This window comes from Megalops cyprinoides, chromosome 1 (assembly GCF_013368585.1).
Source record: "Megalops cyprinoides isolate fMegCyp1 chromosome 1, fMegCyp1.pri, whole genome shotgun sequence".
Taxonomy (NCBI): Eukaryota; Metazoa; Chordata; class Actinopteri; order Elopiformes; family Megalopidae; genus Megalops; species Megalops cyprinoides.
In genome coordinates, this window is record NC_050583.1 from 69,614,729 (window position 1) to 69,686,817 (window position 72,089).

At 39.4% G+C, this 72,089-nt stretch overlaps 2 protein-coding genes across 2 annotated transcripts; one reads left to right on the forward strand and one right to left on the reverse strand.

Moving 5' to 3' along the window:
- Positions 1-16,575: 16,575 nt before the first annotated feature.
- LOC118795497 (small integral membrane protein 28-like) lies at positions 16,576-19,116 on the forward strand. The gene is made up of 2 exons (XM_036554064.1): positions 16,576-16,683; positions 18,694-19,116. Exons 1-2 carry the CDS (start codon positions 16,576-16,578, stop codon positions 19,114-19,116), a joined length of 531 nt encoding a protein of 176 aa, XP_036409957.1.
- Positions 19,117-30,753: 11,637 nt separating this feature from the next.
- Positions 30,754-34,080, reverse strand: LOC118790300. Its single transcript, XM_036547208.1, has 5 exons — positions 33,649-34,080; positions 33,097-33,411; positions 32,721-32,787; positions 32,463-32,513; positions 30,754-31,037 (listed from the first exon to the last, which is right to left on the reverse strand). Exons 1-5 carry the CDS (start codon positions 33,827-33,829, stop codon positions 30,968-30,970), a joined length of 684 nt encoding a protein of 227 aa, XP_036403101.1. The 5' UTR covers positions 33,830-34,080; the 3' UTR covers positions 30,754-30,967.
- Between the last annotated feature and the right edge of the window lie 38,009 nt (positions 34,081-72,089).

Here is a 72,089-nt window from a genome sequence, read left to right on the forward strand (position 1 = left end):
AAATACAAAAAATAAAAAATGTACAAAAAATATAAAATTGGGCTCTGAGATGAATTCAGATTTAGGAGTTTCAGTTGCTGGATTTGGCCATTATTAATGGTACACACACTATTTTATTCTACATTTACTTCAGGTTAACATGGATTTCTGTACTGCGTGTGAGTGTGAGAATTTATTTTTGTGCACCAACCCTATACCAAAAATGGATCAGAACTAATCTTCTTAAGAGATTATCACAGCAGTCTTTTATAGAAATAGAAATAGGCAGGAATCCTTATCCCACTTGAAATATGAGCAAATGTTACTGTACATGGCATACATGAAGCATGAATGTACATACATACAATTGCAGTGCATATTTTAGTACAGAAAGAAATGGTTGTGCCCACTTTTTGGTCTGAAAGAAAGTCTGATTTATTGTCATTCATGCGAACAATTTAATTGTGTTGAGTGATGGGCCTAGGTACCTGTTTTTACTTTTCCTCAGACAGATTGTCAACCAGGTACAAGCCATGGAACATTTAAGAATTATATATAATTGAATTGCAGTGGAACTTTGCACATTAGTCTGTGTAAATTCTCACAAAATGATTGGACTAAATCAATTTTGTGTTGCAATGACTTTTTTCCAAAGCTTTCAAATGTGAAAATGTTCTCTACAAAATGATACCCTTGCCCTTAAGGAGGCATTTTTGGATTATGGTGGCCCTATGGTTGGTTGATGGCAGTATAGCATAGTGGTTAAGGAGCAGGGCTCATAACCAAAAGGGTGCTGGTTCAGTTCCCATAACAATAACGTAACTTCAGAGAAAAAAAAATTGGGGTCAAGGACAAACTAAGGGCTGCTTGATATTTTTTTAAAATGCCACCATCCAATACATCTGCTGGTATAGGATAAAATCCCATTCAGAAGATTATACTTTTGCCATATGCACTGTCACAGCATGACACAAATACCCCTGATCACTCATATAGGAACACTGCTAGAGGATTCCATATACAAGGGCTTATCCTTACAAAGCCACAGTGGAAGGTCCAGGGAACTGACATTCACTTGGTCTACAATGAAAACAGATCAGTAAGAGGAAAATTCAACATAATGAAATGAGGAATTGTTTCCATACTTTAATATGTTTAAATGATTAAATATGAGTGGTGCATGTTCTACACCAAACATGCGTCAGGTGAATCCAAGCAAGGGATACAAAAAATGTCCTGAGTCCTCAGCAGTGACTAGTGTTTCCTTGATTACTTTTTCTACCAAAAATATTGATCCCATCATTCTATTAATTAACTTAGTTAATTTTATTGGATACAACACTTTTTCCTGAAGAATCATCAGTTGTAAAACAGGAAATTAATGCATTAGTTGTCTGAACAGATATGGTTGACTGTCAATAGTAGTCTTCAAACGAACATGATTAAGTAGTTTATTTAATCTTGCATTGAATTAATAGTTCATTTTAGTTTGAGAGTGGAGTATTCAGTTACATCAAATAAGCCTATATGAAGCCTAACTCTAAGATCAAGCTGGAAAGCCATGATATAAACATTACAGCTTGATATTTGGCTAACTCAACAGCAAGACCATGTCAGGGTTTCAGAGACTGCTACCGGAAACAACCAGCAGGTGTCCTCGTAACAGCCTGTCTGTCCCTTTTGCCTGCTGCTTCCCCAATATTCCACCAGAGGTCCCATCTTCCCATTTCTCCCTTACCCAATCTAGTTAATCAGTCCCACCTGTATCTTTCTAGTTTGATCATGTGTTTTTGTGCGCTATATAAGCCCTGTCTGTTGCTTTGTTCTCTGCTTAGTCTTGAGCAACCTTGCCTTGTGTATGTTCCTGTACTCAAAGCCCGGTGGGGTTTTTGTGTGCGTGTGCGCGTCAAGTAAAGGTATTGTGTTTCTTTATAATCTGCCTCTTGCTCACTCGTTACAGACCTGTACTGGCGAGTCTCCTTAGGGCAGCTTTAACACATTCATGACACGCTGCTGGAAGAGTCTTTGAAGGCCTCTAAACAGGCAGACATAAGGGCAAAGATTGCAACTGAAGCATGCGGAGTTGGGTACATGAAATCATTAAGTAACAGATACCCTGTCTTATGGGACATGTCAGAGTTGTCAAGACAGCAAGTTTTTCCAGTGAGAGCTGGTGATAGGTTGCAAATTGTACTTTTGATAATGAAGTTTTTTTTCACCAACATTGAACAATTGTGTATTTCTTTTTACTATTTTGTATAGCAATTGCATCAATTTTAATAGACAAAAATATTAGAAGTGAGAACATGCTCACAGTGGTATTTTTCTTTTTAGCTAGATGTGGGAAATGTGCTCTAGTCTGAGTTGCCAACTCCTGCTGTACCATATGAACACTGCATGTAGATATATCTTGATCCCTGTGAAAGTGGTAGTTTTGTATTAGCTGTAGTAAAGACATTTAGCCTTTGATGGGCCACTTTGTCAGACTGCTGTCTAACAGGATGAACTGGTTTTCAGCATGAATGAAATGAGATGAGCTCTTGTGCTGATAGTCAATCTGTTGCTGGGGCCATATTTCAGAGGATGAATGGAACATCAGAATCCGATCACATGGGTGTGTATTTCAGTCAGGTGAGCAAAAAAGACATGGCTAACAACCCTCAATAGCTGCTTTGATAATGAGGTAGTCAAGAATACAAAGCCAAATTTCTTTCAGTGATGCCAAATATCAGCCCTTTACATTTCAAAGGAGACTTGGCTTGGATAAACCTCAATGACCCAGGTGGTTAGAGTCCTGTTTCACTCAGACAGCTATATTGCCTCTTCAGATGTCACCTCTTGTAAAGACTGGCCCAGATCTAATGAGGGGTGTGTTTTCCCTGGGGCTAAGAATTAAAGGCCAGGTAACTATGAAGCTGTAGCAGTTGCAGCGTCATAAGAACTGTAAGCTGCTCAGTATTTGTCTCTGTTATATGCAATATTTAAAGTTTTGTGTGAGTTTTACATTTAAGTCCTACTTCATATAAATTCCTGAAGTTCTTAAGTTCTTATGTATGTCAACTAATTAATCCTGGCCAAAAACAACTGCATCTCTTCATGTACATTTACATTAGAGTAATATGACAGAAAATGTTGAATTTGGTTGAACAATCAGGTATTCAGATTAAACAGCTTTAAATTCATTTGATTTGTCCTTTTAGCTCAGTTATCTTAAGTTTTAAAGATGGGTTTCTTTTTAAACCACTGGTTTCTTTATACATGTTGATATTAACCTTCACTTTGACCTTCATTCATAAAGGACATCCGCTGCACACTGAATTGCAGCTGTAGCCTTGTCTTCAGCACACAACATGGAAAAAAGAGAAAAATTCATAAAGATTTGTCTCTTGGTTGAATGAAGGAATATAAACAACATGGCAGATTGTTTTTTTTTTTTTTTTTTTTGGTTTATGATGAGATTTGCTCAACTGATTGCAAATCTGTTTTGCAACTAAATGTGGGGCTAGGGAGCAAACATTAAGCACCATCTCCACAAATGATGATGGGAGCATTTTTTGTTACACTCAGAAACATATTTGTGTGTGAAATGAGTAATAAAACCAAACAAACTGTATACCATGATTTTTTACTGCTAAACACTGTGAAGCCTACACTGGCCTGATTATGCCAGACTGCACTTGGGTGGAGTTCCAACAAATGTTTTGAATGAAGTATTTTTTCAGAGGAATTTGTGTAGACTTGAAAGTGGATACTACACATATTAACCCTAGACATTAATAGTGCAGTAGCCTATATTTGCCCTATTGACTGCATCAATGCATCAAGGAACTGTCCCCTAATTTTTGATTAGCTCCTGTACTGAAGAGGGCTGCCTTGTTCTAATTCTGCGTTCCAGTTCATCCCAAAAATTTTCTGCTGGGCTGAGGTCAGGGCTCTGTGCTGGCCACTTCAATGTTCCAATGCTATTCTCTTCAAACTGAGTGTAGTCACACCCATTTCCTGCAATAAAACATCCAAAGTCCATTGTCACATGTAAGCTATGCATGCTGAGCTTTGACTATGCACACAATGTTCTCTCAGTCAGACACCTGTTCTAGGCTGTCACTGTCACTCAGGCTGTCACTGTTTTTTTATTTGACCATTGAGGTTTATTTTAGGTTTATACTAGTTCAAAAAAGGAGAGAATTAAGTAGAAGCCAACAGGCCAAGAAAGGCTTGTTACTATTCAGCATTTTTTCATAATGTAGTTTTCAGGGTTGTTTCATAATGGCTGATTGGGGATTGATTACATTCAGGTCAGATCTCCAGTTTAAAAACATCCATTCCTGTGACTGAATTTCTTTTTTTTGCAGTTAGATATTGGTTCATCAACAGATGCCTCCTACATCTGAGTTGGCAGGCATTGGCTGGACTTTGTCAGGTCTCAGGTGGCATATTGTAGGCTGCACTCCAAATATTAACACACACACTACATTTTTTGACCCACACTCATTACTCTCTTACACTGGACTATGCGTTTATACAAACTGGAGACAAATGGTAAACTCAGTGTAGTCTACTGTGCTGACATAAAATTACCCCTGGGTGTGTTTCATGACATCCCGTCCCAATAATTTGACTTGCTCAATCTAAAACCCAGTGTTGCTTTTTTGGTAAGGAAAAGTTAGAATTTTTATTCCAAATGTATTTGGTATGAGAAAAGAAGCTACAGGATCTGAGCCTCTATCAAAAGACAGATGGTTGTGTTACTTCTTTAATCTTGTGATCGCCCTCAACAGAATAGAGCATGTCAAAGCAGGTGGATTAAATGTGACTGCCTGGTTCCAGGGATTGTGCGCTGTGGACAGATTTAATCAGCATGGGATGATGTGTGTCCATAACAGAGCATGCTGGCATTTGTATTCCGGTCAAAGTGAAAGAAGTTCCAAAGAGGCAACAAATCTGTCTGTGCTACTGCGCTTGGGACAACAGCCTGTGAAAAACAGCCTTTTCTTAAAGATACTAGGACTCATCAAACTGCCTAATTGCAGTAAGCATTGACCATGAGGTCAACCACAATCCAAAGTCAGTGTGCATATGTGTGCAACTGCTCATTCACAGATGGTACCATGGTAGCATGACACTTCTGTGTGTATGTTTATTTTTTTTAGCATTTTTACCATGAAAATCATTTTATTTCATAGAAAGAGTACAATGTAATTCTCGCTCTCTTTCTACATTTTTGAAATACAGCACAATTCCACAATGCTAAATAAATGCAACCCTGTTGCAGAGTTCATGTATTAATGAGGTGTTTTTATGACACTGATGTAACCGAGGAGGGCCCCCACAGATCATGGTGATGACTGGCTTCCCAATCTCAAAGATTCAGTCCCACTTATTACCTTTTTCAAATGCTTTGTTAAAAGAAAACTGGAGCACATTTAGAGATAAGCCTGGTCTGTACAGATGAGACAGACTCAGCAGGAGGGATTCCTACCATTAACACAGCAAATAGGGAAAAAGTACAACAGACTCTACCAGTCAGACTGCAGAGCTGCAGTACATTACACTCTGCCCGGATTTAGCTCAGACGCTTCCATTAACAGCACTGCAACTGTCTGCATGTTGTTAATGGTAGGTTTTGGCTTTGCTGTAACTGCAAAGTCATAAAATTGGTAAAGAACTTGTGTGACATTACGTGCACATACAGAACACGTGCAATTGAGGTTGCTAAATATATACTGACAGCAAGGTTTGACCTTGACCCATGCCCCATCACAGACTAACAGATTAAAGCTGTGCGTACATTTGTTAAAGCTTCAGATCTGATGTTGGCATTGACATCCATGTAGTTGCAGACACTTATTATAAACCAACCCTAACAGAAGCAGTCTTTACCTGTTAGACATTTCAAAAGGAAGATTTTTTTTCTCCAATCCCGGTCATTTTTGGATACCTCTGCTTCTTGACACACATCCCCATGTCTTTTCTTCATCTATTTCACAGGTGTGAAATCTAACAACAATGACTGTTTGCAGGCCGCCCAGCTGTATGAAAATTTGTATTTGAATTTTTGAATTTTGCCATTTTTAGCAAATTTACTAGGGACATTGATTTTGTAGATTTTATGGATATTTACTGTGGCTTCAGAAAGTATTCAGACCCCTTCCCTTTTTTCATATTCAGAAATTTTACTTTTTTTTTAAATCTAAAACTGAAATATCTCATTTACATAAATATTCAGATCCTTTGCTGTGGCATTCCAAATTGAACGCAGGTCCATCCTGTTTGCTTTCATTATCCTTGAAATGTGTCCAGAACTTGATTGGAGTCCATCTGTGGCAAATTGAATTGAACATGATTCACAGTGCATGTCAGACCAAAAACCCTGCCATGAAACTCTCCACAGACCTCTGCAATCAAGTTCTGTCAAGGCATAGAATTGATCAAGAGTATATAACCATTTCTAAAGCTTTGAATATTCCCAGGAGCACAGTGGGCTCCATCATTGTGAATTGGAAGAAGTTTGGAACTACCAGGACTCTTCCTAGAGCTGGTTGTGTGGCCAAACTCAGTAACCGGGCAGGGAAGGCCTTAGTCAGGGAGGTGGCGAAAACCCAATGGCCACTCTAACAGAGCTTCAAAAGTCCTCTGCAGAGATAAGAGAAACTACCGGAAGGACAGCCATCTCAGAAGCACTCAATAAATCAGGCCTTTATGATAGAGTGGCTCACTGGAAGCCACTACTGACTAAAAGGTATATGACAGCCCATTTGGAGTTTGCCAAACAGCACTTAAACGACTCTGAAGGCATGAGGAAAAGGACTCTCTGGTCTGATGAGACCAAAACTGAACTCTTTGGGCTGACCTCCAAGCACTACGTCTGGCAAAAACCAGGTACTGCTCATCACCTGGCTAATACCATACCTATGGTGAAGTATGGTTGCGATAGCGTCGTGCTATGGGGGTGGTTCTCAGTGGCAGGGACTGGGAGACTGGTCAGAATTGAAGGAATGATGAATGCAGACAAATACAGAGAGTTCCTTGAAGAAAACCACCAACAACAAAACCACAACTACACAAACACAGACCAGAGCACAAGAGGAGGACAGTTCCTTTTTCTGGACCAAAAATAGCCTTGTGAAACATTTTTAAAAAAGCTGTCTGCCTCAGAGTCATCTTACTTTTTTGACATCACTGAAGCTCACAAAGATTATTTTTAATTCCTCTTTGGCATGACAGATATAGATATAATTCATCTTTGACATGACAGATATAGATCCATTAGATCCATTCTTGTACAAGTTGTGATCCATACATGTACCAGTGACTCTTACTAGTAACGTTAAAAGGGTGAATACCTGTCATAACTCCTCCTATCTTTAGAATTATTTTCCTCTATAAATCAGTCTGAACAAACCAGGATAACTGTATCTTCAATATATTAATTGGATCATATTAAACAAATAGCCAACAAGGGGGTGCAGGGCCTGCTTGATAGGAGTTCAGTAAATGAAACGAGAAAAAAGCAAACTTTGAAAATATGGATACATACTTTTCACATTCTAGTGGCTCAAAACTGGATACAGTTTCCTCATACTGGAGAACGCAGTATCTCTAGGACCTTTAATGTGTTTCCAACATCCAGTTCACACTCCTGAAGTGAATCTCTTTCATAAAAGTGAATGAAGCACATATGAACTGCAAGTGTCCTGTCTGTTTGTTGTAAGTTTTTGCCATGCCTCTCTTCCCAATGCTGCTGATCTTTCATAACTATTGCTCTACATAGGATCTCCACAAGGTGACAAGAGCTGGTAAGTATTGTTGTATTGTAAAGAATATTTTTCAGAACATTTGAGACTTTGAAAAAGGTATGTATATTATGTGTATTTGGAAACTATTCACACAGTATTTTTTTTTAAATGGTATGCACAGCACTACAAGGTAAGGGATTTAACCTTAGACTATGATGCAGTAAGGTGCATTGTTTACTAACAGTAAGAGCATGTTACCGTAATATAATAACCCATGCAACAAAACAGTACATATTTCATAAGAAAATTCCACAAACTGTTCAATTGTGCACTAAGAGCAATGCATTATTGATTAGAACACCAAAGGATGCCTGATGACCATACATTCACTTCAACATTGTATAAATGCTGAATAATTGTTGTTGTCCCTGGTCGATTCCAAATACGGTAAATATGCTGAATTGTGTGCAATTTATTTTTAGGTCACATACTGTTATGCAGAATGCATTGATTCAGTCACTTAGGTAAGAAGGTATCTAAATAATATCTCACAGTCATGGAGTTAGATTCCCCCCACTCTTATCTCTGTCAAAATGACATTGTTCAGATTTGAGAATTTCTGATTTGACTTGACATGGATTTATTTGTTAATCCAGGATGTCTTTAGACATACAGCAAGAATCCTGGTCCAGGCTACGATCCTGGATACGTTGCGACAGTAATGAGCGTAGCAAGAGTCTAAGTTTGCTTCAAGAAATGGAAAAGCCCAACCTCGCACAGAATATTTTATGAATTGCTAGCAAATTCCATAAAGCAGCTACAGGAATTCCCTGTGGATGGATGGACATTGTATCAGCTGCCTACATGAGAGAGTCCAGTGAGTCTATTGGCTTGCTTACTGGGGACATTTTCACATCTGCAATACACTTGATGGACTACATATCTGAACTTAACTGCCCTGCTTCAGACTGCATCCTACCATTAGCAATAGGGCTGGGTATTGGCACAGATGCCCCGATTCAATTCGATCCCGATTCACAAGGAAACGATTCGATCCAATCCGATTTGATTCGATTCCGTTCGATATCAATTCGATAGGAATGAGATATGAAATACTATAGCAGCTTTCCATATTTGGAGAGATGTTTAAAAAGCTCTAAAGGGAACACAAATTTACAAATGCAGAGTCACTGAAAACAAATTATGAAAATCACTAAAGAAAAGGCCAAAGGCTTGTACAGTCATGCGCCGCTTAACGTCCATTCGGACAACGTCTGTTCACATAGACATCCGTAGTTCCATAAAGTTGTATTAAAGTATAAAAATCCCAATTGCAGAACGGGACGTAGCGGACGTAACCTGACGTAGCGCAGGCAACGCTTCCCGCACACAACACGTGTATCTCATGTCTCATGGAAATAAAGCAATTGCGCTGCCAGGCGTATAATGGTACAGTACATAGTATACCATATAATACATATGTCTTATACACATCACATAAACGCCTATGCTAATGCCTTATGTATGTACTGTAGGCTAGCCTACTGTACTTTCTATCGTTGTTTTAATGTGAACTTTGCATGCTTACAATTAAAAAGTTTACCGTATAACATTGTATGCTTCGACTCGTAAGCAGCAGCATCCAATCTAACCTATTCCATATAGGTTTGCTAAGTACATAGTATGGTGTTCGCACAACGTCCAAATCACATAACGTCCTATATCACAGAACGTATCGTGGACTCCTGTGCCCAGTGAGCCCTATAATAATTTATTGATTGAGCTGACTCTTTAAATTAAATTTCAGAAATGGGCAGTGGAGTAGATTTACACTATGTAAAGACTAAACATGATGTTAAACACCTGAAGTTTTCTTGCTTTGAGAAACTACCTTCAGATGTCATTTCAGACCACATTCCTCAGTAGTATCACTTGACAAACCTGAGAATTTCTACACTTCAATGATGTGAAATGATTAGTAAATTGCAGTAAATTGCATTCATGTAGTGCATTTTAAGGATCTCAAAAGCACTTCACAGCATATGCCTGAGTCAATCATTTTGTGCTTGAAAGTCTACGACACATAAAATTGAGGTGGGACGGGCAGCGAGTAATTTAATCAATGCAATTGAGGTATAATTAGAAAGGTTGGGAATTTAGAAAAAAACAGTAGGCAACAGCTGTATTCTTTCTGATAATATGTCAATGGCAACAGTGAGTCTGACTCTTGGTGAAATATATAACTTGATGATCAAGCTCACATATATGGAACATAATGGAAAGTATTGCTGTTCGGCGTACATTTTGCATGTATTTGATAGTGCTGTGGGGAAGTCAACTTCAACTTCAGTTTAGGAGTAGCATTTTAAATCACACACAGGTAGATCTGCAGGATAGACCTACACAGAATTAAAATTATATATAATTAAGCACAAATTTATACAATATGTGTAGATTTTATTGTAAACTTTATTTTATTGAATTTAGTATCTCTGTAGTAACTGTAGCATACACTGTCCCATGTCAGTACAGTAACAGAAACATTGTGATCCAAAGATGAACAGACTGTCTACAATCAACACAAAAATGATTTCAGCCTATGTAAAGAAGTACTAACCTGCCGAGGAACATATAATGCTTTGGGTGGAGTCCAGTGCTGGTGTATGAAGGGTTGGAGGGGGGGAGGTGGTTGACATTGTACTTCCTGGTAATTGTATCTTCCTTGCTCTTGGTGTTTGGAAAGAAATGACTTGCAAGGGGGAGAGGGGGTTTGAGGCCACCCACAGTTCATGACACTTACTCTCTGTATGTCAGTGGAAATACATGCAAAAATAGATCTGCCATAAAAATGATTAATACAAAAATGAATGCATGTTATACTGAACAACTTGAGCCATGAGCAGGGGCGGAGCTGCTTCATCTTTTACGGATGCTTGATTGTGGTTTCTTTTTCTAGGATTCACCCACTTTTCCTGCTTGCTGTCAAACCTCTCCAGCCTTTTTTGCAGCCTCACTTTATGAGGCTGGAGGGTCTTACAAGCAGGACAGGTCTTCTGTGCACAGTACAGCGATATGTGGCATGAAATGCACTTTTGAAGGACATTTCCTTTACCATGTGCCATTGCTTGAATAACAAAGAGAGAGAAATAGCCTAGTGCATGAAAATGGAAAGATCCATGATATTATAAAAGCACAGTTGTAATTTATAAGACATATAGTTTTACATAGTTGACACATAGTTTTTTTTTCGATATTCATAATTTAAGTGACATAAGATATTATAAGATTCTTTTACACTGAAATACAGTACGAGTGTGACAGCCTTGCACAACATATCAACTACCATTAACTAAACTTTATCAAAGTTTGAACAGGAACCAAATGAACCAATAATCTCCTTGGGTAATTCTAGGGACAGCCTAAAAGATAGAATAGAATAGCTAGCTTGCACTAGATGTCAGATTGGAAATTAGATAGCTTGTTAGCTACACACGTTAGCTGCACATTTGGCAACACTGCAGTCAGTCAAGTATGGTCAAGTCTTAGCTATTTATATTGACGTTATAATTCACGTTAAACTGAACGTTTCCATTGATAGTGAAGTGAGACAAGGTGAATGGGACTTCTTTGGGAATATTGATGTTGACGTTTCTGTCCTCATTCATCTCTACGTTTCCTTCTTGCCGGGGCTTTGCAGTTGACACACTTTGCATTTTATGAACCATGCTTCCTTATTATCTGGCTACTAAACTAGCTAAATGGATTGTCCACACGGACTTGATTTAAAAAGACACAGCTCATAGCTTCACCATCCAACGACCGTAGCTAGTGTTACCATGCAAAGCTTCTCAGCATCCTGGACCGCAACAAAGTAACATTACCAGTCACATATCATGAACTCAGCGGTGGCTGCTTAGCCGGTTAACTACACCGGTAGGCCAGAAACTGCACATTAAAAGATAAAAAATACAAAAATAAAAATACAATTTCCCACATTTTGTGAGAATCTATAATGTATGCACATATCCATGCAACAGAAAGTATGTTCTACTGTAGCTACATCTACGCGTACCCCTAGAGAAACAGTGAGAAACACTGCTCCAGAGTGTATGATCAGAACTGCTTCCATAGCAACGGTCTGTTATTCATAGCAGCGGTCTGTTATTCAGAAATAACAGAATGCCGTAATTGACCAATTAGAATCGAGTATTCAACAAAGCCGTGTAATAACTCTATTTAATACATTGAAATTCAGTTTTAATTTATCTGTGTGTAGTCCAAATTTTATTTAAAAAGTGTAATAGCCTATTTTAATGATTTATTCTTAAATGTCAGTTTCCACGTTCTTTCACGTACCCCCTGCAGTACCCCCTAGTACCCCTAGGGGTACACATACCACTATTTGAGAAACACTGCTGTAGCAAGTATAGCTGAGAGGAAAGGGTTGGGAAGCTGCTGTTAAAATAGCCCATTGTATCTTTTCAAGTAGCTAACCTGCCTAACCATAACTGTTTAGTTATTAGGTATTTAGCTAGCTAACGCTAGCTAGCTCCCTACCAAGCTTTTAACAGTAAGCCCGTTAGCTAGCTATTAGCTCCCTACCAGGCTTAATATCTGTACAAATAAATCTATGAAATGTGACAATGTCGACAAAACGTTTTTTTTTTCGTAATGACAAGGCAAACACGTGTATTGACAGTAGAGTATGATAGATGGTAATTTCGGTTTAACCATATGAATAACTATTTAAAGTTATAAAGTGGGAAGAATTCCTTACCTCTGTATAAAAAAAAAGCGCGAAATGGAATGAATGACCCTTGTTTCCCGGGTCCGACGGACTCAATTGGCCACTCCTAACTGTTTCACTGGCTTTCTGAATGGCTGTGCCGTTTGCATTGACGTGGATGAGAAGCAAATTTCGTGTAGGTGCAAACTACTTTTTGGTTCATTACGTTTTCGCCAACACGAATAATAGATTAATATTACTAATAATCTGTTTCCGAATTTTTGTGAGACTGGGTTGGCTATGGGGTTGCTTGACTTTTCAGCGAGGGTGCTCTGAAATTTAGGGTTTCCCATTAATGTGCCGGTCGCCAGTTTAATTTCTACTGCAACACCCCTGACACATGTACACACACGCGTGCACACGCACAGTACAATGCCATTATGTGTTAAACACAAGGCGAGATATTCAGCTCATGTGATATAGAAGTAAGGTTCACAAGCCAGGCTACGTAAACACACCTCGGAATATAAAATTTCACACAACTGCTAGCAGTGCTAGCATCCTCAGCAATCGCGTGCAGGTCCCCTTCCTCATCTCCATCCTCCGGCTTTTCTTGGTCCTGGTCAGTGACAACTAGCGTTGTGTCTACACCTTCATGAAACCTACTAACATGACCTGTAGCCCTATTAGGTTCACAATCACTCTCATTTCCTTTTGATTGAGTCTCCACACGTAGACGTTTATGAAGTAAAAAACGGTCCATTATGATATCGCTAATGGTAAGTTACAAAAAAAAAAAACTGCGCCTCTGGCTAACAGGACGTAAAAGTAGTCAAAACTTCAATGCGTGCTGCCCCCATTGGCTGAATCAGATCACCTGTGTTGGCTTTATGTTTTTTAGTCTAAAAATAATCGGTTTGTTTTATTAATGTATTTATTTATTTTTCAAATTATAAATTATAGTATTCACACATTAAAAATTAAAAATTCTAAATAAACCACAGACATTTCTTAGGGGTGCTAGCGGGGTGCTATGGCTATCCTATAGGGGTAGCTACAGCACCCCCAAGCCCCTGTCAGCCCAATTAACCAATGCCCCATTTAGAGGATGAAAAACACAAGACGGCAATTCTTTACTCGCTACTGGCCACATCCTGTTTGGGTTGACCCATATTTTGCCTCAGTACTGAGAGACTGGCATTAGTAGACAATTTTAGGAACCGGCAGCGCAGTAAAGTACACAAACAGACTCCTGACCTTGTCAGCTTATGGCCCACAGGCTCACACATGAGTCGCAGAGCTAGAGCCCCGTCACAAAATTAATCAAATGACTTTTTCACTCATTTGATGCCACAAGCTGACTGTCCAATAAGAAGTATATCCAATGACAACTGGCAAAATGGTGGTTTTGATGTGTTACACTGCCACAGAAAAGGGCAGTTGTGAGTGCTTCTGGCACATAGAGCACATAGAGTAATTTTAAGAAAAAACATTCAGGGGAAAAGCCTTTTGCAACAGTAATATGACATGTGATTACACTCACCTTGGGTTAACTTGTAAATGCAGAAACGAAATTTAACACTAGCTTCATCTAGTCGAATGAGGAAAGGAAAAGAAAGAGGAGAACGAGATGGGGACTGTTACAAATTTAAATGTCTCATTGAATGTCATATTTTCACTATTAATAAATCAGTTTTATGTTGCTTGCATTCATGCATGTAGACTCTGTACTTAAAACAGATTAAAATTTTGTTATTTGCATTTAACACTGCTGTGAGATCTGACTCATTGCCAAAATAATCATAATTTACAGGATTAAGACCTAATCACTGAATTAGTGTAATTTGATCTGCCATTGGAATCACGATGACTACATTGCGAACAGAAAGTAACCCATAGAAATACATGAGGATGAAAGTATTCTTTCAAATGTGGCACCAAAAAGATTTATTCATTCAATAATGCAAATAAAAACAAGAAAATAAATTCTCCATGTAAAAATTCAGATTTTATTAAAGCATATTAAAGCTGTCTCAAAAACACCTTGAATTTATATATATAAATGTATGGATTATATATCGATGGCTATTATGTTTATTGTTTATATGTATATTCTGAATATGAAAACTGACATGTTTAGCGCAACACAAAGCACTCAGGGGAGCTGGTGCTTTTTATTTTCATACATTTACTTACATCTCATTGTTATTTAATGTTACAACCTCAGACCACAATATGTCTATCTACATACAGATATATGAAAGTTCCCAAGATTATTTGTTGGACTTGAACTTTATAGATAGTGTAACATATAATTAAACCCCTTGGTATAAAGCATCTGGTTTTGATAGAGTGAAGGACAAGATAAACATAAAATAATACTTAGCAAATAGTAGTGTGTATTAGTAAAAATATGATGCCGCAGTAAAACCATGCAAGTCATATGGCAACAAATTTAATAACAGCACAATACAGTTTCTTTCCAGCAAAGCGAACTAGATTTGAACAGAAGAAGGAAGGGAGGGAAGATGTAGAAAGGAAAGAATAAATAAAATAAGCACACACACACCAAATTGATAGGACTATGCATTGTCTTGACAATTTTGATATCATGAACAAAATTACTCTGTAAGAATGTAATGCAATAATTAAACTTTCAGGTTTCACCTAATTTTCAGATTTCTGGTACTATAAGAAGGCAGGTCATTCCAGTCACTGGGTGCCTTAAAACTAAAAGTGTTTTTCAAATTCATGATGTACCCTTGTGACAAAGGATGCACATCTGGTTTCTAAGAGCATATTTGCAGTAAAAAATAAACTACGTCATGTGCAGCCTCAGATCTGAAACATGAAAAACATAACACCCCACAGACTGGGGGCACAGAAGGACAAGAGACATGATCCCCGATTACTAATGTGTTGAGGATTTAGGCAGGTTTGTAAAAGTGATTTGTAAAACCGAGGGCCAAATCAGCCCTGCCTGGCTTGGACATGCCAGAGGGGGTTTTGAGTAATAGTCTGCATCTTTCTGTGACTGACACCATACAGAGGCTGGTGTCCAGTGTTGTTCTTGAAGTTCTCTGGGTACTTACACACCTAAACACACCTGGTCCTCTCTTTAACAAATGAATACATGCACATATTCATGTGCACAATATAGCTAAAATAAATACAGATTTATGCCTGCACACTGATTCCTTTTTCCTTCATGTGTTTCTTTTTTCTGTGCTAAATAGTGACAAAAGCTCTTTTCTGAAAGCTCCTCCAGCATACAAGCATCACCTTGTCTTTATTTCAGCTCTCTCCACAGTGATATTGAGTCACAGGTCTCATATTAAATGTATTGTTTGTAATATACTCAGTGGTCAGACAATATTATATAAAGTATTATAATTATTACATATATGGCATAGCATATTTGTGAAATATTATTTAGCAATATCGGTTATTGCAATGTATACTCCAGGTTGATATAATTTATATATTTCAAAATTATACTTCATGCACACATTCCATACACATTTTCAAGGTTGTCAACTTCTAACAGTTTGTAATTATCTATAGCTACATACATGTGTTTAGCCATAATGGATATTACTGCTATGAGCTGTAAATCGTGACATACTTAAAATCACATATATTCATTGTGTTTTGAATTTTAATTTGGATTATTATCAACATAGTTTTATGTAAAAAAAAAAAAAAAAAAAAAAACAAAGACTGATCAAGGATCAGTGCTGAGAAGTACAATTTGTCCTACGGAGATAGACTCAATGTGCTGTTAGTTTTTATGGGCGGTTGGTAATGGTAGACACTCCACCCCCTCCTTTCATTCGATCACTGCAAATCAAGCTTACTGACACTTGATGAGCAAAGCTTCCACCTTACCTTCCCTCTTATATAGGCCAGCTGCAGGGAGCAAATCCTGAAGAGATTGCCTCCAAGATCCCCATGCTGTGATTGGCTGACGCTGGTCAAGTACGCGGACAGCCGCTTATCGTGCTGCCTTGTCCTCAGCACTCTGGCGTGCTAGCACACTGGGTCAGACACCCCGGCGTGTGGCAGATATAAATTCTCCCTCCGCTCAGCACTCTGCTTGTGCAGCCCAACACCAATCACCAATCACTAACCAGCATGCGCACGCTACTGGAGAGCAGCTGGATGAAGTTTGGTCCAGCCGGCAGGGGTACCTATGACTGGGTGACGGGGATGCCACCCCCGCCTGTGGAGAAACAACTGCAGGTGAGCATTAGCTGATGTTATTGACTCATGGGAGACTTCATCTGCTTACATCTTAAAGACATTGTTGCTTCCATATTTTCTGATTTTATTTAATATGTCTGTTAAGGATTCTTTGGGGTTTGTAGCCATACAAAAGTACAGTCATGCGCCGTTTAACGTCCATTCGGACAACGTCCGTTCGCATATACGTCCGTAGTCCCATAAGGTTATAATAATGTTTAAAAATCCCGATCGCAGAACTGGACGTAGCGGACGTAACTGGACGTAGTGAAGGCAACACGTTTCCTGCACGCAACACGTGTATCTCATGTCTCATGGAAATGAAGCGATTACTCTGCCAGGCGTATAATGGTACAGTAGGTATACCGTATAATACACATGTCTTGACAGTCATAATAAACGCCTATGCATACTTACAATTAAAAAGTTTACCGTATAACAGTGCATGCTTCGACTCGCAGGCAGCAGCATCCAATATCGCGCCTACTGCATATGGTTTTGCTAAGTATAGCATGGTGTTCGCACAACGTCCAAATCACGTAACGTCCTATTTCACAGAACATATCGTGGACGTTAAGCGACGCATGCCTGTATGTAAATTTCAACCATACTCAAAATGAACAGCTTTAGTTAAACAGTCAATTTAGTAAATCAAAAGCACCAATAAATGTAATTTCATGAGCAGCGCCACACAGAAATCCAGTTTCACCGCAGAATTCCTAACGTCAGTGATAGATGACTGTCTCTAATTTTGATTAAATTAAAGAACTATCGTCATTGTGATGGAAGAATGTGTTAGAATCAGATCTGTGTCTTAAGAATTTACAAACAATAGCAGACACAAAAACAGTGCATTGCGCCCATGAAATAGTGGATGGCACCATCTCTGGTTCTGGTTTGTATGCTCATAACCGTACCACTCGTAGCAATACTCATCCCCTCTCCTGCATTGGCTTTAGAGAACTAGCCAAGCTCCCCAAGCATGATGGAAATAAAATGGAAATTAGTGTTGAGGCAAAGACAAATGCACTGCCTGGCTGCATGTTTGGCCATAAACATTAAAACTATAGCCACAGTTCACAGAAAGGAAACTAAAAAAGAAGGTGACAGTATAAAGAGCTATTTTTATGACTTCAAACTGAAAATCTAATTATCTAATTATTAATTATTGTAAGACTGACCAGATGTAATCTAAACTCTGTACACAGCTATGTAAAAATTATCTTTGACATGCAAGCAAGGTCAAAACAAAGACTGTTGTTTCAGATTTTCACTTAACAGGTTGTGGATTTCACCATCAAAAGAAGCTTTTTAGCAAAAGAACACTGTAATCCCTCAGGTCACCTATCTCATTTTGCTATACCGATGTTTGCATGGGATGCCATATAAAGTTTTAGAAAAAAAAATAGGTGTGAATCTATACAGACACATACTCATTCATTTGCCATGAGTTTAATTTCCACTTGTGTTTTTGTGCTGACATTTAGGCTGAGTAGAGAATTCACAGGAAAATGACTCAGTTAATCTGAGGAGTAAAAGCTTTTTTCAAACCCACAAGACTGACCATCGTAAAGCTTTATATCTTTGTGGTGGCTGTGATGGATTAAATGTGAAAGTATGTCTGGAAAATAAGAGCATCTAAATTCTGTCCCGAGACAAGAGTTCCTCTTCAGCATAGGATTAATTCCTGGGCTATGAAAAATTGTTGAAAGTCAATGCTATCTTTTTAAGCATCCAAATAGAGCAATGCTCAAGATATGCATTGGCAAACTAGCTTGCCATTATATTGCCTATTGACTATAGTTAAATGAGAAATTGATTGTCATAATTGGTTATGTGCTCAGATTTAAATAGCAACTGATTTTATTAAAACTTGGAGCGTACACTTTTTATTAGTGTGGTTGCCCAAAAGGCAACTGAAGTTATTACTGAAGCTGGGTGAAAGAGTTGTCTAACCCTGCACCGGCTTCCATAAATGTTACAACACCTTTTCTTCTCCTTTGTTGCCAGGGTTACCACTGGAATGAGCTGACCCCTGGAGAGGAAACCAAGTCTGGGGTTATCTTCTATGTTGTTCTGCCCACTGCTTCGCTCCTTTTCATTGGTCTACTGGCTTTCCTTGTTTATAAAAAGTGCTCCCGCAACAAGCTAGGCCCGGCTAACATCATTGCGCTGGACTTGCAGGACACAGAGGGCAATGCTGAGTTCCTGTCCTCCCTGACCTGGGATGCTGAGCAGTTTCCTAGCTTGAGCTCAGACACATCGGATGGCGTCTTCCTCATGGTGTACTTGCCGCCCCCTTATGAGGAGACACTCACCAAGATAACCAGGGCTGCCAGCACCTCCAGCTCAAAGGATGTGGAGTCTGTGAAGATCGAGGACCTGGAGGCCGAGCTGTGCCCCAAGACCAAGTCAAGTGGCCGTTATATGTAATAGCCACAAGAACAGGTCAATGAGATACCGTGGTTACCTTCCAGTAAAGTTTGGGCTATTCCAACAGGAAGACAATTTCAGGGGCTTTCAAGGATTCTGGTGGGAAATCTATAAACTTTCCTCCTACAAAGCACTTTCATGGATTTTTTACAACTTCAATGAACAGACAATACCCATGGACTAGGATACTGCTGTTCAACACTTATTTTGTGCCACCATTCCCAGAACAGAATCCTGTACATTCTGCCATTATTCCATTCACACTTAAAGTACTGAGTCTGGATTTTTCTCTGCGTTTCTTCATAGCATTATCACGGTGTGTTCATGTTACTAGCACTGTAACATGGTTCGGAGAAGGGAATTTCACGTGCAGTTCATGAAGTAGAAGATTAAGAATTTTCCTGTTTAATATCAGTACATCCTCTTCATATTCTCTGGCTGACAAGTGTGTAGAAATACAAAACATGAACCCAACTTGGCCTACATGCTGGTAGATAAAATGTTGACCACATCTTGGCTTAGATTCACTTGACCCTTCAATTTATCTACATACATACCATTGTGTTAGTAAAACGGGAACAGAGTGACACATTGGGTATCATGGTGTTGGGTTTTACAGAATTAATGTTTTACTTTTTGTATCATGTTTCAATCCATTTGTACAGAAATATTGTGTATGCTCATATTTTCACAAACTCTCCTTTATAATAAAGAATTTCAAATAGATCTGTGTCAGTTTGATTTCTGACAGACCTCTTATTTTTTACACCCCGTCAGACATCAATTGGATCCCCTGCTGCCTTGGTGTAGAAGTATCTTACCACGGTTAGGCATCTTGAGGATTTCTGGAATAACATAAAACAGATACTGTATCCTTTTGCAAAGTCTGACATCTTGTTGACCACTGATGGTATAACTTCTTCAGATTCAAAGCAGTACCTAAGACCGTCAGTAGATCAGATACTGAAAAACAACAAAACAGCTTCCCTGTCCTATTCCTTTCCCCCATATGAATTATAATATATTTATCCACATTCACGTGAACATTTTTTCTGATTGCTAAGAACATCATACGTTTAACAATTAGAAAAAGCCTTCAGTCTGCAGAGTATCAATCATTGTGTCATTGATCTGAACACTCCGAAGGGTCTCTGCTTCCCCTACAAATCCTGGTAAGCATTTCAGTGCATTAATGTGGAAAAATAGTGTCAGTGTCAAATGTATCCTAAACTAATTTCAGCTCATGTCCTCATATTCTGCTGCCAGAGGTCTGACTGACATAGCATGTGTAATCAGCTTTATTTGTCCCTTGTAAAAATCTAAATCTCAAATCCAGCCCACATCATCTTTTGCTGAGACTGAGAGTTTAACCTTGAAATCCAATCAATAGTTGGATACAGGTGTTACATATTTTGTTGTGCCCAGTACATATACTGTAAATGAATATATTGTGTTTGTATTGAATAAAATAAAGTAACATTTGCATTTACTGATGAACATTAGATGACTTCACTTAAAATCTCAGTATTTTAATATTGGTTGTTTCTTTATAAACACTTGTGAGTCAGGGATAGTTTATTTGTTAAACGAACTCAACATCACCAGAAATCCTGTTTATCATCTCCTTCAGTGTAGCCCAAATAGTTTTTTTTTTTTTTTACCTTTTTTATGTGGGAGACAGGGATACACAGGGATATCATCAGCTCAACTAACACTTGTTAAGATGTTTATCACAAATTTTACTGAAAATGTCTGCACATCCACTCAACTCAAAGTAGTCAGACCTGCTTAGGATAAAGTAAAACTTTAGATGATGTTCACTGCTGATTTAAGGCTTGCCATGGCATCTTACTTAGCATTAATTATTTGTAGTTTGTATTTAATTTCAAATTCAGTTTAAAGTTCCCTTTAATCCCCAACACAAATTAAAGAGTGTTGAATTTGCATTTATGTGCCTTGTCATTTGTTACAGCTGTTACATGTTTTCACCATCCACGGACATGTATTTGGGAGGTATTTCTTAGATTTTTCCTTTGTGTATCCTGTTTTTTAAAATTTCAAGTAGCATGGCCAAAACCGTACTTTTACAATGGAAATGACCAATTAATTACTATTTTTGCAATTAACGTACAGTAATGTTGTGTAAACACACTGTTCATTTATTTCACCATTTGCTTATTAAATTGAGAAAAATTAACATAATTCAGGTAAAATTGTATTGAGGTTGGCATAGGATTGCCAGTTGTAACTTGAAACCAAAATGAGTTCATTACATTAGCCAATTTGGATGACATTATGAAATTGACAAGATTAAAAAAAAAAACAAAACACAAGACTACGTTATGCGGAAGAATTAGGAAATTCTGGCTTGCTTTGGAGCAATGCTTGTCAAGTTTCATCTAGGTCATTGTGTCAGGTAATGTCATCAAACTTGATTTATGTAATTCACAAGCTATACAAAAGCTTCATCTCACTGTGATAACCTCCGTACTACTGCAGGACCCCTGGAGCAAGACAAATGCAATCTCTGTGCTAATCTGAATATTAATCAGGTCCAGGGGAATAACTTAAATGGACTGAGCGACATCAAATTTTAATTAAAAAGGGCTCTTCTAACAGCAAAGCCCTCCATTAATAATTTGAGCTGCTCACTAGAGGGCCACCTAAGTGCAGAAACTACAGCAATGAAAGTCCCAGTCCCCATAATGCGAGGGCAACATTTCCAGTGTTGGTCGCTACAGGTTCAAGGTAGAAAAGTAGTCCTTCACTTCACAAGGTACATTATTGTGTAACAAGCTGTCTGTAAAAATTTAACAACCTGCCAGTCTGAAGGGTTTCAAGCAAGAGGTTGTGACTGCTGAACAAAATGGTTGATTAAAAAGGTGTCCCCTCATGATGATTTATTGCATTTTATTTATTTTGTTTCTGTGGATGAAAATGATTGTGAGTTTTGTAATATTTTATCTCTGTATTTCAACATGTAACCTCTGAACACAAATTACTGTCCATGCTTGCTAACCGATCTCGTCTTCGAGGAGGGCCACAACGGAATTATAAACTTTTTTGTGCAATGTCCAATGACTTTTAATCGATGCATAATTCCAGCCTCTGGCTTGTGCATTCAGTATGTCAAATAAACTAAATAACAATCTTTTGATAATTGTCCAATAAACTAATATAATCCAACATATTGAGATACTTGCATGCAGGCAATGCATCCACGTTCAACAATGCAAGTGACGTGACAATGTTTGTTAGATAAAAAATGTAATGTAAGAGTTTATCATGGCTACTAATTTGAACCCGAAATAAGACCAATGTTAAACAGTGTCTCAAACACCTCCAACACGTGCCGAACCACCTGGTGCGCCTGCGTCTTAATGTGCTGCAACTTCACATCGCAGCTTCTGCTGCTCGAACGAGTCCATGTCCCAGTTTAGATCCAGCAGTTTGACCACAATCTCTTTTTCACGGGGCAACACGGCTTCATGGATGACCTGGACACTGTGGTCCTTGCGGTCAAATTTCTGACAAGCATCACACACAAGCTGTTTGTCACTTTGTCAGTGAAGTGTAAATTTCTGACTATGCAGAGGGCAAAGATCCTCCGCCTCTGCTGAGTCTTTTTGTCGTTTCTGCCATAAAAAAGACATCAGACAAGTTCTTCAGGGCCAGGTTTAAAGGAGGGTCCTCCTTTGCACATTTCTTATGGCAGACGGGACATTTACGTGTGCTGGTGTCCCAGTACTGCTGCAGGCAGGCTCTACAGACGCTGTGGCTACATGTCAATAACACGGGGTACTTGTAAATTTCAAAGCAGAGGGGACAAGACAAATCCTCGTCTGTAAAATGCTTGCAAGATATTTTTTGACAACACATTGGCGATCCCCTACTATTAGCTTTTGGAACTGAGAAACTAAAAAGTCAAAATTCTTCTAAGCTGAATCTCTTCTTAAATTCTTAAAGCTGAATCATTTAATGGTATGGGTGAGGATTTAAATGAAAAAATCTTTGTAAAATATTTCTCTAATTCATTCAAGATATCAACTGGTGTAGTGACAATTTTTGAATCATTCTTATCTAATTTTTGTATTTTTTTTTTTGCATTATTTCTCCGTTGAAGGTTTAAAAAGAATTTATTGCATTTTCCCCCCTACTCCATCCATTTTGCTTTATTTTTGTAATACATAATACTTGACCTGTCATATATTAGTTGGTAATTTGTCTGGTCCAATTTGTCAAACGCATCCTGAGTTGCTTTTGAGCTTGGCATAAGTGATGTAAGCATTTCAATCTCTTTTTAAATTTTTTGTTTGTTTAACCAAAACTGTTTCTGTCTTTGTGAGGCAAATTTGATTGTCCTCTAAAAGCGCATTTAAATGCGTCCCAAACAGTAAGAGGGTGTGTTGATCCTATGTTATGTGAGAAAAAGTCTGTGATAAATTCCTTTGTTCTTTCTACAAATATCTGGTCCTCTAGTAATTTTTGGTTGAATTTCCAATACCCACAACTCCGGGGATATTCAGTCATTTCTAAATGGAGTGATACAAGCTGATGATCAGATCTTATTTTGTCTTCAATTAAAACCTTTTTTACTTTGGATATCAAGGAAAATTAAATAAGGAAATAACCTATACGACTTGCCTGGTTTTGTATTCTCCATGTATACCTTTGTGATTTTGGGTTTTTTAATCTCCAAATGTCTATCAAGTCCATTGTGTCCATTATAGATGTAATTTTTGTAGAAGCATGCAGGTGGTAATTGAATGAGTTATTTCCTTTATGATCCATTAGAGTATTTTGAACTATGTTATAATATCCAACCATTATATAATAATCATTTGTAAATTTTGCAGCTTTTATGTTATTATAAATTAGCTCAAAGAAGTTTGGATCATCATTATTTGGGCCATATAAGTTAATCAAGCAGACTTGCTTGTCTTCAATAGTTGTGTTTAAAATGATCTGTCTTCCTTGAGAGTCTATTTCTGAAGCCTGAGAAATGATTTTGAAATTATTTTTAAACAAGATCATGACTCTTGCAAACAGATAATAGAGTAGTCTTTATCTTTCAACCAGGTAAATACTTGTTGTCTTTTTTTTATATGATAGGCCATTACAATTATAGCTTGAAATAAATAGCTCACCTCCCATTATTTGAAGGCTAAGTTAAAATTTGAAATGTTTTTATATCATCATCGAATCTTGGTATATGTACATTGTGAAGGAGATGGAAGAAGTAAAATGCTGCCTTAAGACGCAAGAAGTTGTCCCTCCATTGCCCTCCCCTATCAGCCTGAAATGTGCATTCCTCTTCAATCCACGCCACCCACCCTTCCAACAACACTGGCCCCCAAGCCCAACCCCCCTTTCTCTTTGAAGAGAGAAAAACAGAAAAATAAAGCAAGAAACAAAACAACAAAAACATAACAAAGCAAAATAGCAACAACCGAAGAACAGCAACAGTCTCTCAATACTACCCCATAAATTCTCAATACTACTTACTCTTCCGACTGGATTAATAAACTAGACCCAAAAGTGATGGCCTTGCCGGAAGACTCTAGTATAGATTACATCTTGAAAAAAGAAGAAGAAAAAACAATAAAAAATAGGTCTTCTACTTATAACCATGGTGTAACTTTTCAGTCCCTGTACAGCTGATTATTGATATATACAGTAGTTTGTCCACAATCAAGCGCACTTTGTTGTTTGCTGTGAATTGTTTGTTTTATTGTTAATCAAAGACGATAAACGGGAACAGGTTGATAGTAATAGATAGATTTAAAGGTAAGGTTTCGGCCCCACCTGTTTCCAGCTTACCAGCTGCCACTGAATTAGTACTAAAATTTGTCTGATAGGCTACTGTTTATACTATGTTTACTTTAAATGTTACATGTCAGGTAAGGTGACAGCTATTTATTTTTTCCAAGGACATGGTGTGTTTGCAACTACCACCTTCTACCAGGGAGATTTTGTTCTAGAGTACCGAGGGCAGCTCTCCAAGGGCAGCGCACTAAATCATATCCAAAAGAATAGGGGAGGCACAGTGTCTTTGATTTCAATTGGAGAGGGAAAGACTGGAGGTAAGTTATTCTCCTTGCTTTAGTGTAATTAAGTTGGCTTAAACAATTAAGTTGGCACAAACAGGTATGTTAAAACACATTTTATACAAAGATTTTGTTAGAACCCTAATCTATCTCTAGAAGTAGAATCTGATGGTAATGATGAATTATAGATGGAATAGCGTGATACATTTATTAAACTGTTTTTTTTTTCTTTGTGTAACATAAACTTCGGCATATTTAAGGTAAAGGTAGAACTGCCGACTGCCAAAACTCAAGACAGGACTAAAACATGTAAGAAGCATCTTGCCACTAAAGAGAGTGAGGTATGTACTGCCTACTATGACACGCATTTAGTGTGTAACTTTTCTGTAGACACAGTGGTGGCTGGATGAAAATGATTAGCCTCACTTTTTGAACACCACAGTTTATATAAACAAAAAAGCTTCAATGCTAATTTAAGTTTTCTGTATTCAGTATTCCTTTGATCATTTTCATTGTAGGAACAAGAGGAAACCACTATGAGCCAGAAGAGTCAGACAAAATGGTCTTCCTGCAGAGTTGAAGAAGAGGCCAGTTCAGCAGCTAAGGTGCTAAAGAAAACTTTTAGAATCAGTAAAAGTGAGGTATGGAACACCATTTCAATATGTATCCAGAGTACTGGTGGTTGCCATGAGACATGTTGACAACTATACCCCATTGTCATTGCATTTTTGAGTAGAAGTGCCAAATGTGGGGCTACCATGTCAGCTGTGCTCATGTGTTATTAACCCCTAGATAAATATTTGATAGCCTTCACATGTGGTTAACATTATGCATGAAGTACTACTTGATTTAGCCAAAGAGCTAATCTGCACCTAACTATAAATGCCCCTCTGTTTTTGTGTTATGATGCTATGAGTCACAAGTTGTAATTGTGTTGTAGATGTCCAAATGAATGAGCCATGGATGTGGTCAAGTTGAAGTTCCTTTAGGTATTTGATATACTTTCTATGTTGATAAGCACTTTGCTTTGGATTCTAGGAACAATCAGAAGCCATCATGAGCCAAGTCCAGAAGAACGATGAGACAGAATGGTCTTCCTGCATTGATAGAAGTGAGGCCAGTTCACAGGAGAACCTTTTAGTCCTGGAGAAAGTAAGGTATAACTTGCTATATTACATACCGTTATATCAGTGTGTTCCCAATTTAGAGTTTGTAGAGTGTGTGTGTCTAGTACGCATCTATGAGTAATGAAGGCAGGTATGGGGTGGCCATAACCCATTTTATACTTTATCTGTCAATGACTCTTGACCCGAGATCATGGGCTTACATAGTGACATTACTTTATAGAGAGTTGTTAAGCAAGATGCCAAGATCCATAAGCTATATATACTGTATACAGTGTGTGTGTGTGTATATATATATATATATATATATATATATATATATATATATATATATATATACACATATGGTCCATGAACGACACATTGGGTCAGAGAGAATCCCTTCATGTTCACCAGACCTGGTGCACTGTCTGCATACAGAGGAGGGGATTGCCTTCACAAGTATGCAGATGAATATGGTGCCAAACATCCTCAGGCCCTGACTTCAACAAGGCTTCAGAAACAAATTGCAACTATGACCCAAGTCCTAAATCTGGAAGAAAATGAGGCTGATCAACTTGCCAACTTCTTAGGTCATGATATTCACATCCACCGATAGTATTACCGTCTGCCACAAGCAAAGTAAGAAAATCATCTGCCATCATATGGAAATAAATGTTACTGCATAGGTGTCTGCTGCTAGATAATCAGTTTTTGATAAAAACTGATAATCAGTTTGATAATCAGTTTGATAGCAAAGATGTCATTTAAGCGTAGCCTGTGAATGGAGTGGTATTCAGAGAAGACAACTACCAATGTGTTATAATTATGAAAGGCTTAACTGAGATACTGCAGAACAGGCAACAGACATAGAAATTTGAATTTTTTCAACTTTCTTTTTCAACAGTAATCGAAAAGTCTGATTTTCAAGCAAGCCAGAGTGAATGCAATGACTAAAAATTGAGCAGCACATGAAAACTTCAGTGCATGCTTAACACTTGTTTTTTGTTACCAAACATCACCCATTGGGGATTAGACTTAGTATTTATTTTTTTAACACTTTATTTATAGATTTTTCAAATACAAAGGCTTTAATCCCCCCCCTCCAAAAAAAATAAATAAATAAAAGGATACCAGAAAAATATTACTATGTCTAATTATAAGACTAAAGTGGGCAAGTAAATACCTTAAAAAATGCTATATCACATGAAAGGTTGCAATCAAACAATCAAGTGCACAGTAAAAATACAGCGCTCATTCTGACCAATGACTAGGGCCTAAGTGCAGTCGTAAAGGCATCAATGCAAAACCGAAGAATATACTACATCAAGATAGACCCCGACCCCCCCCCCCCCCCCCCCCCCAATCAGGCTTAGTATTTATTTTACAATGGCTTGCAATTAATGTAGGTGCAATCAATCAAATTATCCTTACCTATATTAAGACTGTGATCTCCCCATATCCTTGTGCTCTTGTGTCTTGTATTAGTGGTGTTGTAGAGGGGTTTTTTTGCTTTGCTTGGTTTACTTTAAGGTATATGTAGATAAAGCTGAGTATAAAAACATTATTTATATAACTAGTGGTACTTAATGATACTTTATACTTCTGTTTTTCCTTCACAGATACAGGTAAGCCCAAACGCAAGTGGGAAGATAGTGAGGTCCGTGCAGTGGAACGGCATTTATTAAGATGGATCCAAATGGGTAGAGTACCTCAGAAGCGAGACTGTCTCCAGTGCATTCAGGCATAACCACATGCACTGAGAAACAGGTCATGGACTGATGTCAAGAATTACATAAGAAACAGAAGCATCACTTTGAAGAGACAGTTGCATACCTTGTAGTCTGTGAATGTTGTTTAGTGAAAGCTATGCAGACTTTTGGATGCACGCACTGTACTATGTGCTCAAACTGTTCTTGTTCACTCTTGTTCATTAGGTGTTCACACTCACTGCTATTTGCATGGCACTAGGGGCTCACACTGCTCTTTCTCACACTGCACTAGGGGCGTACACTGGACTGGTTGCTCACACGGGACTAGCTGCTCATACTGGACTAGCTGCTGATACTTTTCTTTCTCACACTGTACTATGTTTTGGAGCTATGATTGTTGCCTGAGTACTTTTTATAGCTTCATGTTGCATCTTTTATAAAGGTCTTTGCAGTCAAGCATTTCAGATTTGTCTGTGTCTTTTGTAGTTACCCAAATAGTATTTTATATGGTGCTTTGGTGTGTGTGTGAGTGTGAGTGTGTGTGAGTGTGAGTATCTAATGTTGACTACTGCAGGCTTTTTCTTTGTTCTAACCTTTCCCCCACTGACAAAAAACACCACTGCTGAAGGCAAGACACAGCCTAACCAATAAGGGCAAGTGGAAACAAGACGGTCTATTACATCTGGTGTTGTTGAGATTTCTGCAGCTGATATCCTCAGCTAACCAGTTGTTACTTTGTTCTGGCTGTCCGTTAAATCCTCTGTGCTACCGTAGACTATTACTTTAATTTGAGCAGTTCACAAAGTAAGTATTTAATTTCCAAATGAGGATTTGGAAGGGGAATTTTAGGCAATCCACATGCAATAATCAAACCTATCCCATTCTTAAGTATAAGAAACTCACTTACCATTTCCTTTTTATGACAGCTGGACAGCATCCCTCCTCCACCTCATCTCCTTCTTATTTCTCTTCCTGTGTATGTTGTCCAATGGAGCAGTCCACAGCCTTGGCAACCAGCAGGATGCGACCCCTTCCTTGGTTTTCTAGCCAAAGAAAGATGGGTGAATTCATGTTTTACACCTTTTGCATCACAAACCAGCACGTTGCAGCACAAGCCATCTGGACATGCATAGAAATGATAATTTCACAGTTCACATAAATGACATTACATTATTGACATTATTTGACAAGTTTTTTTTACAATGTTATCCATTTATACAGCTGGATATTTACTGAGACACTTGTGGGTTAAGTACCTTGCCCAAGGGTACAGCAGCAGTGCCCCAACGGGGAATTGAAAAGGCAACCTTTCGGTTACGGGTCCTGCTTCTTAACCACTTAGGAGACATCCAGAGCGATAAAGTGGCATGAAAAGTTGCACAAAGTTACTAAGTTGCACAAAGGTCCCACCTTCAATTCCGTGCCACAGAGGGTGTTTCTCAAAGTCAAGGAAGGATCCTTAACGGCTACATTTCAAGGATGCTACAGTCTTTCGGCGGGATTCGATGACGTAGCATCCTTGAAATGCAGCCGTTAAGGATCCTTCCTTGACTTTGAGAAACAACCTCTATACACCAGATAGGGAAAAGATTACCTCGGCCAGGCAAGCACAGGAAGCGGGCAGCGTGTGGTCCAACACCACTGTATAAACAGGAAACAGGAAATGCACGGATCTGGAAGCAGAAGCAAGGTCGCTTAAAAGGCAGGCATACGCAGCTTAAATAGGAAAAGCTAAGTGGCAATGCGTGCACTACTACACCCCCAATTATCTAAGCCACGTAGAATAAAAGGGGACAGCCTACCCAGGTTACACATGTATTTGGTTTACTACAGACAGCCCTAACTCTGTATAATTGTTAGAGTAAACGGTTTGTAAAGCTAAAAGAACTGTGTGCTCGTGTCATCATATGTAGAAAGCATTGGTATTTCAAGATATCTTGTCTTGTCGGTGAGGTGCTGCCACTACATCAATCCACTCATATGTTTGCCAGAGTATTGTAGTAGCAAGGTTACTCTGATGTGATTGTTTGATTGATCTCCAAAGGATGCAGAATTAATTCACTAATGATGCAACCAACAACTTATCACCAATCTTTCCATGTTGTATGTGTGCTCTGTTTATTAATAGTTGCACTCAAAACATTAAATATGAAACTATTGTAGAATAAATTAAAATTTTTAATTTATTTTTAAAATTAAACAACTACTTTGTGCACAGTCAGCAAACACTCTTATTTTTAATTAAGAGTATCTGTATTATAGAGTATGTAGGTGTGCATGTTATTTTTCAGCTTTTTCATGCATGTTCTACAAATTAAATACTCTGTAATTTTGGACCATATATTGGGTTTCTGTAACTAATCATCATTGTCTGATGAAATGAGAATGGTCTTTGTGGCTGTGTTTTATTTTACAGGGATACAAAGTATGCAGAATTAAAAACCCCAGTCTAAGATATAACTCACACACTGATTCACACACTGATATGAAGACATCAAAGAATCCAAAACCAGTTTGTTGACAGATGAAGTTTATTTAGGGTCAGAAGAATCAGAAGACTTGTGTGAGGACAGTCTCTGCCATACAACAAAGGAGATATGCATTTTCTGAATTTCAGCTGTAGATCTATGGACACATTACATTCTCGAAGGTGAATGTAGCACATGAAGGTGGTGATGAAAATGAAAAGAAAAATTTACTGCCATATGTTGACTTTAATCGGTGGTAAAATGGCAGAGAAAAAATACTTTTGTATTTGTTGTAGATTTATGTGACAAAATACAGTTGTTTCCAATATATTCAATGTCTTATAAGATCTGAGTGAGAAGGGAATAGCTATTTTAACTGATAATTCTGTTTAGTGAGATACCACTCAGACCCAAGATTGCATTCAATTCATTTTAGAAGAGCTGGCAGAGGAGAGGACAGAAGAGAAGGAAAATGCAGGTATTTTAAGGTTCTTATAAGCACACAATAATGCTTGGACTTCTTATGGACACCCAGAGAAGTATTCAGATGGTACAATGCTGGCACATTCCTTTGGAAATTTGAACTCCTTCCTGTAACAGAATTGTGAATACTCCATATCAATATCAATACACATTGCTCAGCAGGAGAACATGAACTGATAAAACTATAGTAGTTCAAAGTAGGTTATCAATAGTCTGAGAAAACTAAAAAAAAACACATACTGCACATGTGACATGGATCAGTCTGACACTCTTTGGACCCCTGGCCATTTACATTTTATTTCCATGCTTCTACGAAGTTGTTTTAGTACTGAATCCCAACCATTTCAGGATAATTCAATTTCAGGTTAATTCAAAGAAAAAAGGCATTGTTCATTCACATTAGTCATTTTTTTTGTTAGAAAATAAACTATTGAAAAGTAAGTAGTAAAATTTAACTCATTGTGAGTGAATCTCACACATTGGGACCATTGCTCTGGCTTCATGATCTCGTGCTCTTTAATGTTTGTTAAAGTTGTTTCCTAATTCATGTTTATCACCAGTGTATTATTTACATGATCCAGCGCTGGCAATGGCAACAAGAGTGTAACATATCTACCTCTGCTACAGCCCCACCTCATTATCCAGCCCCCATTCACTCCGCTAGTATTGTACTTAGCTGACCTTCAGGTCTCCATATGAATCCTGCATCTCTGTCAGTTAATTATAAAAGTATTTTACTAATTACAAAATAATTTCATAGTTCAACACTTTGATTCTCCTAAATTACTACAGGTTCTGCTCCCATGTTTAGATTCTGAATTCTAAATATGAGTCATATATGGTAGCTATTGGTTAGGGCTGGAAGAAGAAATACAACTTTCTAAATCACACTGTGATTTAACTGCAGATGATTAAATGCACCAGAGTTTTAGCACACCCCAGTTATTCTGTGAGGTAAGGTGTCCTAATACCATTTAGAGAATAAAGCTCAGATAAGGAAAAATGAGTCAGACTGAGATGCGCTCACATTTGGAAGGTACATGATTTGTTTTCATATGTATATTTCCAAATATCTATATTTAGTGAACATGTTAAGCTATTGCTTTAATGTGCCAATTTGAAATGAATGCATTGATGGAGTAGCTAGTAAACTTCACATGTGGTGCAGCCAGCTGGTGTAGATGAAATGGTGCATCAACGAACTGATTGTAGCTAGCTAATTCTGTTACATGATAATGAGCTCAGCTGATTCATATGCCTTGTAAAGATTGTACTACAATGACTCCAATAAGGTAATTTATTGGCATTTAGCAGACACTCTTACCCAGAGTGAATTAAATCAGTTCCAGTTTTTTTCTTTTTTACAATGCTTTCCATTTATACAGCTGGATATTTTACTGAGTTCATTGTGGGGTAAGAACCTTTCTCAAGGGCACAGCACCAGTGCCCAAGCAGGGAATCGAACCTTTTGGTTTTGAGTCCTGCTCCTTAACCACTATACTACACTGCCTCACTGTTATGTTTTTCACTTACATTTCCTCTTTGGAGTTCGAACTGCTTTTTCCTGGGCCATCATTGTCATCCCTTTTAAAACAAAACAAATTTGCCAGCAATTCAGTTTTTTTTAATTACACAATATCTGTTGAATAAATTCTGTTTCAATTTTCATGTCATATGTATATTATTACCAATTTCTGTAATAACAAACATTTTAGATGCTTAGATTTTCTCATTATACTTCTGGCAAATGCATAAAGATATCTAAAATCTATTTTGATCGATGGTACTCACATTTGATTGCCCATTAAAATGATCTCAAGGCAGCTGATGTCATCACTGATGTCGGAATCAATAAGTCCTTGAAGGTTAAAAAAAAACAATTATAACTAATCACTAATAACTGATACTATTGCCCATCCTGCCAGGGAAATCATAATAAGACTATGAAAACAAGAAATATACAAAGCAGTTTGCAATGAATCACTTTTCCAAGAAAACATTAAAACTTTCTCTCTAATGTAATATCCTAGTAGTCTTTACTTTACTTTACTTTAGTACTTTACTTCACTTAATGTGACCGGTTGTTCTGGTTGTTCTGAGATAGCTGAACACAGCTATGTAGGTATGTTGCTCCAGAGAAAGATGCTTGCAAATAAGGACCACTTACTTGCGCAGTCCATTTGGCACATGTTGAGACTGGAGGGACTGGAGCCATTGGCACAGGCCACACAATCGCTCAGCTGGAAGAGTCCATACAGGCTGCCCGTGTGTACTTCCTCTGAACTTTCCTCACTGCTTTCAGAGCTTTTCATCGAAGCAGGTGGCCCTCCTCTCATGGGAGAGCGACCTCTCCTCCTTGGGGGCTCAAGTTTCCCAGGACGGCGTGGCTTTTCACGTTCTGGTGCTCTCTCTGGCTTTTTCCCCATCTCCAGGGGAGTCACGAGGCTGGTGTTGAAGCCAGTCAGCTCAGCCTTGCAGACAACTGGAAGAGACATGGGGTAGTCCAGTGAATGAGACAGCTGAGTGCTACCAGAGGATGTTAAAGTCTGCAAAGTCTAAGTTTGCACTTTTGTGCAATGACACTCTTTGAACCATGACATTAGTATTGTTAGAGCAATCACAGAGTGGTGTCATATTGAATATAAATAAAAAGATGTACCATTATGTTCATTATTACTCTGAGCAATCCAAATTCTTCTGAATTTAAAGTCTAACTTACTTCTTGCCACCAGCTCCTCTGCTGTTGGTCCATTGTCCTGAGTGCTGTTGAACAGGCTCAGGAGAGCCCCCTCCAGTCTACTCTTCAGGTCACATTTTGTGAGTTGTCCCTGAGCACCATGGGCTGTGAAAACCGCCACAAACAGCAGTGCCAGAATCTCAAATGCAGTGACAGCCTTCATGTCTCACTCGTTGTTGTCTCTGTTGAATCATCTGGACCATTTATATACTCTCACCATGAGCTCACTCCCTGCAGTGAATACATTAACCCCCTTTGTTTAGGTCTAATGGCATTTTGCTTTGTAGATCATTTCCTTTTATGTAGGCTGGTTGGCATTTAGATTCGTAGAACTAGTACAAAGGTGTTGTTGAGAGCAGGAAAGACAACAAAGGACTTAAATTACAGATTATCCTCAAGTGCTTTGTGTCAAATCCAAAAAAAGCCTCACAGTACCTGTCCCAGAATAATGTGACTCTACTTGTGAGGCAGCTGCATTATATCTACGTCACAACCTGGAATTTGATCATATCACTAAAGACGTGAGTGCATATAATTTGTATGTCTACAGAACATGTCCCCTTTCAGCCAGATGAGTAACTACATCCCTCTAATGCCCTTTGCACATGGGATTAAAACAGAAAAGGTCTTGTAGTTTTTTCAATCAAAGAAAATAAAGATGACCATCTCCAACAATGGACAGTACATACATGACTCGTCTTGAAGCCTGTTTTTTCAGACCCTTGGGAAAGATTTCTCTTCTTTTGACACCTTCAGGCATTCATTTCTTAACACTCTGAACAAAGCGTCTTTGGCAGGTAGTTGGGTCACATGGCAAGCTTGAAGGCATTGCACAATGATTCAGCATTTTTCAATATCATCTGCTCAGAATGGCAGTGTTTTCCACACATAGACTTTACTGGGGCGGGCTGCCCAGGTTTAGGCTATTAACGGCTGCCAATGTATATTTGGCGACCCTTTTTAGCATTTTTTATTTTTATTTTTTATTGGTCCGAGAAAACAACGCCACCTGCGATCGATTAACTAGTGGACAATCTCCCCTCACTCTACCCCTCCTGTACCTGTTCGTTCTGCTATCGCGAAAAGGGTCTACTGACAATCGTACATGCTCTGCAGAGAAACACACATACAGAGAGATGTTTTCTGGTTTTACGTTAGAAGACGCGGACACGGTGGATAATTTACAAGCAGATAATATTGTGATAGGCTGCTTTCATGGACAGACCGCATAGCTAATATCCACTGGAGGGAGAGTTATAGCTGCTATGCCAGCTAATCAGCGTGCATGTTTGCAAAGAGGAAGGAACAAATCTTTTAGACTAGGGGTTCAGTACATTCAGTTCACCTCAAAGATTCGTTCAAAAGGATTCGTTTGTTCATGAACTGTATATCACTTGTGGGAAACACTGAATGCCCTATAGGTTGTATATTGCATCAAGCTGCAAAAGTTGGGAAATGTTAAAATTACTGTTGAACTAAATAACTGCAGTCACACAATTAGACAAAGTACAACTATCTTGGTATCTCATCTGGTAAACAGAACTGAGACACACAACTCTTTTACAAGAATTTATGCTAAGATGTCCTCATTCAAATTACTTATCTTTATAGCCAACAACAGCTTTCTGCTGTCCAAACTAACATTTCACGTGCAGTTTAATAATTGGGAAGCTGACATCAAAGTAGTGCCACTTGCAGCAGGACATTCGCAGTGTGAGAGCAGCATTTAGTTTACATTTACATTTATTCGTTTAGCAAGCGACGTACAAAAGTGCATTTAGTGGGCAAACAGGCACAGGCACAAGGGCAAGATGTGTACAGGTCATACACACATGCACACAGAATGCATAAGAGTATGAAACAGACAGTTGCTCCATTTTCAGTGCAGGACATGTCCAGCTAGGGAACCCCAAAGAGCTGCAATGGCACCAATAGATAAACACTTTGAGTACTTATCAAATTCTCAAATGTAGCTGTTAAGATGCGTGAGATATTCTGCATTCAAATAAGGGGTGAATGCGTTGTTGTCATCCTCCTCGGTCCTTGGTGGAACTGACTTTTTCCTTTCCACTGTTACTTTGTTCTTGTTTGCATTGCAACCCTTAGTTTTTGCAAATTACTTCAATTTGATTTGAACTGTAAGTAATGCGCTTCTATTATATTGTATTTGTTACCTGACAGATAGTAGAATTAGGCAGAGGCCACCAAGACTAACCATTTTAAAGTGATTTTACCCCTTTACATATACTCCTGCCTGAGGTTGACAGCCCAAAAGCTGCCACTGACTTCATCTTGTATCCTTGAATTCACACCTTACAAAATTAAGTTTGATAACTGGATATGTGAAGGTGATAAACAGGGTTTTCCCCCTTGTCTCTAAACATCAGAGTAACCTGACAGGTTACAGCTGTGTCAAAAGGTAAGCCTGAAGACATTCCACCATGACTCAGGCATTTTTAATGACCTTCCACTCACATTATGATATGCAGAACATGTGCATCAGTCATCTTTCAGACCCTTGGGAAAGACTGTCTTCTTTCGACACTTTCAGGAATTCATGAAACACTATGAACACTATGGAACACTATGAACAATGTGTCTTTGACAGGTAGCTGGGTCACATGGTAAGTTTGAAGGCATTGCACCATGATTCAGCCTTTTTCAGTAACAGCTGCTCAAAATACACAATAGGGTGTATATTGCATCAAGCTGCAAAAGTTTAGAAATGTTAAAATTACTGTTGAACTAAATAACTTTAGTCACACAATTAGACAAAGTACAACTATCTGATATCTCATCTGGTAAACAGAACTGAGACACACACAACTCTTTTACAAGAGTTTATGCTGAGATGTCCTCATTCTAAGTTATGCTCTGGTCTTTATAGCCAAAAATGACCCTCTGCTGTCCAAAGTAACATTTCACGTGCAGTTTAATAATTGGGAAGCTGACATCAAAGTAGTGCATTTGCAGCAGGACATTCGCAGTGTGAGAGCAACATTTAGTTCCAGGGAGACAGAATGCACATATCAGTCACAGTCAACACACTAATTGAAAAACCACCCTGGGCGTGGAACTACTAGATCAGGTTGCTTTCCATGTCGACAGCCAGTTAGTGTTAGGAGCATTTTTTTAAACTAATACTTGTGTTATCTTGTGCTTTGCAACTATATCTTGTAGCGTTTTCTTCAGGGTGTCCTGGACTTGTGGGTTGGTTACATGCCACAGACCGTCTAGGGGTATCCTTCAAGGCTCTGTACTTGGCCCCCTCCTCTTCTCTGTTTACATGCTATCTCTTCCATGCTGATGACAAGCAACTATTCCTGTCTTTTCCGCTGTCTGACACACAGGTTTCTGCAGGCATCTCAGCTTGCCTCACAGTGGATGGTAGACTACAGCCTAAAGCTGAACCTGGCTAAAACGAAGATGGTTTTCATCCCATCCAAGTCCTCCCCATTTCAGACCTCTCCTTCAGCCTAGACTGTACACTAATCACTGTATCATTAATAGCACTGTCAAAAGCCTTGGTGTGGTGCTTGATAGCCAACTGTTCTTCCCCTCTCAAGTTGCAGCAGTGAGCTGGGCATGCAGATTTTGTACAACATTCGAAGGATCTGCCCCTACCTCAATACATATTCAACATACTGTAGCTCCTAGTTCAGGCCCTGGTCCTCTCATGCCTGGACTACTGTAACTCCCTCTTTGCTTTTCCTGCCTATACCATCAGACCCCTAGAACTAATCCAAAATGCAGCTGCATGATTTGTCTACAGTCTCCCTAAACATAGTCAATTTTCTCATCTCACTTCATTGGCTTCCTGTTATCACTCAAATCAAGTTCAAAACCTTGATGTCGGCCTTCCGCCAAAAATGCTACACTCTGCAACCACGGGGCAACTGACTGTCCCATCCTGATGGGCTCGCTCTTCTCAAACATGATCGCTGTCTGTACTGGTCCCTCGGTGGTGGAATGAACTCCCCATGGGGGTCTACTATATACTACCCACGGGGGTATACTATATGTAACGTGGGTAGGCTGTCCTCTTACTTTACGTGGCGTAGATAATTGGGGGTGTGGTAGCTTACGCATAGCCACTTAGTTTTCCTTATTTAAGTTGCGTATACCTGCCTGTTTAGTGACCTTGCTTCTGCTTCCAGATCTGTGCATCTCCCGTTTCCTGTCTGTGCAGTGGTGTTGGACCTCACGCTGTCAGCTGTCCTGTGTCCTGTGCTTGCCTACCGAGGTAATCTTTACCCTATCGGGTGTATAGGTAGGTATAGTTCATAGCGGCATTAAACAGGAAGTGCATGCGGATATGTCAACACATGTATTATTAACCTAATGCTTTTATGTTTGTTCAGAGTATCGGTCGGCCAGTGCTGGAGCCATAGTTTGCCTCTGTCTGTGAGCTCTTGGGAGTAGTGTCTCCTGCTGTGTTTAGCCGAGGTAATGATTTATGGCGTAAGTTTGTTTCTCCAGCATTTACGGTAATTCCTGTGTTTATAATACGTGCGACGATGCAGAGTTGATTGTTGTGTCCTTGTGTTTTAGGTTTTTCCCTCCTGTAACGCTAGCTGCTGTTTTGCCTCTCGATAGTTCCGCCTCAGCGGAGTGGGTTAGGCTAGACTGCGGGAACTCCTAGTGTTTTATGGGTGTGGTGGCATGTTTCTACCCGCAATCCAATGCAAAAACCAACGGGTCGTAGGTAGGTTTAATCGCTTGTTTCAGAACGATTTTAGTATAGTGGGCAAGGAGCTGTTTGGTGGGGTGGTTAGCATATTGGTATTCCTCTTCACTGTGTGTCTTAATGCTAACTGCACTTTATCACGTAGGCACGCGTTTGCGGTTTGAGAGTGAATGAGAGAGCACTTAGGTGAATATTTTTCACATGTGGGTATCCCTAGTGGTGAGTATACTTCTCCCCAACCAGCTCTTAGCCCAATGTTAGTAGCATAGTATTTTTATATATTTAAACTGTGTAATGATGGAATGTATTTAAATAAATTGACTTTTCTTAACTTTAATAAATTTATTGGGCTTCCCAGAATCACGTCTCTGTCTTATCCTTATAGAAGAACTGGAGGGAACCCTTTTCTTGTAGCGCAGGTGTATACTTGGGGTTTACATTCATAAACTATTTCCTTGGGCGAAACTCCTGTTGGCTTTTGATGCTCTCGCAGGCTAACTAATAAACTGTTACACAAAGAACTTCAGTCTGGAGCGTGGTTGAAGGAGAGGTAGAAACAGGTTTATTGATGGTCTTCAATACAGCAAGGCTTCACACACAATGGTCGGTACACGCACTAAGTCTCACTTAGAGTCTTACGCCTTACACACTCATCCTCACGATCCAGTCTGCTGCAGGTGGATGACTGGAACGCAGACACACGAACACACGCACTCGACTCGGACACACACTGGAACTCTGCTGCACAAAGAATATCTTATACCATCCTAAAGAGTGGGAAACTGATGACCTAAGCTGTCCAGATATTTGATTATACCTGACCTTGTATCATCTAGAGTCTGGCGCCTAATTGGAAAAACATTGCTTCAAAGGGTGTCCTCGATGGATAAGGGAGTACACACTGACCCAACTCCTCTTTGTCACAAACATTGACATGGGAGCCAGAGTGGGAGAAAGTCCCACCGGGTAGAGAATCCCTATATCACCCAAGAATAAAACTTTTAATATAAGAAGCTTCAAGATCTAAGATATCTTGGTTGTGATATATGTTGCAACATATGCATTCCCACATGGTTAAATATGGAGTGACTAACCTAGTACTGAACTACAGTTATATGAGTGCTCGAAATCATAGGCCTTTCCGTTGCCACGTACACACTGTCTGTATGCCTGTGTGCATGATTAGTTCAACATAGCAGCATCTCTTGGAATGTAGGCCACAGGTCACAACTCTGTGAGCAGCCTAAGAACTACACAGTCACATTATACACTGTGCATACTACTTCTACCAAACTAATCAGTCTACTGATATAATGAGCACTAAATAATCACCACTATTCTTCAGTCCCCCGTCTGATCATTCCCAAACTCATCAATGATCACAAAAAAGGAAAGTGATTATGTGTGATAGATACAAGTGTAATGCATATATGTGGATATATATGTATGTATAAGCAAAGCGGATCTTATACTCTCAAGAGCATAGGCATCTTGCGTTAATAGAAAGAAAAACTAATAGAAAAACGAAGTCTCAGTTAAGTTCAACGTCGTTGTCATCTGGGCCCCACGTGCAGGTGTCATAGCTCTGCTGACCAAGCAGGCTACACCCTTAAAAAACAAACACATGCCCAAAATCAAAACAATAAACGGTGTCACAATTTGAATAATCTGGGGTAACAGTTCTCCTGTCCAAGATCCTAACCATGACTCCCAGCTCCGCTTCTGAGATTCCTTTAAGTGGGCCACTTGCTCGTAAATGTCTTGTACATATGTGGTGACATTAACAAATGCATCTGGTACATACGTGCAACATTCTTGTTTCAAAACTGCACACGTCTCGCCTTTATCTGCCAGAATAATGTCTAAGGCTATGCGGTTTTGCAACGTCATTTGACGCACTGAATGTAATTCCTGATTTATCAGTGTCAATGCTCCTGCTGTATCATTAGCAATTTTGTCTAAGGCAAAAGCCATCTGTCTAATCTCATCTAACGCGACAGTAATACCGTAAATTGGAACTAATGAAGCAAAGAAACGTTGAGTTGGAGTAGCAACAGTTTCTTTGCTGTGGAACAAGTTCCTCTTACCTCTATGCTTGATGTTAACCCTACGCATAGACGCATAGTCCCACCAGGTAGAGAATCCCTATATCACCCAAGAATAAAACTTTTAATATAAGAAGCTTCAAGATCTAAGATATCTTGGTTGTGATATATGTTGTAACATATGCATTCCCACATGGTTAAATATGGAGTGACTAACCTAGTACTGAACTACAGTTATATGAGTGCTCGAAATCATAGGCCTTTCCGTTGGGACGGCCTTGTGCCACGTACACACTGTCTGTATGCCTGTGTACATGATTAGTTCAACATAGCAGCATCTCTTGGAATGTAGGCCACAGGCCACAACTCTGTGAGCAGCCTAAAAACTACACAGTCACATTATACACTATGCATACTACTTCTACCAAACTAATCAGTCTACTGATATAATAAACCAAATAATCACCACTACTCTTCACTTCCAAGGTGGCATAGTTGAGCTTTGCCTGTGCCCCACACCTCATGATTACATATATTTTATGGTACTGCTATATGGTAGTATACTTGGCTTCCCTTGTCTAGTCAGATAGCACAAATTAACTTAGGGTATGGCTTCAATAGTGTTATGCACACACTCACTTTTCTGGGAGTGTTGTTAGCCTTGTCTGACACTGTTGCTCATTCAACTTGAATGGATACACTTATATTCAGTTGTGCTGGAAGTCGATCTGGATAAGAGTGTCTGCTAAGTGAATGTAATGTAATGTAATTCAAGAGTTTACACTGCATCACTGTGGAAAATGTTAAAATTACTGTTCAATTAAATAAATGCATTCATACATGGCCAGACAAAGGACAACTCTGGCATTTCAATTGGTAAACATAACTATCTTGCAAGTGTTTAAAATGAGATATACACAAATTTTATTTAAAGTTACGTTCCTCTCTTCATAACAAACAATGGCTTTCTGCTTTCCAACCTAACATTGCATGTGCAGTTTATTATTTGGGTAACCTGACATCAAAGTAGTGTCATTATGTGTCATATTTATTTTCATTGACAGCAGGTAGTTTGGCATGAAAGGAGCACATTGAGTTCAGGAGAGATACAATGCATAGGAGCATAAGACAGACAGCAGGTAGGTAACATCAAAGAGCTGTACCGGCATCAAATTGTAAAGATTGTGAATACTTATGAAATTCTGGGATTCCAGCAGTTAGGGTGTATCAGGCTCTAATGAGAGGTGAATTCTGTACTACTCTTCTCCTTAGTCCTTGGTGGTTGGGTCCTTGCCACTGTTACTGTGCTCTTGCTTGCTTGGACCTGACTACTGATTGTAGAATTAAGTAAATTCTCCCCTAGAGGACACCAAAATTAACCATTTTAAAGTGATTTGACCTCCTCACCCCCCAAGCCTCCTTAGGTTGACAGTGTACCACCTGTCCCTTACTTCATCTTATACCTTTAAAAACTGAGAGTCGAATTAAGAGCTGAAAATATGCATAGGGCTACATTTACAGATTTACTGATTTCCTGTTAATTATAAACCCACTCTGAGGACAGTTAAAGATCTATACTGCTGTGGAAAATATTATGATTACATCTTTTTTGATGTTTCATGTTATGTCTATGGGTGCTGACAGCATGCACTGAAACAATGGAAGTCTTCACATTTTATTTCAGGGGTAAGGACCTACATACCTGAATTATCATCTTAAAATGTATGTCTAAAAACCGGTTGTGTAAAAGTGACAGAAGGTTCTGCCCCTTGTATGCATAAACAGACAAAAAGATACCACCTTAGTACAATGACCATACCCGTGCTCTCAAACAAGCTATGCGAAAACTCTAAAGAAAATGGTGCTCCACCAAAAAAAAGTTTTTTTCCTGGCATGGAAGGAAACAACTTGCTATGGATGGCTTTAAATAAGAAGGTATACATGTGTAAACACCACTTAAGTGCTTTAAAGAAGAGCTGCACACCTCTGTTACTACTAAGCTCATCTGGACATAGGAGATGCACATCTGGGGCAGAGTTTGCCCAACATGAAGGTGTGTCACAAAACATTAGGATGTGTCTCATTAGGCCTGTATATAAGAGAGTTATTTTCCTCATGGAGATGGAAAGTGTATGACACTAATCCACATAACCAAATGTCACACTTTGATGTAATGATGGCATGCCATTCGATCACAGCAGAAGACTACCAATTATGGACTACACACAGCAAACAGGTTTTCCCTCACTGTATAGCCAGGGAAAACAGGTGCAAGGTTGATGAAAATTTCTGGCCTTGAACAACAGGAAAGCATATGGTACAGTACATACTGTGTGTACAAAAACATTTATTTGCCTGCAGCTTCTAAAACTTAAAATGTCGACTGACTACTGTGGTGAAGTTTTCTTCACAAAGTTGGTCACATAATTCTCCTACCGGTATTACTAGCTAGCTAGCTGATACCTCACTAACCTAATTTACCTAATCTAAAGAGACTACCTAAGTTTACCTCAGCAACAGGCCTATGTCAGTGACAAAACAGCTGGCTAGCTAACATTAGCTTGTTCATTAACGATCAGCGAAATAAGTAATAAGCATTATATGTGAAAATTTCCAACATACTCAAACAGAATACTGTTCAGTAGTAGGCTACAGAGAATTTGATACCGAAAATAGCATGCAGCGAGTAGCCCAGAATACTTCCTACGTCCTTGTGAACTCAATGGTTTTTTTAGCCCAGTGCTTTTTAAACAACTGTTGTAGCTAGCTGTGCCATCCCAGTTAATCTGCTGTGTCAATGAGCGGGAGCCCTGAGTTATCTTTGAAAAAACCTGTTTAATGGGTGCTTGCGGTCATCATTTAACATGAATTCAACATATCCTTACATTTATTTTAAGTATTTAACGTATAGTAGTTTCAACAGTACAGAAACAGATGACACTCTGTTTCACTCATTTTACACCAGACCTTGATGGTGTCTCCCTTGCCTCGAGTGCAGCTATCAAAGACCTTGGTGTCATTATTGATCCTGAGCTCTCTTTTGAAACACATCTAACTAACATCTCTAGGACAGCCTTCTTTCATTTGAGAAGTATAGCCAAAATCAGGAAAATTGTATCAATTAATGACGCTGAAGAACTAATGCATGCCTTTGTAACATCCAGGTTAAACTACTGTAATGCCCTCTAATCAGGATGTGCAAATGTCTCACTAAAACCCCTTCAGCTGGTACAAAATGCAGCTGCCAGTATCTTAACTAGAACTAAATGCTTTGAGCACATTACCCCAGTTCTACCTTCTCTCCATTGGCTACCCATTAAATACTGGATTGATTTTAAAATACTCTTACTCACATTTAAGGCTTTAAATGGGCTTATATTCTCTTTGATCCTGATAGAGAACTACCCTTAGCTGCCTGGCTAGTCTTCTTTCATCATTTCCAAACAAAAATGTAAACGATGATCAGCAAAACCAAGCATGGGTCCACTGGTCAACTTGTCCTTCTTGAACAAACTAACAAACTTACATTCTTAACTCCATATTTTGCCAAGAAGAAAAGAACATCTTTTTGATGTTACCAGGCTTCTTTCCCTGAGATATTGACATTGTATAATTCATCCAAACCTGTAGCGTAACATAATTGTGATTGGCCCCGGTGCAAGTATTTTTTCTTTGCCCCAAACCCCCCCACCCCAAACACAAGGGCACACTCGTCCACACACACACACACACAACCACTCCAGACAATTAGATTAAATAAGTGGTGGGTAGAAATAATATTTATTTTTAACCCTTTCGTGCGTACGGTCACACCGGTGTGATTTGCTGTTTAGCACGTATGCTAAAACCAGTGCAATCAGAAAGCTAGATTGGAAAAATACTAGCTAATTTTAGCTTGGAGGAAACAGCGATTTAATGTTAAAAAATATAGCAAATGCTAACTGAAAACTATGAGAAGCTAAATAACGCTAATGAAAACATAACAAACCATGTAATGTAACACGTGCGCTATATAGCATAAGAATAAGTTACGTGTGAAAGGGTTAATAAAATATGCAGTTTGGAACATTTCAATAAGGACAGATAAAAACGCATAAAATAGGCTATGACTCAAAACCGTAAGTGTTATACACAAGGTGGGAAGGTGGTATATATGGCTATCACAATTACAACTGCGTGACTGCGTGAAAAAGTCAATGTATTGGAGGGCCCACCTACAACAGTAAAGCAGCAAAAAATAGCCTTCGTACATGGGCCCCTGACAGCTTCTGGGCCCCGGGGCGCTGCACCGGTTGCACCGTCGATATTTATGCTAGTGATCCATACCATGATAAATTATTTCGGAAAAGGATGTAATAGAAGAAATGCCAAATTAAAACATTTTTGTGAAAGATATACAAATTAGTAAAATCTTTTGTCTTAAGTTACTAAAAAGGTGGTCATTCACTGGGCTAAGTAATGCATTAGTAGCAATTATTGGTATATAAGTCAGAGGGCAGTCTGAAAATTTCTAGAAAGCTGAATCATGGCAAGTGATACTAGAAAATCACATGTAACCAAATGTTCTAGTTTCTACTATGTCATCCATTACCAAGATGTTAAAAGTACCTGGGGAGATTGCTATTATTCAAGGGTGAGGGACAGGCAAAACAAAAAAAATGTGATGAATGTAGTACAGAAGGCAAACTCACACCCAAAGGCACAGATCAGAGATAATTAAAAAATTCTGAGATACTGGAGATTTTCACGATATAACATCTCAAAAAATGCTGATTGATGTAGACTGCATCAATCTGGATAATGGGGATATAGCAAAAAAGAGGCCTCCTCAGAAACCACAGCACAAAAACAAAGTTGAATAGCTATCAATTTCTTTAGCTGTCAATCTTTATGATTTTTGGGACCATGGATTGGGGTCAGATTAAATGAAAAATGAAATAAATGAAATAAAAATACATGAAAATCAAATGACATAAAAGTTAAAATTGAGATGCACTAAAATCAGCAGTGAGCATCTTTGATGCTGAGAAGGAGAAACTTGCATCAGGATGAATGTCATTCATGTAAAATTTGGAGGCATTTGCTTTGGAGAAGATTTACATCTGGTCCTGGTGCCCATCAGAATCAAGGGAAAGATGTGTTAACACATATACCAGGGCATTTTTGTCTACAAACCTCAATCGTCTGTCAGGAAGCCCAAGTACCTCCTGTGTCTTTCCCAAGGGTTCCTCAACAAGCACATCACACCCTCTTATTTTATTTGTATTTCTGCTAACTGCTTTGATTTTCAACATGGTTGTGTCCTCCACTCATGTAATACAATCTTGAACACTGTGCTCTTCTAATGAAATATGAGGCTATATAATGCATATTTACATCACTAGATGGAGCTGTACACAAAGTTATGAACTTATAAAAACCATTGCATGTGGAGGGAGAATTTGCTTATTTAAAACCTTATTACCAACACAGGGGAAGTGATTGGATTCACATTCATAAAGACTGAGTCTCACATCCTGAAAACACTGCCCTGAGACCTCCATGTGTAGCCTTATCTTCATGAATAATATTTTATGATAGATGCATGAACTGGCTGTGAAAATAATGCCAGAAAAGGAAACCATGACTCTGTGATTACCCATGAATGTAAATGTATTACAGACTGGATATCTGGTTAATTATTGATGGACTCATTTAATTTTATCTATCCTTTATTCATAAATTAAACAAATTTTTAATTAATTTTCATTTTTAACCATCATCATCATTTGCAGCTCAAAAATGAAGATTTGTGTTTAATATCAGTCTGTGTTTAAGGTATACCTGTACTGCAAAGTTTGTGTTGTTAATTGTGTTAATTGGCCTTCGACCCTGTCTAATTGAGAAATGACTGCTGAAGTTTAAAAGCTGGTGTGCAAGAATGGTTGGGGACTGCCTGTCACAAGCACCTGCTATTAGTGCTGTGTGCCATGTGCCATCTTTAAATCCTCTAAGAAGAATAAGGGGCTGCTCTCTTTAAGACTAATTACTGTGTAAAGAAAATTACTGTCAGTATCTGCCATGATCCAAATATTTATTCCTTGCATACTGATTTTTTTCCCCAGTATTTTATTGTAATATTTAAGTAAATCTATTGCTGATTTTAATTAAGCTGACTAAAGCAGTGAGCTTTACCGCAGTGGAATCATAAGTGCTCTGAATAGACAACAATATAAGACTACACAATTACACAATTATACCATTTCAACTTTATAAATTCATGTTTAATGCACATAAAAAATTTTATAACAGTCAATTACATTTCCTGCCCAGTAGGTAAAAAAGAAAAAGTTGCACGCGATACTTTAGAAATCTTTTCCACACTGAAACCATTGAATATATTAACCCCATCTTTACATACTTAAAGATACCCACATACATGCTTAATGTAGACCTGTTAGAAAATCTGAATAAAAAATTAATTTAAAAATAGTACCATGAAACATTTTTAAATTCTCCACAGATTTTTAGAGAAAGCATTGCATCCTGGTTTTTTGTTTTGACTATACACTCAGAATTCAGTCATGTAACAAGGCATTTCAGTTTTTCAATGCCATTTAACCGCTTTTTACAGACAGAAAAAAAATATAAATCTGGCACCATTCAATTGCACTGGATATTGCTGTCCATTTGTACTGCTGTGTTGTTTAGCAGAGACCAAACTAACAAGCCCAAACAAAGTCCAAGTCTCAACTTTAAGTCAGAAACCTTAGTCAGAGGCAGTTTGCAGGCAGTCCAGGTTCATGTTCATTTGGGTTTTCTTTCATTACCAAGTGGTCTAATGTATCTCTGGAGTGTGTCATGCCTTCTGTCTCTGTGAAGTTTAGACACTAACAAGTTCAGATACACTAGGGACAGTTCTTGTATCCTCTAAGTCACTGGTCTGCCTCCGGAAGACATTTGAAGCTGCCAGTATCTCTTTGGGACTCTTTCCCATGAAGATGTACAGAAGGATGTCCAGGAGGGGGCTGATGAACAGTAATATCATGGCAACACCATTTAAATGTTTGTATGGTTGGCTGGAATTATTTTGCTCAAAATGCTTCCAAAGCAAAAACACAATACTGGGAAGGAAAACCAGGGTGTAATTAGCTAAGACGATACCCAGTGTTCCCAGAATTCTTCTCTTTTCTGCATTAGACACAGCAACTGAGCGGGAGAGAGATCTCCATGTAGCAAAGAAGGAAAACAAAAATAAGGGGAAAGGAAAAAAGAAATAGATTGACTGGTACACACAAATAACCTTGCAAGTCAAAATGGACACAAGGACAAGAAATACAGTGAGGTATGCCAGAGCAGCTAACCACACAGCTGCAGAGACCAAGACTGAGTGTTTGATTGTGCGGTGACAATGGTACCACAGAGGGTGAGTGACCAGCAGATATCTCTCTAGGGAGATACACACCATGAACCCAATGCTGGTGAGGATTCCAAAATGAAAGACAACAAATGCAATGGCAGAAACTCCATCACTCTGTGTGACACTCAGTTCGGCTTTGTACTCACTGCCATTTGATAAGGACTGTGATATCGGATTGTAGAACAGTTTAGAGACCCCCAGGTCATTTGTTATTAGTGCTGGTCTAATAATGATCTGGACTAGGTCTGAAATAAGGAGGTTTATGACATAGAGGGGGGCCACCTGATCAGGTTTGATCTGATGGTACAGGGCAAAAGCTGCTAGGCAAGTAAGGGGGAGCCCAATAGCAAAAGTTAGCCAGCCAATCACTTGGACTGCTTGCAACAGTGGGGAGTGTCGATCATAGTCATAAAAATTGCCTTGATAAAAAGTATCTTGGTTAAAATTATTGGGTATGTTGGTGTAAAAATCATCGTAATAATAATAATAATAAAAGAAATACGGGTAAAATGGTAGTTCGGGTTGGTCAGAGCCAGAATTGTTAATAGACAGAGATGTGTTAGACACCGATGTGTTGGTAGCCGGGTTCGCCATAGCTGGATACAGATGTGGAGGAGTGTTCAGAACCAGTGTTGTCTGCCCGTTGTCTGAAGTTGAGTTGCTGAAGAGATTCTTGTCATTGTTGCGTATACTTGCTGTGGGGACATTTAAACATATTGTGTCTCTCAGGTTTCAGTAAGGCGTATCAGACACTGTATATACTCAAGAAGCATTCCTAGGGAATCCAGTTGTTAATCCTACAGAGAGGATTCATATATACTTTTGATTTTTGAAATTTTTGATCATTGTTTTGTTCATTTGTGATCAAAGGATCATGAACAATTACAGACAGAACAAAATATAAATGGATTTACATATGTATATTATGTAAACTTTACTTCAGGTCTGCATCTACAGGTATCATCCATTTGCACTTACCCGCTGCTTTTTGCTTTTCTTCCAGTAATTTTAAACCAGAAATAAATGTTATCTGAATATCTTGAATATTTTGAATATTTGTTGCACTCACATTTTAACAGCATTTCGATGGCATGTATACAGCTTCATTTCATTTGTGTAAAGCTAATCAGTTTTAGTTGCCTTGGACATGGGCATTTCTTTAATCTTCTGACATATGCATCTACAAACACGTTTTAGGTGACATTTTAAAGATGGCTGGCAGTCTAGCATAGTGGTAAGGCACAGGACTCGTAAACCAAAAGATTGCCAGCTTGGTATCCCGTTGGGGTACTGCTGTCGTACCCTTGGGCAATGTGCTGAACCCAGAACTGCCTCAGTAAATATCTAGCTGTATAAATGGGTAAATTGTAAAGAACTGTCATCTATGTTAGTCGCTCTGGATAGGAGCATTTGCAAAAATGCCAACAATGTAATGTAATGTCAAAGCTCTTGACATGGCACAATAAATTGCTCATGTTTGACATTTATAAGAAAAAAGATAGATTTGAAAAACATTAATATTTATATTTAACAAAGAATTCCTTTATTTCTAGTATGGTGTTCCACAAAAAATTATGAATATTAAAAATGGCCATGCCAGAATGTCATTGACCAATATAATATGTGATCATAATATACACTTTGCATTTTGACATACACAAAAGATCCTTACATATTTTACTGCATATTGATATTTGTTAGGGTCAAATATCTTCACAAAATCCATAGATTTAGAGCATTATTTCCTTCAGCACAGAGCAGACAGAATAAAGAGGGTAGCCATAAGCTTACCTGGAATCAGCACAGTAGAAGGGAAAAGGATGATCTTCAGAGGGCCTTGCTGCAGTTATGGACACAAATAGGAGGTGGCAACTTACAAAAGATGTCCTGAAATGACGCTGCATGTGTATTTGGCAAGCCCTATCTTCCTGTTTCATCTGTAAACAACATCAAGTGAAGACACATGGCCATGCGGTAAAACAATGGTAGTCCTGTGATGAAATACCACATTCTAATGCATGGGCAGAGACACTTTATCTCACCTTTTTTCCTCGTAACCATTTGTATACAATGTATATATTTCCCTCCATATTTTTTCAAACTCCTTATTGAATAAGAGCAAAAAACATACTATAACAGAAATATATATGTATTTCCCCAAGTGAAGTGCTTAGTTTCTTACACAGCATGGGATGGGCAGCAGCTCCCATACACTTGCATACATTTGTTTCTCAACAGGCATTGTAGTTCAAATGAATCAACACCTTCATAATAATAATTTGGCCATTGGAAGTGGGATGGTTGTCATTCAAATATTATTCTTTATCGTTAGCACTATGGAAGCCCACGCAAATATTGTTGCTTGTCGTTTGTGTTATTTCTTTCTCAGGAGAAAAGCTGGATTTCCCAGTTTTCTGCATTTATTTTTTTTTTCTCCAGTATTTGAAAAACACACAAAGAAGTGAAATGTATCAACATCAAAAACATTTCATGAAATGTTTCAAAAATGAACATAGAAGAAATAGCAAAAAATGTTTATTCAAACTACTGATGCATTTAGTTTTTTATTTATCATAATTAGCTTTTATAGACAGATTTCATGGGCACCACACAGCTGCAGTAAAAACAGATGAGTGTTTCAGTCTGTAGCAGCAGTCACACTGGTAAATACAGCACTCATATGCATAATTTATGAAACAACTTGCAAATGCTTACCAGGTACTGCATTTGGCAAATGAGGAATTCACTCATGATTCAATCCAGCAGGAGTATGTTTAATCAAACAGCAAAGTGAAAAGACATTGTGCTATATAAAACAAATGTAAAACTAACTAACATCTGGTCTGAGATGGTTTGAAAAATAAACATCCATTAAGCACTATAAAAACATTTTTTATTACAACTTTATTTCATTTCTACACAATTTATGCTTTATTCTACTAGTTTTCAATATAGCAATGTTGTAGGTGTGGGATTTAGAAATATATTATATAATATAGAACAAATGAAATGATGAACACCAGGCAGGTGCCAGCCAGGACCCCTGTAGCCATTTCTGTAAGTGTAAAAATAGAACATAATAAGACAATTCACCAGCACCCTCACTAAATAAATGCATTCCACACTTTTATTTGACACATTTCTTTGCTTTTTCAGCAGCTCCTTTTCAGTCATTCTGTAAATATGGCCACAAAGCTCATTAATTTAGGAAACAGGAGTTACCTTAGTGGTTTCCTGACAATTGTCCATCCCAACTCATAAACCCCTAGTCCAATTATATCTTACCGTAGCAATACCAGACACAAAACACAAAAAGATGAAGGAGGATGGTGACTAGGGTACGATGACAAGGGAGAGAGTTTTATGGCTGTAAAGGGGATGTAGTTTGTCATTAAAAAAATTGCAATTACAGTGGTCCTGTCACTTATGAATATGAACATGGTCAAGAAGTTTGAATTTGTAGGTTGGTATATATTAAACAAACTGTTGTCAAAGAGGAGACTGAGTCATGGTTTGATCAATGATATCTGACAGAAGACTAACTAAGCAGTTTCCAGATTTGATGGTGGATGTTTTATGGAGATAAGCAGTTAGGTGTTCCACGCATGTATAGTCAGACATAAGGTTGATCCAGTGAGTTACTCAAAGTCTGACAGAAGTCCAAGAAAGCAAGGGTAGGGGTGGGGGAAGTAGGGGGTGAATCCCTGCTGAATCCTTCACTGTTTTTAAGAAACATCTGAAGACAGTTCTTCCGCGCTCACCTGATCACCTGAATCGCTACCACCTAAAGCAATTTCTTATGTCCTAAACTCTGTTTTCTTTTAAAAAATTAATTACATTTGTTCAATTCAATTAGTTCAATGTGTCATGTATTGTTAGAAGAATATTATACAATATAGAGTATTATTGCAGATTTTTATTATTGCATTATAGAATATTATACAATACAATACAATTATACAATGCATCTGGGGAGACCACTTAGAGGATTTTTTTTTACCATTTGTTACATTATCATACCATTACACTAACATTAACTCAGGTAGGCCCTGGTTATGTGTTGGTATTGTACTGGAATGGAACACTTCTGTTGGGCATATTGTGCTGCGCTGGCATGTTGGGCTGAGTTGGTCTCAGTCTTGTGTGTTTCACACTGGCTTTTGTTCATGTGTGGATGATAGTTTCCTTGTTTGTGTAATGTTTTGTGTCACTGTTGAAGGCTCTTTGTGCTTGACGTCTGCAATGGAGTGACTGCTAAGCAATGAAATGTACGGGTAAATGTAAATATTATTGATGGATTGATGAAATGTGGGTTATTGGCTAAATATGGGGCGAGACCAATACAGAGAAGTGTTATTTGGGGCCTGGATGAAGCTTTGTAATAGTATAGATGGAGACAAAATAAAAGAAGAAGAAGTAGAAGAAGAAATAGATAAGGAAGAAAGGTTTACATTTGGGAATTTATTCTGTGGCTCTGTGTGACATTTTAATGCTATATGTTCCTGCCATCACAATTTGAAAGAGATTCCTAGCTCCAACTAGTTAGGAAGTTAACTGGGGAAAATAGCTTTGTTAAAATGTTCTCACACTTGATTTGAGATTCTTGGAATCTGCATTGTTGTCAGAAATATTGTATCTATGTACACAACTTATATTTTTTCTACCAAAAATGACTTTTGCTAGATTACTTTTTTATTAATCATCACAGCCTGTTCCCAGTTAATTGCTAATTAGTGTGATGCAACCCAAGGTAAAACACCTTTATTGTTCAAATACCCTTCAAATTTGTGATTCTGTTTTTTGGGAGGAAGTATGTAAAAAGACATGTAAACTGATACTTCATAAAAAAAAAAAAGTAATCCAGAGAGCTAGTTGTTTGAATACAAAAATAATCAATATCAGAGTTTTCAGAAATACATTATATATATTCACATTCTCTTTTGCTACTGTACACATTAAGATCACAATTAAATACTCACGTATATTCATTAGCTACACTCATTATTTCTTCTAAAGGGTATATGTGCCACATTCTTGTAGCTACAGGCATTTGTATTTACAATACATGAAAATCTCAGGTAAGTACACCAATTTTGAGGACATTGAGAAAAACTTTTTCAAAAATTTTTTTTAGATCAGTGCTACAATTTATTTAGATCAGTGCTACAATTATGTTTGTACTGAAATGAATTCAAATGATAAATGGAGCTCGAAGTAATGCTTTTCATGTTTCACATTTCTCCCTTATGAATGTCCAGACATGTCCTTCAAAATTATTGTCTTACTTATTACATGAATTATTGCATACAAATGAATTCTCCATTCTGATAATATATTGCTTAGAATTATAGTTTAAAAAGTCTGTGGAACATTTTATTGGATTCAAAATATACTCATTGGTCAATATGAAGTTCCCTCCAAAAGTATACTTAACGATAAAGTGGAATTTGACTTTTTTGCTACTTTAGACATTTGTATTTGAGATGAAAAAATGAGACCAAAGTAGAGACTAGCTTTTAGCTTTTATTTCATGCTATTTACATGCACAATACATTTTATCATTTTATAGAAAGAGGCATTTATCCCCTTTTTTCAGATGTGCAAAAGTTAGTTGACAGATGAATTTCAAAACATGTCTAAGTGATTAAGTCTAATATTGGTTGCATAGCTCTTTGATCCAATGACTGCATCAAGTCTACAACCCATTGACATTACCAAATGTGTGGTATCTTGTTTGGAAATGCTTTTCCAGGCCTTCACCGCAGCTGCTTTCAGTTGATGTTTGTTACGGGGGCTCTGTCTTGCACGGGCAATGTCCCCAAACACATTGCCTGTGCAAGTTTTGGTTGCACGGGCAATGTGTTTGGGGACATTGTCTTGTTGCAGGATGAAGCGCCGGCCAATGAGATTGGAGGAATTGCTTTGTACATAGCCCAGGGGTGTCCAAACCTCTCCTGGAGGGCCACTTGTCCTGCATGTTTTAGATCTCTCCCTGCTCCAACACAGCTGATTCAAATGATCAACTCGTTATGAACTCCTGAAGCTGCTGAATAACAAACTGATCATTTGAATCAGCTGTGTTGGAGCAGGGAGAGATCTAAAACATGCAGGACAAGTGGCCCTCCAGGAGAGATTTGGACACCCCTGACATAGCCAGACAAAATTCATCTGTACACATCTGAATTCATCCTGCTGCTGGAATCATCTGTTACATCATCAATAAAGACAAGTGAGCCAGTTCCAGAAGCAGCCACACATACCCAGTCGAAGTCTGTGTCAGTTCCATGGGTGACCTGGATCTGTGTCCAGCGGTGATTTCTTTTTTTTTTTCAGAACTTTCCAAACTGCTGTACTTGATATAGCCATTTGCTGCACTATGGTTCTTCAGGACTTCATTATTTTTACAGATTAGCTGTTTTTCTGCTATAGTAAGTTCTCTGGTTTTCATGCTGGTGTATGCCTTCTAATGTATGTACATGTGAAGAGCATTAAATAAAAGTTGATACTTTCTACTTTTATTTTGCATTCATCTTTTCATTTCAAATCCAATCACCTTAAGTTAATGGCAAAAATTACACTTGCATTCTATTTTTAATATGCTTTTGGAGGGCACTGTCTGTACTGGGTCCACAGCAACATTCCAGTTTTTATTTTTAGTGTGTACGAAGCTCCTTTTTGAAAATAACCCACAAATAACAATTTCCTGGGACTGTGATGATTTATATGTGTTTTACAGATCTTATAAATGCAAATGTATGAAATATTTACATTTATATTATATTAGGTATTTACCTAATATAATAAATGTCTGTGGTTATGTCTGTGTTATTTCAGGCCTAAAATCAACTCCATGGACACACACACGAAGAGAGGAGTTGTAAATGACATTGAATTTAGCACTAATTGGTCCATGAGAAGACAGACAGAAGATGGGCAAAAATAGGTGACAGTAATATGACAGCAAAGGCGACAGCACGCGATTAGCATATCGTTCTCACTTGCAGATCCTTTCAGGATTTTGTGCCCTTTAAGGCATCCACACTGTTGCATACCAGTTGATAACTGAGGTAACTTCTCTTTTTCTTTATTGGTTGTTGTTGCTGGGTTGCTGTATTTTTACATTTTGCAAGCTGAGTGGCTTCTGTGCGAGATGAGTCCAGTGGCAAAATGGATTAGCAGGTGCCCTAGAGTTAGAGCACCAGGGGCTTCAATAGTAGGTGGTATGGGGCGTGTCAGTCATGCCCTGATCTGAATTAAACTAAGATTATTGTCAAATTTGTGGCAGAGAACTACATGGAAGTTTCCTGAGAGATGGCGAGGTGCAGAGGGACAAAAGAGTAGAGCAATTTGCTTATGCTGAAACTTGTACATCCTTTTATAGAGTCAGACAGAGATCAAACCTCTTCTGGAGATATATATTTAGCCATATCTTATTATGACACACTCACTATTGGTGAGTAATAGTTAAACTATGACTTTTTGAAAACTGAAAGCGTGGGTAGTTCAGTTGCTCTTGTATAGGAAAAAAAAGGTGGCAGAGCAATGTCAGTAATAAATGCATATAAGGAATAACAAGGGAATAACATGCGAAATGCTCATTTGAATTCTGAGTGTGGCCTCTGTGATCTTATCTACTTTTATGCAGGGAGAAATGGCACCAAAATTTCACAGTCAAATAATCAAAGCATTTCCATATTACACTCACGGAACTTATTCAAGGGGTAATGGTGTGACAAGTCTAGTTAATGAGGCCACTGAGGCATGGCTTATGTGCACTGCAATGAACCCCCCCGAAGACAGTCTTTTTACCTTATGATGAAAACTGATGTTTTCATACACTTCCCAAAATACACTTCCCAAATACAATTAACACCTTATGAGGTTTGTAATTGACAGTCAATATGTTATGATGCACCATGTGGTCAGTACATCAGCATAAGTATGTCCATTGGGAGTACTTGTCACACTACTGTTAACCATCACTTGTATAACCTTCACAAAAAAGGAAATTATTGATTGTGCATTTGGACATACTGCAGCTATTAGGTACGATCAAGAGAACATTTTCTTTCTTGCCTAAGTATCAAATTGCACTGTACCGGTAAGAAACTAGGGAGATGGAGCAAAGAAAAACACCACACTTCCCTCTGTAAACTGAATAGTGCCTTTGTGATTTTTGTTTACACGTATGTACGATCATGACTGCATATTTGAATACAGAACATGCAAAGACATTTTTACTGATTAGTCACGCAGACTATTTAAGGATTTCAGAGAGGGAATAATTAGAGATTGTATTTTGTAAGAAAATGAGGGCCATCATGTTTTCATAGTTCCCCAATTTTGTTCTGAATTGTCTCCCTCCTCACCATATTCTTATGGAGGAAACCTCTATACTATTACAAAGCTTCTTTTAATCTGCCGTAAAATATATGCTTTTAATCCCGATAAAAGCAAAACAATTGCATATGAATTGCAAAATGGTAGTAGTTACTCAATACTCAGAATTAATAACAAAACATAGTGTGTGGTTAGATGGAAATGCCCCATTCCAAAAATTAAAATTCACATCATATATACAGGCAGGTAGACAAAATAATGGGAAGATTTATTAATAAGTAAATAAGGAGTGGGGCTGCACTTTTCAAAGCCACACAAGTTTTGAACTGTTTCAAATATTGGATCACCTTTCAATAAGAAAAGCCTCCAGTTCTTACAGAGATGAAAGTAGAAATATATTTTATATTATACATTCCAGAACATCCCATAAAGGTTTGGAGATGTCTCAGTCTGGTGATTTGGGAAGCCTTGGACAGTGTGTGACTTCATTATGGTGTTCATGAACTCTTGATCTCTTTAATCCATTTAGCAGTGTTTTTTTGTCTTGGTATAGGAACACCCCTTCTATGGGTCGTCTACCTTATCATGGTGAAGAGGCTTGCGTGTCCCCATGATTCCGAGAGCGATGTTGTCAGAAGTATTAACTTCTGGCAGGGCCACCCATGGCGGCAAGGTCGAGGATGAGGGTCCAGACTAAGAACGATCCAAACCTACAAGTCCTCAACGGCTGTGAAGGCGGATGAAAGCTGCAACAGATCCATCAGCTCCAATCGTCTTGGTTTCCTTGCCACTGGAATCAGTTGGTTGATTTGTGAAGTGTGGGTCTAGAAGGGGAGGCGGACCTCTTCAGCCTTGGATGGCAATCTGCCTAAGAGGGAAGCTGTGACATAAAACCTATGAACCAAGGACCTCACTGTCACCATCCCAGCTTGCTGGGCCATGGCGGATGAACCTTGAGTGTAAAGGTTGGGGCCAGTTCTGCGCACACTGCACTCCACCTTAAAGCTCCATTGCACAGGCATGAAGGCATACATCCACACCTTCTACCAACCAATAATATATATGTGACTTTTGTGGACCTGACCAAAGTGTTCAACACTGTGAGCAGGAAAGGACTTTGGCAAATCATGGAATGTTTAGACTGTCCCCCAAAGTTCCTCAACATGATTATCCAGCTCCATGAAAACCAGCTTGGCCAGGTCAGACTCAGTAATAACCTCTCGGAGCCCTTCCCCATCATCAACGGAGTGAAGCAGGGCCGCGTTCTTGTGCCAACTCTCTTCAGTATCTTTTTAGGTTGATGCTCCAACAGGCCACTGCCGACCTTGACGATGATGACGGCATCTATATCCGATACCGAACTGACGGCAGCCTGTTTAACCTGAGGCGCCTGCAGGCCCAGACAAAGACAATGGAACAGCTGATCTGAGAGATGCTGCTCGCTGACGATGCCGCTCTTGCTGCCCATACAGAGATAGCCATGCAGCGCATCACATCCTGCTTTGCAGAGGCCGCGCAGCTCTTCGGACTGGAAGTCAGTCTGAAGAAGACCGAGGTGCTTCACCAGCCCACACCCCATGAAGAGTACCGCCCTCCCCACATCTACATTGAAGAGACAGAACTGAAAGCAGTCTACCAGTTTACTTATCTGGGGTGTATCATCTCCTCAGATGCCAAACTAAAGAGATTAACAGCAGACTGACAAAAGCAAACAGTGCCACAGCAGACTGTACAAGCAAGTGGAACAACAAGCACTTGAAGAAAGGCACCAAGGTCAGTGTGTACAAAGCTGTCGTGCTGACCACCCTCCTGTACGGCTCAGAATTATGGGTCACTTACTGCCTGCGACTCCTCGAATGCTTCCATCAGCGCTGCCTCTGTTCCATCGTCGGCATCCACTGGAGCGACTTTGTCACCAATGTCGAGGTCCTTGTGCAAGCGGAGGTCACCAGCATCAAGGCCGTGCTGTTGTAGGTACAGTGCCATCCACAGATAGATTCGTTCATTTTATTCATTCAACTTTTACGGACAGTAATGCATAACTCGCATTTAATGTGAAACACGATCTCACGGGAAGTGATGTTGCAGTTTTACATCCTCTCACCCAACCAAAAAACAGCTACAGTAAACAAGAAATGCCGTCCTGCAGTAATGCTTGTAAAAACCGGGTGCATTCCTTTGCTCCCTCTCTTGCTTTTGTACGTCCGAAGAAGACAGACATACCGCTTCCTCTCTTGCTTCTTACTCTCTTGCTTTTTATGTCCGAAGAAGACGGACACTTCTCCTGCTCTGTTGCTTCACACGTCCGCAGAAGACGGACGTATCACTCACTCTCTCCCGCAGGCCGCACCACGCGGACGGGACACGGAAAGCAGATTCTCCAAGCTAGCGACAAATTGCTAGCGGAGATCAATAATGCAAGAGCCAAGTTTCCGCGCCAGCGATCAGAGCAGCGTGAACTTGTTACTAGCCGGAGACAAAGGTGCGACTGGATCCACCTCAATGCGTCTCCCGAAAGAAACTCTCATCCAGACCAAACCAGACCAGCCCTGGCTCCCCGATGACGGAACCGCCAGTGTAACCACCCATGGAACCGCAAGATTGGAACCTCATTTCATGAGCTACAGTAGGCTGTTAACTCTGGGCATAGGACCTTGCATAACTAAACACCCGATTGTTAACTACATTGATGAATGTTGTACATTTGTGTGTTTCAGATCATTACGAGTAATGTAACTAGCCATGTTTCGTTGTTCCTGACTGATTTGTCACACACTATTCACTGCGCAGCGTTAGTTAAGATACCACACAGAGACGTAGGGTCTTTGCATGCGTATCGTCTTACTAACCCCCGATACCTCTACCCGACAGACATTATGTTCACTCACACATGCATATAGGCAACTCAAACTCGCCGCCACACGCATGTTCCTTTGTTCTCTTTGAACACGTGTGTTCAGCAAGCACGCGCAGCACACGCACGACCCAGAACAAAGGAACACACACCCTATGACGCAGTCTCACACATTACTGCAAGACATTCACTCAAACCTACACATAAGTGTAAATACATACATATTCGCTCCACTCATTGTATATAAATGTATTTCATTACTACTTTGGTTTTACATTTCAATAAATGTATTATTTTTCCAAGGTTATCTGTTGTAATATTACATGTGGAATGAATATCGCCAACCTCTGCTGATCAGAATTCTAAATGCCTTCACCTCTTAGTTAAATCAGTGTTATTTGTTTAGTTAGCTAAATATATAATATTGTGATTTGATTAAGATTAACTGTTGATATGGTAATTTCGATTATGATTATTAATTTAATTATTAATAGAAGCTCCAAATTAATAGTTTAGTATATTTTATGAGACTGATATACGAATCGAATTTGAGGCTGATATTTTATTTTAACCACTATGGTAGACGCCATATTCTGTATGGCGCCTCCATGTGTTTAATTTAATTATCACAACATAATTGGTACCTCATGTAAGGATATTCCTTACACATAAGTGGTACCCCTCTCTAATCGTAGGCATTGTCCCTACATAATTGGCATTGCCCCTGTGAGGAAGACTAACTTCCCCCTACACTGTTGAAGACCCAACTACGTTAGACCACCACCTGCCTAAGATTGTTCTGTATGGCGAGCTGTCCTCTGGACACCGCAACAGAGGGGCACCCAAGAAGAGGTTCAAAGACTGCCTCAAGTCTTCCCTCAATTCCAGCCACATCAACCCCCATCATTGGTCTACTCTGGCTGCTGACCGCGAGGACAGGAGATGCACCTTCCACCAGGCTGTCTCCTTCGAAGTCATTCAAATATGCGGTAGCCCCGGCAAAGGCAAGTCCGGGGACATTTGTTTGGTGTCGGTTGGACGCTCGGATCGAATGCGGTGAGCATTTGAGCGAGTAGGCCCGAAAGCCCATTTCGTAGTACTTTACAAGCCCTTTTGGCCTACCGCGGCCGTACCAAGCTGAAGCATGCCGTTTTTGATGAAGACAACTGTGGGGGCCACCTGACCTAGGAAACGTCAAGGAAAATGCCACTCAGATGAAATGGGGAAAGTTTTAACCTTTGCCTTTTCACACATAGAAAATGGCATTGTACTCTATGAGTCTCTGATGTTTATAGCCTGAAAAAGCCTTAAAGTTGATCATGTTGTAGTGACATTATAGGGTGTGGCAGGGCACTCCTGGGAGCATGATGTGGCCAGGTTTCAGTCACCTGAGACATTCATGTGTGGAGAGCACAGGCCTGAGGTCATGTCTTCTCCTGTTGGTAGAGAGTGTGCATGCCAAGTTTGAAAACCCTGGCTCATTTACTTCCTGTATCTGTGGGGGGAAATGTTATGCTGAGACATACCATAGACTTGCATTGCCTACAATAAATACAAGAGTAAAATGACTAAGTGTCATGTTATGTGACTTAGATAAAGCATAATTTCATATGAAACTTGATATCATTCGTATGTGAGGTAAGAAAAGCATCATTTCTATTAAATTTGATGTCATTCTTAAATAACTTAAGAAAAGCATCATTTCATATGAAATATGTCATTCTTAAACAATAAGAAAAGCATGATCTCATATGAAACAATGTCATTTATACAATTAGAAACATATCACTGCCTGTTACACTTGATGTCATTCTTATTTCTGTAAAAGCGTTTTCTTGGTTGAAGGTAGCTAAGTTCTATTTGTTGGGTTGCCATTCTGTTAAGGAAAGCATTATTATATATGAAACTTTGTGTTACATATAATTTTAAAAATTCAAGGTAAGTATCATCTATGAAACTTGACAGTGTTCTTACATGACGCATCGTTATATATGAGACATTATGTCACTTATAAATTAAGAGAATTGTCATGTATAAAACTTGACAATTTTTCAGAGAATTAAGAAAAGCATCAAAATTTTAAGTTTCTAGTCAAGGTTGTACTTCATTTCTTAGGGTTAGGTCCAGAGACACATTTCTTAAATTTTTGACGCAATTCTTATATATACTTTTCATTGAGCCCAATAATAATTGCATCAATTGACGGGGTTTTTTACTGACCTGGTCCCTAGCACAATGTTAAGTCAATGGGACTTCCCTTTTTTAAAATTTTATGACACATTTTTTAAAATTTCAATTCCATTCACATCCACCAGGTGGCGCATGTGAGCACAGGTGAACACTGATTCCAATCTTTAATTTGCAGTCCTATAACTAACATTTCAATTTACAGTTTGCTAAATATTAATAATTTCATTAAATAAAATGTCGTTTCTTATTGCTATGATTTTGTCAACTTTCATGTGAAATGACTGTCACTTCGCGTGTGTGAAAAAAAGCGTCATTCATATGAAACTTGACATCATTCTTAACTGAGTGAAGAAAAGCATCATTTTATGAGACACGAGGTCATTTTGACAACAATATTAACATTTGAGGTCAAAGTCATTTAAGAATGATGACAGTTTACTTCTGCCTATACTAAGTGTAGTGTCTTGGTGGTCACTGGTCTGCGAAACAGTCTAAGTGTCACTTTGCGTGCGTGAAAAAAAGCGTCATTCATATGAAACTTGACGTCATTCTTAACTGAGTGAAGAAAAGCACTGCAGTCTGCAAGCTAAGCTTGCACAGACACGGCAGGTAATTTTTCTTCTCACCCCTTTCTTCTTTCAGGTGGTTGGAGGAATTATCGCTGACTGACTGTGAGAGCATACATTGATCCGGCGGTCAATTTCTTGACTTAACTGGGGGAAATGAGGCTGCCAAAAGTCAAGTTGCCCTCTGCAGCCAGGCGGACTTTGTGTGGAATTTTCAGGGTGGCCAAGAAGGGTCTTACCCCTGACATCACATTGACTAGACAGGAGTAGAAGGCTAAAAAAAGCGGTAGTCATGTGGCAAAGTATGTATTATGAGATTATATGTTATCCTTATGTCAGATTCTGATTGAGCCCTAATATTTTCAAATACTTTCATTTCAGATAAAATACTATCCAGGGGGGACATGAGGACATTTGTGTCTGCTGCTAAAGTAAAGATCCCCAGGCTGTTGCGTGAGTGATTTGTGTATGAAACAGTTTTACATCATTTGTGGGATGCAACCTGATATGTTTCTGTTTTGGTTTCAGCCAAGCTCAGAAAACATCCAAAAAACAGGGATGTCTTTGCTGACATGGCTGGGTTCTTGTTGGGGTATATGTACATGGTGACTGGCCATAGAAAAATCCAGGGAATCCAGATTTTCAACTTTACTCTCATAGGTGGAAGGTGATGGAGTCCATAAGAATGCAAAAAAGCGGGAGAAGGCTACCACCCACTCAGCCAAGAAGAAGTGCAAGGAGAAAAAGAAGTCACTTGAAGCATCCAGTCTATTACCTTCAACCAGCCCTTCCCCTGTAAGTAGACTCCAAGGAAGGTGAAGAGTGGGCAATGGCGTCACAATGGCGCAACATCCTGCATGTCCTAAAGTTCCTGGGCCTCCTGAGAAATTCAGGCTTCCCAAGGATGTGCCTGGCCTGCAGAAGCATACAGTCCTTACGGGTTAAGCTTAAAACCTGGAACAAAGGTCCGAGCGCTGCCATTGTCATACAAAGGCAGGAGACCAGGAATGTAAAGAGTGGTGAGTCCTTCACACCTAATCGGTTCTAGTGTCAGGTTTCTGGTGGACAAAAAAATGCAGCAAGTAGTCTTTCCGTCATTGTCACTGTTCACTGTCTCACCTGCATAAATTGTTTCCTTTTCAGTCAACATCGTACCCAGTGAATGTCTGCTAGAGTTTTATTTCTACAATTTAAACAATTTATACAATTTACATCCCCAAGTCTAGTGTTTTTTTTTAAATACATTTTTCTCCTTTTCTCAGGTTTCAGCACACAAGACTGCTGCTGCTTTTGGCAAGGCTAAAGTGCCATTGACCATTAGAGATTGGAATGCCCTAAAAGCCTTCCTGAAGATCTGCAAGAGCCTGCCTGGGTTTGAAAGAAACCCCACAACGGTATTCTTCGACCAGTCTGGAAGAGAGATGACCAAGATAGGAGAACATTTTACAATGGTGTGGATGAGTCTCCAATTCCCGTGCGTTCCAACCCTGACTGATGTGAGGACCGCAATCTCCACCTACTTCAGTAACATGTTCACTAGAACATCTTCATGAAAATGCTTTTGTGTGATTATTCTTACCTCTTATTTTCTCTTCTCTCAGACGGATAAGGTTCTCGACCCCAAGGACCGGGAGCGCATAGCCTCTGCAATGTGCCACGACGTGCAAATCGCTAAGCGGTTTTATGTACCAGAGGCCACTGCAAAGGAGGCAGCAGCAAACGCCAGTCCATCCTGCAGCCCAGGAGAAGCCCGAGAGCGAAGAAGACTGAACCAGAGCCGAGCACCTCCAAAGGGTCCACAGTGTTTAGGGCCCAAGGCAGCAGGATGGAAGACGCACTCCAAAAGGAGGGAAAGGAGGACAGTGGGTCTTCCACTTCTGCATCCTCCAGCTCCAGCGAGGGAGAAGAGCGGGACCAACAGGAAGGAGAAGGCGGCGGGCTGCCATCATCATCCTCTGTTACCAGCTCGGAGGATGAAGAAAGCAGCACGGTCACCTTAAGATGTTTGAGCCAAGGGTCGGACACAACATCTAGCACGAGTGTACATAGTTTGTAACATAATGTATATAGTTTGGAATATAATGTATATAGTTTGTAATGTAATTTGTGATTTTTGTTATAAATGTTCAATGTCTTTAGTGTAATTGTTACTTAAGTTAAAAATCTGCATGTAGTGTTTTTCCATCTTGTATGTTCTTAATTTTCTATGTTTGTGTTGAAAGTATGTCCATTAAAATAATGGGTGCTACTTTTTATTTTTGTAATTAATAAATAACTTTATTATAGCCACTGCATGATTAATGAGAGGCTTTCCCTTTTTTCTGCCCCAGCAGCATGATCTAGAAGAAGAAAGGGGAGGCTGCAGAGGATCCTCTTCCCACCTCTGCTCCTTGGCCAGTATGTTGAAAAAACACTTTTAAATTATAGGCCTTGTGTTTTACAAATGCTAACCTTATTAGGGCTTGGCAACCGACGTCACTGTGCAGTGCATTCTGGGGCATCTGTCGTCAAATGCAGTGTGCGGTCGCCATATTGTGAGGCCACGGACCAAAACAAAAAATAAACTATCAAAAGCAAAATGCAATGTCTGCAAGAATGTGCTATCTTATCAGGGTGGATCAACTTCTAACATGAGATGGCACCTCCAAAGCAAACATCCAGTTACGGCTGACACAGGTCAGAATTGAGGGCACAACTTATGCTGTGTTCCATTTGCCTCGGAAGTCGGACGTCAGAGCTGGGAATGACGTCAGACCCGAGTTGACCGCGTTCCAGTACAACAAGTCGGAAAACCAAGATGGACACTTCCAGGAAAACCTTTGTTCTGCTTGCTCTTTTGGAATATAGACAACTACAGAACAAATATGAGATCCACCTCAAAAACATCATAGAAAAAGTTATATCCACTAATGAATGAATGGCCTGGTGCACTAACATTAAGTTGCTAGCTAGCTAGCAAACGGTACTTAAGATCAGAAGTCAATACCTCGGCTTGCAGTACGAATGTTAAAATTAACCATTTGTTTTGAAGAGACATGATGAAGTTGTATTTGTTTGATAGTTAGCTAGCAAAGTGCGTGAAAGCCAGATTAGCTAGCTAGCTACTTGCACATTCAGCTGAAAAGTACAAATACCACCTTACAAACACAAATCTAGCTACCTAGCTACAATACAAACAAAATAATAAACGTAACTAGCTAGCTACTATCACATTCCGATGAAAGTGATAGTAGAAAGTACAATGAACATAGAAATCTAGGTAGCTTACTAACTAGCTAATTCGGCTTTCACATACTTTGCTCAACTGTCATATTACTAATAGCTAATAACTAATACAGCCTCATCAACCAAATAGTTCATTTTACCACAGACACTGCAAGCAACCTGTTGTGACAACTACTGTTAAGCTAGCTAGCTACCCCTGACCCGCCACTGTTAGCCACAATACCAGTTTATAACGCATTATGCGGTATTTTGCACATACAGACACTGTAGCAACATGTCCACAGATAGACGTTAGACAGTACTGTGTGTACGACTGATTTAATGAGACACAAATAAGACAGAAGTGCTAATAAACAGTATAATACTACAGCTTTCACTGCTGTTGATGCCAGGAGCAGCCATCTTGGATTTTGAAGTCGGGGTTGGTGAGGTTCCTCTGACTTTCCAAGTTGAAAATCAGACTTCAGGGGGCGTTCCAGTTGAAATTTCTGACTGGGAACTCGGAAATTCTGACTTCCCAGTTCAAATGGAACGCAGTGTTAGCCTGCAGCAGCATCCTGTGGTGAAATGAGCCCTGAAGATACTGTCAGCTCTGAACCATCTGCTGGTCCTGCTGCAGGCACCACCACTGTAACATCACAAGTTTCAGCGAGACCACGCATGCCACAGCAGTCAACCCTGAGCAGCTTTATAAGAAGACCTACTGGAGCCTTAAAACAAAGTCAGGTGGACAAGGAGCTGGTAAAAACGATTTCATTGGACTTCCAGCCTTTCTGTATTGTGGAGGACAAGGGGTTCAGGGCCTACACCAAGGCTCTAGATCTGTGCTACATCCTACCAAATAGAAGGACAGTTACAAGAACTCTCGTTCCACAGATGGATGAGAAACTACAAGCTGAGGTCATGGAAAAAGTGAGAAATGCATCATCTGTGTGTCTCACAACAGACTGCTGGACATCACGTGCCACAGAGAGCTACAAGTCCATCACTTGTCATTTTTTGGATGACTATCTGATCAAATGGTGACCTATCTGCTGGACTGCTGTCTCAGACAGGCACACAGCAGACAACCCGGCACAGGAACTACTCAGGGCTGCTGCTGAGTGGGGCATGTGTTACGGACAATGCATGTAATATGAAGGCAGCTGTAAGGATGACAGGGTGGAGGCACATGCCCTACTTTGCCCACACTTTAAATTTAGTCATCAGGGAGTCTCTCAAGGAGTTGATTGAGACAGTGGGCCTTTCCCCTCCAGAGAGACCTCATGAGGCCCTTCCCTGGCTCCAACTTCTCCAGCAGGAACAGGGTCTTCAATTATAGGCTTTCACGTGTCAGGATGATAGTAGAGAATATCTTTGGTATTCTCTCATCTCAGTGGTGGATGTACAGGCATGTCATCGGCATCAGCCCTGCAAATGTGGACGCCTGTGCAAAAGCCACGTGTGTCCTGCACAACTACATGCGGAGGACCACAAGGACAAGGACGGAAGCAGTAGCTGGTGTGACAGAGGGAGCTTCAGCACTTCAGGAGGCCAGGAGAGTCGGGACCAACAATGCCACACGGGAGGCAATTCGTGTGAGAGAGACCCTTGTTTCCTACTTCTCTGCTGAGGGCGCAGTCCCCTGGCAACCGATGTTATAAGCATCCTACAAAAAGGCCCTTTTGAGGGCCACCCGCATTAAATAAAAGAGAGCATTGTTTCCACCTGCCAAATTTCAAAAGTTCAATTGAAAAGTCAATATCACAATACAATATTTCACCTTAATTTACACTACATTAACAGTTATATGCAGTCTACCCCTAATATGACTTTGTCAGGCAACCTCTTTATGGTGATGTAAATTGTCCTTTTTTATCCCTCCAGCTGCACTGGAGATGAATGATTTGTTGTATTGCAAAACACAGAATTAGATGTCACCTTTGAATCTAATCATATGAGAGAATGTTGTTAACCGCAAGCACAAATGTCTTCAACAAGGTAAAGCTGCCACCCCACCAACATACATGCAGCTTCACTTCTAGTAAATAGTGTAAAACTAACTTTTTCATTTTAAATAATTGCAAAAGGAATGACACATTAATGCTTGAGTTTTTGTATTCAAATGCCAAACAAATACGAACACAATGTAGGTCTGCAAGGCCCTGTTCACACTTGGTTTTAAAATGTGTCTTGGGCGATTGGATCACAAGTGGACAGCCGAGACACATTGCTGTTTACACCTGTGTCTAACATGCGTCTCCAAGGGGTCCAGCTGACCACTTCTGTTCAAATTTCATTACTGCCTACGTCACCCCACTTACGTCAGTCTCTGTCGCCAGACAAGCGCCAGATTTGTTTAACACGGGCTAGCTAAGAAAACAAAAATGTTTCAAGAGCCAATATACATGTACGGGCTATTCCAACTGTTGAGATTGGCAGGACAAAGTCATTTACGACTTGCAAAAGAGTGCAGGACAAGATGAAAAAGGAAGAATGTTAGAAAAGCATTTTTTAGCGTTGGCTCGCTATCACCAAAATGAGCACCACATCCTGCGTTGATGATGTATTTTCCTGTTACATCCCTGTTGGGGATGCATCAGGACGCATTGGTGTTTAGACTACAAACGATATGTGGTCAAATGCATTCCAGACCACCTCCGCAAGTGGTTTGAGTGATCGGATCACAATGCGTCTTGGTGGTCGTTTACACGTATTTAGCGCTGTCCACTTGTGATCCTATCACATTTTAAATCCAACCCTTCCTCATACTGATTACTGATGGGCCTCAAAAATAATTTGGTGAATTTTAAATTTCACCGCCGCTTCCCTCCTTGGCGTCAGGGACTGTAGCTGGGGCAATAGGCTGTGGAGGAACATTTCGTCCCGGTCCTCTGCAGCGGGGGTACATTGCCTTATGGCACTCACCACCTCCCGTTCAAAGGAAGACAGGTGAGAGACACTTCTGTCACTCCTATGCCTTTTTGGTGACACGGGGGGGGGGACACCTGAGGAGTGTCCAGGCTCTGGCTGGTGTGGGGATCCTCACTGGAGAGAGTGAGGGTCACTTCGCTGTAACTATTTGCAGCCTCATTGTTGGTGACAGATGCCTCCTCGAACCCTCCAGGCATATTGCCACTGGTGGGGTGTGTTTCCATAAAGGGGTCGAGGAAGGCCATTACAGCAGCAAAGCACCAGGGCCTGCTGCTGACGGCACCTGCACCACTTTTTGTTTTTTCCTTCTCTTTTGCCCTCTCTCTCCAAGTCCCTCAAGTTCTTCCATTTTTTTTTTACAGTCATCCACTGTTGAACACATAAAGAAATGACTGCACACCTCACTTCATTACTATTATAGATCATACTGTATACTTTAATGTTTGTATGGCATTCTGGCTTACAAAGGGAGATTAACACCGATCTTGCATTCATCTCCGATTGGTTTTTAATATAAGGAAAGACAGCAGAAATAAAAAAAACAAATACTTATAGCGCAAGCTCATTACGATGGCTTATCTTACAACTGCATATTGACTCAGAATACGATTAATATAGCCAGCTAGCTAGCCTTTATCCTTCAGTCGCACTCACCGGAGAATCGCTCAAACTTTGTCCAGGAAACAAAAAAAAATATAATGCACCAACAAAAAGGCTTCTGGCAGTTATCGCTTGTTAATAACAATAACCAAAATTAACTCTTTAAAGCAGTCGTCTTCTCTGTCTATGTAAAACTTTCACTTGCGGCAGCTTCTCACGATCTTCACTATGAAAAAGAGAGACTGATCTGATCTCGCTCGCCACGATAGAATGACTCAGCTAAAACTCCAGAGCCAGCCCCATCTAGGGGAACGGAGAATTACAACACTTCAGGCTCTGTACATTTTAAATGGGTTACAATTTTATTCTAAATTTCTTTTTATTTATTGTTAAATTTGGTTTGTTTCAAAAATAAAAGTGAATAAAAGTGAAATGGGAAGTGTTCTTTTGCAAAACTATGGACCTGGAGATATCTAAAGAAATGAGACTTTGGTATATTGTAAACCGCCTATAGTGATTCAAAGGACATAAATGTATCCTTGTCAAATAGGTCTCTGAAAAGGACCAGACCATTACTGTGCCATAACTGGAATGCCCCATCCATCTGGGACGGAGGAAAAAGGAGGTTGCACGTTAATGGCATGAGGGCAACTGCTCGATTTTAAGTTAAAGTGCTTCCTAAATTGGCTCCAGATTCTAAGAGAGGTTCTTATGACAGGATTCTGAGTATAATTGACATTTCCTTTACCCAAGGGAGCGCACAATGCAGCAACTGGTGAAAACGTGGGATTAGACTTAAGTTCGGCTTAAGTTTGGCTATGTTGGCCGCCCAATAGTAATTCATTAAATTGGGAAGTCCAAGGCCCCCTGCAAACTTAGGCAATTCCAAGAGAGATCTCTTAAGACGTGGGGGAGATTTATTCCAAATGAAAGAGTTAATGAGACTGTTTAACTCCTTAAACTTTGCTTTTGTAAGAAAACAGGGGATCATTTGAAATAAGTAAAGAAAACAGGGAAGTATTATCATTTTAATGGTGTTGACCCGACTTGCTAGAGAGACTGGTAATGAAGACCATCTTCTAAGATCTTGTTTTGTGCGGTCTATCAGAGGTTTAAAAGTTATGTTTACATAAATCATTATAGTGGCGTGTCACGTTGATTCCCAAATAAACAAATGCTTCACGTGTCAGTTCAAAAGGGAAAGCACTATAATCAAGGCCAATTGCTGACTGATTGATTGGGAAACATAAGCTTTCTGAATAATTTAATTTATAGTGTTACGGCCAGACTCCTGCCAAAGGTGACTACAGGCAGTCACAGGGCAGTTGGCAGGATAAATACTCCGCACATAAAAGTACAACAACCCGCCTACTCACTCTTCCGTTTGGTCCAGCCGGGCAGATGACGCAGCGGCAAGTGCTTCGTAGTTTTAACTGGCTGAACAGGAGTTTTAGAAAGAGTGGTTTGAGAGAGGGAAGAAGGTAATGTGGAGTAGAGAAAAGAGGAGTTCTGGAGATCGGTGTGCAACAGAATGAAATAAAATGGTGGGGATCGGCCAGTCTGCAATAGACTGTCGGACAGGCTCCACCGTCCTACCCAAAACAACAAAACAAAACTAGAAAATAAACTTGACAAAAATGCATCACCATCTCACGAACTTTACACATAAAGTTGCACTTAAACACTAAATGTGAAAACAACTATATTCGCACAATATACCACGCTGGTACTCACTCTAATTCCCCAACGACTGTGCTTGCCGCCATAGACATTTAAATTACCTGAGGTGCACACCTTCGTGCACCCGTGACCCTGACGTCACGTGACCCATAACCCCTACTTCCATGCACCCTTTTAAGATTAAACAAAAATGGCGATAAACTACAACCCTGCCTAACTCCACGGTGTAGGGGAAAATAGCTTGAGTTCAATGCGTTGGTACGAACAGCGGCCTTTGGAGCTGAATATAGTAGTTTTACCCAGAGGTGTAAGATACTGAATCAAACTCCCTCGACTCCTCTTAGCTGTTGTCTGACTCCGTTAAAGGATGCCCGAGCCTTAGCCACTCGTGTTGTGTAATCTGGGAAGACTGAAAGGTTGCGCTGTTCACGTTGGTCTTCTGCTTCTCTCTGGCGAGGCGTAGTATGTTGATACAGTCACTGTAATAAAAAAACTGTAATCTTCCACGCAGCCACTGAGAGACAGCTGGCATGAAGTCACCACTCTGAAAGGGAGGGGGAGGGAGACAGCAAGTCCAGTGCACACAAATTCGTCATTTCACTTCAGTGTTTAAAAAAAAAAAAATGTGTTTTTAAACAGCCTTAAATGGGCTGGGCAATATGGACCAAAAATCATCTCTCAAAATTCTTAGGCTGAAGGAGCACAAGCCATTATGCAAAAACTCCCTGCGTTGCTGAACATGTCCCTTTTATGTTAACGTTTTTTTAAACTGCCATATCTCTGTGAATTCTGACTCTACAGGCATAAATTATACAGATGAAAAAAATTAAAAGAGAGATCACATAAAACAAATGGTTGTCAGGTAAATGTTTGTATCTCCTCAAGGAAAGGGTAGGCCTTCGAGGTGTTGCTCAGTGCGTCTTCAGGAAATGCCATCTTGTACTGTTCAAACCTGTCCCCCTGCAGCAAGGTGGCACTGACAAGGTAAAGGAGAAGTGTTCCCTGGTGTGTTCCAATTCTGCTGCCATCTGCTGGACAAAATGTGAACATGTGAATGCTGAAGATTATTGCTCAAATCTTGTAGCAAAGAATCCTGAAGTTAAAAACGGGAGGTTCCATCCCCCTGACGGTGCCCACTGAGAGCCAGCTCATTTAGAGTGAGAAACTGAATGACTTCGCCCTATGCTGTTAACATAGTACCTGTTCTTTTCTGTCTGGGTTTGACTCAGCAGCTGCACGATACTTTCACCTGTCTCTGAGCGAGGCTGGTATTCATGCCATGCAGACATCGCTCTAACGTGAGGAATACTAGAGGCGTGTTTAAGGAAACCACCGTCTCGTTCAAGCACTCTGTCCGATTAGTGCATCCACGTTTTGTGAATATGTCCTCTTGTTCCGAATTGGAAACACCAAATTTGCGACAGGCATAGCAAAAGTAGGCATCACGCGAGACAGAATATTCTAGCCATGGTCGAGACTGGTACCAGCCTGCGCTAAAACTTTTCAGTTTGTCCAAATGGACGCTTGGGATAACTACTTAAAATTGGCTGGGATGGGCTATCCACATTTAAGGCAGGAGCGGACAGGGCAGAACTGAAGGATGGTGTGTCTGGATTTTGTGGAGGACGGAAGTTTGCTGCCCCCGACACCGAGGCAGTAATGCTTTGCTTGGTGTTGGTAGACGTGCTGAGGTCGACAGTGGAGGCAGTGTAACTGGTGGTTCTTAGCTGCGTTGTGTTTAATTAAAAAAAACGATGGCACACCTATTTTTGTACCACAGTCGCTATATTCTCGTCCTGGTAGAGAAAAAATGAAGAAACATGCATTTAGCGATGCACAGCCGATCTCGTCATGCACCGTTGCGTAACTAGCATACAGAAAAGATTTACAGTACCGCTACGTCTATAACTAGCTAGTTAGCTGG

Coding starts and splice junctions, on each gene's coding strand:
- LOC118795497 (XM_036554064.1), top strand. CDS start 16,576: ATGCGCACGCTACTGGAGAGCAGCTGGATGAAGTTTGGTCCAGCCGGC. Junction 16,684..18,693: donor CTGTGGAGAAACAACTGCAG/GTGAGCATTAGC, acceptor CTTTGTTGCCAG/GGTTACCACTGGAATGAGCT.
- LOC118790300 (XM_036547208.1), bottom strand. CDS start 33,829: ATGAAGGCTGTCACTGCATTTGAGATTCTGGCACTGCTGTTTGTGGCG. Junction 32,788..33,096: donor GTGCCAAATGGACTGCGCAA/GTAAGTGGTCCT, acceptor TTAACCTTCAAG/GACTTATTGATTCCGACATC. Junction 31,038..32,462: donor TCGAACTCCAAAGAGGAAAT/GTAAGTGAAAAA, acceptor ATTCTGTTACAG/GAAGGAGTTCAAATTTCCAA.